Source organism: Uloborus diversus, chromosome 4 (genome assembly GCF_026930045.1).
Source record: "Uloborus diversus isolate 005 chromosome 4, Udiv.v.3.1, whole genome shotgun sequence".
Taxonomy (NCBI): domain Eukaryota; kingdom Metazoa; phylum Arthropoda; class Arachnida; order Araneae; family Uloboridae; genus Uloborus; species Uloborus diversus.
This window is the reverse complement of record NC_072734.1, coordinates 187,126,670-187,198,758: the sequence shown is the minus strand read 5'-3', so window position 1 is coordinate 187,198,758 and position 72,089 is coordinate 187,126,670. Positions and strand designations below refer to the sequence as shown.

General features: G+C 34.1%; 1 protein-coding gene across 1 annotated transcript; it reads left to right on the top strand.

Moving 5' to 3' along the window:
• Nucleotides 1-30,176: 30,176 nt before the first annotated feature.
• LOC129221053 (interferon regulatory factor 2-binding protein 2-B-like) lies at nt 30,177-41,760 on the top strand. Its single transcript, XM_054855490.1, has 3 exons — nt 30,177-30,256; nt 31,514-32,094; nt 41,318-41,760. The coding sequence occupies exons 1-3, from the start codon at nt 30,177-30,179 to the stop codon at nt 41,689-41,691; spliced, it is 1,035 nt and encodes a 344-aa protein (XP_054711465.1). The 3' UTR covers nt 41,692-41,760.
• The last annotated feature ends 30,329 nt before the right edge of the window (nt 41,761-72,089 follow it).

Sequence of the window (72,089 nt, the reverse complement as noted above, 5' to 3'; positions counted from 1 at the left end):
TTTTGATAAACCACAAAGTATATCGATACGTATACCAAATTTTGAAAATGACAACAACGTGGATTATCTTTAAAAAAGCACAAATGAAACATTTTGCTTATTTTATAACATTTTTTTTTATTTTTCAGGGAAAACGTAAAATACGGTAAGTTCTTACAATCTGAGTTAAATTAACATTGCTAGTATGTCCGGAAAAGCTGGGACCTGATGGGGAAAACGTACAATATGGGAAAGACGCAGATTCGGGGGTCGTGAAATCTGGGTTTCACTGTATTTCATTCTTTTCTAAATAAAATTCGCAAATATGAAACGGAAAAGAGACATTGTAACATCGCATGATTTTCGATATGGAACATTGAACGGTTACAGCGGGCCACACGTATCAGCTTTGGGGGCCGTATGTGTCTATCGAGTCATAGGTTGTACCAGGGACGTGCACAGAAATTTTAGCGCCGTCACAAATAACTTTTACGGGCCCCCTCCATATTGTTTATCCCTACGTTCCTACATATATTTCACCCATCATTTAAAAAAAATCTTGGTCCCCTTTCAGACTCAGGCCCGGGGTAACAGGTGTCTCCCCCCCCCCTCGGATTGGGCACCACTGACCAAGGGCAGATCCAAAAAATGTTCAAGGAGGGGGCGATTATATTTTACTCTTTACTCTAAAGAACTTCAATTTCTAAAATTTTTCGAAGGGGTGTACTGAACCCCATCGTTTACCCTTACGTAATCAAAGGTGTCCTACACATAGGTTTCTTTCGAAAAATATCCAGGCGGAGTCCATGAACCTATCTCTAATATTATCTAAGATCGTGTAAAATTGAGGTTTTGAAACTTAAATTTCAAAAAAATCCTGTAGAAAGTTTTGCTCCCTATCTCACAGTAATAAGAGATAGGCTACAATTACGTTTCCAAGACGTCAATTCCGGAAAAATTTCGAGGAAACGTTCCCTTTCGCGTAACACCATCGAAGATTAAGTAAATTTACGTTTTTGGAACTTTAATATCGAAAATATAATTGAAGTAATTTCCTGTATCTCGGCTCAAGGAGGAGGCGATCGCCGGCTTCGTCCCTCCCTTGTATCCGTCCTTGTCACTGGAATACATATTTGGAATGATTTTGGTCCACATTTTGTGAATTATGATCATAAGCAATACGAGATGCATAATTAAAACTCTATTTAGTATCCTTGGTTTCCCACAGACTCATAAATTTTCCATAAAGTCACTTTGTCTAACCACCATAATAACCAGAATTGTCCCCGAAGCTCTGTCTTATTGACAGTTATGTCACGGAAACAGAGTTCCGTCAATTCGACCGAAGGGATTTCCGTGTTCCGGGGCGATGTTAGACAAGTTAAATTCTTGGTATAGAGCTTGTGAATCCTGCATACGTGACAATCGCGATTAATAATGTTAGACCATATTTATCAGTGTAGTCCCCATAAGAGAATGCAACATCTAATTGATGCGGCACTCTTTGTTATTTTTATTTCCTTTTACATAAAAGGAAGTATTGTATTCGCGAAAAAATGTTCACTCAAAAATCGGCCTTAATTTCCATTTTGCTTGTCCCCGAATGAATATTGAGTTTTTTTTTCTCAACCCGGTCACACGTGGATACATGCCTAAAAACGTATAGACACCTGAAGAATCCATTTCGACGATCCCCGAGTTAATTACAACGAGTTTTCTCGTGACGTCCGTATGTAAGTGCGTATGTTCGTATGTATTTCGCATAACTCAAAAACGGTATGTCCTAGAAAGTTGAAATTTGGTACGTAGACTCCTAGTGGGGTCTAGTTGTGCACCTGCTCTTTTGGTTGCATTCGGATGTTCCTAAGGGAGTCTTTTACACCTTTTTGGGGGGGGAATCATTGTTAATTTCAATGCAAACTCAAGTGGTGTTAGAATTTGGCAAACACTTGGCGTTTTTTAGCCAAGCTTTTGGTCGCCAAGTTTTTTCTTTTGTCAACTTGGCGACAAAATTTGCCGTTTTTTTAAAAATCTGGTTTCATTTTGGTCACTATTGGCGATATTTAGACAGTTTACCATTGAATCACATTAAACTGTCCGATATTGGGAAAATTAATATGCATATTTTTTTTTTTGCTGCAGTTCGCAACAAACTTGAGGTAAAAATATTTAAGTGTTTCTTTGCTTACTCCAAGATACTATGATCATTAAATTAGTGTAAAAGGAAGTCATGTGATGCACACATAATCTCGTTTATGCTTGTAATTGAACGCTCCGTCTTGTGGTGCTAATGTTTCAATAAACTACTTAAAAATTACACTGTGAATTCAACTCTGCCAAACACTATGGAAAGAAGATACTATCGACAGCAAAAACACAGAGTATTTAGAACAAGTCTTTCAATAGGAATACAGTTATCCTATGGGCGAATAAACGGCAGTATCTGCAGAAATGAGTTTTCGAGATATTTGAAAAATGTGTGTTGGATTCAATACTAACATAAGGAAATGCTGGAATTAGATGTTTTTCCGCGTCTTTTTTCAGCGAAAACCACATGAGTGTGGTTTTCGCTGATCGCTGGTTTCGATATCGAAATAACTCCAAGGGAATGTTTCGAATCCCCCTTTCCTTAACATCATCGAATATCGTATAAACGTGCTTTTTTTTTTGGGGGGGGGGGGAACCTCAATTTCGAAAAAAATATCTGAACCTCATCTATTTCCGTAACACTACGCGAAATGGTCTATAATCGCTACCTTCTTTATGACTTAAATTTTGAAAAATGCCTGGGGGAAGGTCTCGAAACCTCTCCTCCTCAAAACATCTCCAAAGATCTTCTGAAATTGCCTTTTTTGAAACTTTAATTTCGATAGTCTCCGAGAAAGAGTTTCCAACGTCATATGAGGCAGTGAGAAGCAAAGGGACGTAAGTGGACATTTTCAAGTTTTGAATAAAACGCGTTTAAAGATTAGCTCCTAGGTAGGCTTTCATTGAAAAGTTTTCCTAAATCATGCTGTATAGCAGCATCTTACCAGGGCTACTAGTACCATCTCTTGCCCCAAGACAGAGGAGAGGTTCACCTACCATCTGTACTGGTTACCTCCAAATCTTTAATTTTGCCACTTACATCCCTTTGCTTCTCACTGCCTCATATGTTCCCGTAGCATCATTAAAGATGGCCTACACTTGCGTTTTTGGAGCTTCAGTTCCAAAATATTGATAGTACAGAGTCTCGCAAGGGAAGTCCTTGAATCCGGGTAATATGAGTACTAAGCAAAACATATTCTTAAAGATGCAGACTTATATTTTATTGCAGCAAAAAGCAATGCTTTGTAACAAAATTACACAGTACCGTTTCTCGCAAACACTTTATAATTTACAGTTCATCTGCAGAGGTGTCGGACTGACGCTCTGTATTGTTTGTTAAATTAGTACTGTACTTTATTTTACATAAAGGAGTTGTACGTTGAAACAAAACAAAAACCTGATATTTGGCGTATCTATAGCTACGTTTCTGCAACCATAATTTAAAATTAATATTTAAGTAACTGTTTTAAACCTTTGCAAATTTGATCCGGATAAACGCGGGCCGGATAAACAAGGTTCTACCGTATTTATCAGTAAGTTACCCCCCTAAGCCAGGGCTAAGGCAGAACTGCATGCAATATACCAGACATCACCCCCCGAGGGTCCCCTGTTCCTATCATTTCAATGACTAACCAGATGGAATATACCAGACATCAATCCCCGAGGGTTCAAGTAGCTGTCACCGAGGTGACTTAATTATCACATCCAGAGACTGCAGTTTTGTTCTTATTGGAACTCATCAATCTGGATTAGTGAATAACCCAATTGGAGGCAGATGTCATTCCATTGAAGTTGAGAGTGCCAACAAACTGGTAGATAAAGTGAATTTATCTCACCAGAGAGTGTCCGCACTAAGGAGTTCTAATAAGAACGAAACTGTAGTCTCACAGCTGTTTGGCGGGATTTCAGGGATTTTGGGATGTTTTGCCGTGAAACATCTGCGAGAAAATGGCGCAGAATTTAGCTATGTTACGACATAGACGGTGTTCTACCGATGTTTATGACTATTAAGACTTAAACTATAACTGTGGATAACAAACATTCAACCGTAACTGACATAATGTTGAAAACAAACGGGAGGGAATGGGAGTTACGCCCTCTTCCGGCCGACTCTGTTCATCTAATTTCACAATTTCTGTACGTTTCAAAAGTAAATAAACACTATTTATACCTGAGAAACTTCATCGAACTTTGTTGCCAATCGATACTGATTTTTCATAAACGTTTCTTCTTTCTTTTTCAGCATTTTGACTACAAAATACAGTTGTGGTAAAAAAAATTGCATCACCCGCGCCAAAAAGGGTAGGAATATCATCCCGACTACATTCAACGCACAGTCAAGCATCCCGTATCCCAGATGATTTGGGGATGTCTTTCTGATCAAGGAGTTGGTGGGCTTCACTTTGTGCAAGAAACAGTAAACGCTTAGGTGTATACTGGCATTTTGGAGGAGAAATTGCTTCCTATACTATCCGGGATCACTTTACTTCAGTTTCAAACGTCATTTTCCAGGATGATTCTGCTCCGTGACATAGGGAAAAACTGGTGAGTAACAATTTAAAAACCTTCACCCTGCCATTAGACTTAAATTGACATGGGGTTAAGTAATCTTTTTTTCTCTAAACTCACACGCAGGTTCAGAAATGGAAAAATGAGCATGGGGTCAGCAGTTTGCCTTGGCCCGGAAATAGCCCCGATCTACGTAAACAATGATCGGATTCCTGCTGTTAAATGTTTATTTCATAAGCAGTTTTGCAGAATTTCACATACATTCATCGGTCGACCTAAACTTCTCACATTATGCATTGTTGTGAAAATGCGAGGGTGATGCAATTTTTTTTTAACCTATCTAAAAGTGTCATTTAGATTAAAAATTACTATAAAGCATTTACCCTTTTGGCACTTGTTCTTTTGATTCACATATGCGCTTGGAGAAGAATGTCCGAATGAGTAATAATGTCCATAAAGCAGGAAGATAGTAAATAAGAAGAGAATGAATAGGCACTTGATGTTTCGAGACAAAAGCATGGAAAAAATAATTATTTTCCTATCTTCTTTTGATGGATCATGCAAATTAAAACGGAACCTAAAGAAATATAAAAACACTAAAGGTTTTAATAAGTCATACAAAAATAAATAAATAAATAAGTAAATAAATAAATAAAAATAAAAAGTTGAACTGTAATTGAATCGTTTATTTCAAGCACCAAACAAGCGACAAAATTGCTAATTTTAGGAAAACATCTATATCATCACATTAAATTACTCAATGAGGATTACAACAATGTTTATTGACAGAAATATACCTAAACATGTTTCCCTTCAAGTTTAAAACATTGTAATCCGTATAGAAATAAATTGTAATACGAAGGTAAAAACGCTTTTTCAAAATTTTAGAGTTAGTCGCTGACTGAACATGTTAAAGTAGTAGTAAGGCGTTCGCCACTAATGCCCAAGTTTACGTGTTCAAACCTGGCCCCAGTCGATTGAGTTTATATAGAACCGTCAACGTCCATGTTGTGCGATTATGCAGCAAGCTACAGCCCCTAGAGCATTTATTCATTTGAGTTTATTTCTTCAAGAGTAAATTAAACTCCTTGTGTAAATCCATAGCACGAGCCCGTGTACTTCCATCTGGTCGGAGGCTGAGCTTCGAAATTCTCACTTAAGCACAAATTAATTTTTCACACTCACAATTGGGTCATTTTCGAAATTTTAAAAGTATTTTTTTCTGAAAGAGCATACTTAAAAACATAAGATCAGACCATTTTTTAAATAATTTGACAAAGTTCAGTATTTTTAAAAAAAACTATTTTATTCGGTGCGCAGATTCAATTTCATTTTTTTACGTTTCTGCTCATGACATCACACGTGATGAAATGTCCTTAACTGACGCCACTAGCGCAGAGTAAAATATTTTGGCATTAAGTAAAGATTAAAATATTTTAGCGCAACAATACTATAATGAATTTCAAGTTTGCTTCAGAAAAGCCTTCATTAAAAATTCCCATTATGATTGCTATTCATATGAATATTTTACTTTGGAACATTTTTTTCAACAATGCGTGAACATTCAGCACGCCAATGGAGTAGCGCGCCAAAGTACATCACTTGCGACGTCATAAAGACTACGCGTCATTTCCAAAGTCGAATATAAAAAAAAATTAAATAAAAAATAACTTATGAGAAAAAAAGTTTTTTCTGGCTTCATGTTAATTTTTTATTATTTTATTTTATTTTTTTTGCTTATTTTATTAATTTCAGTGGCTAAAAGTAGTACTTTTGACTGAAGAAAAAACTCCATTCTTGAAAATATAAGATCTACACCACTTATGGTCCTAAATCTGAGTCTCCAATACGAGATCATACATTCTTCTGCCTGAAAACGCTACTTTTTGAGAGAACATTCCTTAAGATACAAATAAATCATTTGCGTTTGTTAAAACATGCACCTCCCAGTGCGGTAGAGAATGCCATAATTTAAGTATCAGGATCAAGATGGCGAAGTTGACGAGTGCGTGAAATTTCATGTGAATAAAGTAAGCAATCATGCTGAACTCTTAAAATTAGCATTAAGTTAGCTGAAACGTAAAAGCATATAACCATTAAACACGTAAAACCATGTTACGTGTTTAATGGTTATATGCTTTTAACCATTAAACGGGTTAAAAGCATATAACCATTATGCTTTTAACCCTCGTAAAAAGAGAAGCAACACTTAAAAACTATGAGAAAGTCCACTTTCTGCACAAAGAAGTAAAAATATTAATTTTTAAATAAGACATACAGTCGGACCTCCATATATCGAAGTAGCAAATTTCCGGGGAAAAAATCGATATATAGAAATTTCGATACATAGAAACAATCTTATTTTTTCTTAAAAATCTCTTAAAACATTAAAATTAAAGCTAATTTTCATGTATGAAATCCAATTTTCATTTACACGACCATCGGATTAAATGAAAGTCAATAATAAAAAATAAAAAAAAAATTAATTTGAATTTTGACATCTTGAATTTAAATTATGTTTTTCGCAATCACGAGTGTGTGTATGTAGGCGTGTGTGTTTGTGTGTCGGGGGTATGTGTGTTTGTGTGTGGGGGGTATGTGTGTTTATGTCTGTGGGCTGGCATAAGTGTGGGGGGTATGTGTATGGGTGTGTGTGGGGGGGGTATGTGTATGTGTGTGTAGGCATATGTGTTTGTGCCTGTGTGCAGGCAGGAATGTGTGGGTAGTTGTGGGTATGTGTATGTGTCTGTAGGCATATGTGTTTGTGTCTGTGTGCAGGCATGAATGTGTGGGTAGTTGTGTGTATGTATGCGTGTGTGTTTGTGTGTGTATGTGTTTGTGTGTGTATGTGTTTGTGTGTATAGGTGTATGTGTGTATAGGTGTATGTGTGTATAGGTGTATGTGTGTATGTGTTTGTGTGTATGTGTGCGTGTGTGCAGGTGTAGTTGTGTATGTATGCGCGTGTGTGTAGGACATGGATGCAACCTGGAGACGGCTTTCGCTAGAGGTGCAGCATCGTGAGGAGCCCGCCTGTCCACGGTGATGGTGCAGAGGGTGGCGGTGGGAAAAATCAAAGGAACGTCAAAAACAGTCAAATGAAAGCAATAAGCAATCGTGATTGCTCAAAAAACAGAAATTACATTTTTGCGCCTTTATACATCTTCATTCTTCGGCAATTCAACTTGATCCGCAACATTATTAGGGGATTTTCGTTTTGACAATGTAATCGAGAGAAAAGAAAAAAAATCAATATACTTTACTTAAATGATTTTTACTGCAGCTAAAAGGACTAGGAATGATAATCAACAGACAAAAGGGAAAACTTGAAACTGATTTTACAATGTTACTGGTTTAAGATTTGAAATAAACTGGAGGGAATTTAGGAACTCCAGAATAAAACAACGACCTATCTACACACTCCTCAACCCCAGGTTCCTTATGAGTTTCGTAGCAACCTTTAGTGAACGTAATTTTCTCCCCTAACCTCCATTTTTCATGAGACAAACAGTCTAAAGTGGAAAAAAAAAATCTACGAATGTCTCGAAAAAAAAAATCGATATATAGAAATTTTTTCGATATATAGAAACAATTTTTCTATGTAATGAACATAGAAATTTGCTAGGATTTTGATATATAGAAAATTTCGATATGTGGAAGTTCGATATATGGAGGTTCGACTGTAATTGCAAACTATTGCAGGTAAGTCAGTCGGAGGTTGCAAGGAAACATTTTTTTATATGCAAACAGATGTGAACTTACGGATATTAAGATTCGGATTTCTTTACACCGGTAAACTAACATCTTTTTGCATTGAAAAGGGGTCCTTTGAAACCGACACACGTGTTTGCAATTTTGTTGCAAATTTCTGCTTTTTTAACATTGTTGTTTATACTTTTACAAAAATGTATGTTAAAAAAATATTAAATTACGAAAAGAAGATGAACATATTGAAAGTGGTGAAAAAGACAGCAAATAATATTTCGACCGATAAAATTAAACAAATATTCAGTACAAGGGGGGGGGGGGAATATCCGTGCTTCACTCCGTCTCTCTCTCGCTAGTGATCGTGCAAAACCGGAATTTGCACAATGTCGACTTTCACCGGTGAGGATTCAACGGAAATATTTGGTCAAACGCCGATTTCTTTTGTTGGTGAATATCGATATTCACCGGCTAATGTCGACAGTTGTCGCATTTCGGACTTATACAGAAACATATATACACATAATTAGGGTTCGCCGATATATATCAGTCGATATATATCATGATATATATCAAGATGCTAGTGATGTGCCGGATCGTTAAAAAAATAGATCCGCGAATACGGATACCGATCATTAGTGTCAAGATCCGCGGATACGGATACGGATCTCGATTTTTTTTTTTTTTTTGAGCAATCACGATTGCTTATTGTTCTCATTTGACTGTTTTGAGGTCCTTTGATTTTATTTTTTCCCACTGCCACCCTCCGCACCATCACCGTCGACCGGGTCCTCACGATGCTGCTCCTATAGCGAAAGCCGTCTCCAGGTTGCATCCATGTCCTACACACACGCGCATACATACACAACTACACACACACAAACACATATACCCACATACACCTATACACACGCATACATACAGACACCTACACATACACACACACAAAAACATACACACAACTACCATGCCTGCACACAGACACAAACACATATGCCTACACACACATACACATACCTCCCACACACATATTCATACACACAACTACCCACACACTTATGCTAGCACACAGACACAAACACACATGCCTACACACACAAACACACATACCCCCACACACAAACACACACGCCTACATACACACACTCGTGATTGCGAAAAACATAATTTGAATTCAAGATGTTAAAATTCTAATTAGTTTTTATTTTTACCCAATTCAGCTATCCAAGTGTAAAATTTGTTACGGAAGGTATTCCTGTCAGAATAATGGTAGTTTCTTCAAAAAATGTCAACCGCGGCAAAAATATAATCAAGACTATGATTTACTCTTTAAAGAAATCTCGGTTAAAATTGAGGGAGAGTTAGAAGGAATGGGTCAGCGCTGCATTAATGCTTGGATGGAACGTGAAAAATTATTTCCAGCTTACTCGGTAGATGTAGGATACAGGAGCAAGAGTGTAAATCCGCTACTGGACAGGCTAGAAATAATTTTCCCATTTTATTTCAGCATAAATGCAGCGCTGACCCATTCCACCGAACTTCTCCGACCGACAAAATACAGAGCTGGGAACATCTTTACAAACAGTAAATAGAGAAATTATTGGTCTCACTTTTTTTAAAGGATGCCGAGAAAAACAAATATGAAGAATAACAGAAACCCCAAATCAATAACAAAAACTAATATTAAATTAAAAATTAAAAAAACAAAACATGTCCCAGAGAGCCGACCTCATATTAAGATGAATTTTGCGGGTCAGAACACACATTTGTTAACAAATATGAACAGACAGCAGGTAAAAATTTAAAATCATTGAGCTTTTTCTCTTTATCTTCCGGCTTTGAAATCGCTACCAATCACGCGTATTAAGGCTAAGAATTGCATTTAAAATTTACTTAACAAGATTATAGCTCCTACTGTATATAAGTTAGAAGTTTCAAATAAATATCAAACGCAGAAAACTTCGTTCTTCCAATTAGAGCCAACATTTTTAACGTACGGGTAAATTTTTACTACCATAATTGTGAAAAACGTTGAATCGGTTTTTAATTAATATCTCCGGTAATTAAAAACCCACAAAAACGAGGCCAAGCTAAGAACACTTTCGATCAAGTCACCTTTTGAACGAAAAATGAACTATCAAAATCGGTTCATCTGTTTAGGAGCTACGATGCCACAAAAAAGACACACTGATACACACTTTTAAAACTTATTTCGCCTTCCTTTTTGCAACCGGGGGGGGGGGGGGTAAAATTAGCTTCTGAAATGATACCTTATAATTTAAATAGGGAATAAAACCTAATTTAAACGGAATTTAAGAGTCTTTTATTCAAATATTTAAAAAAAATTTAGAATAGAAATGATCCGTTTAAGTTCCGTCGAAAAAGTAACGGATACGGATACAGATCTTTATTTTCCCTCGGATATCCGCGGATACGGATACGGATATCCGGAACATCACTAATCAAGATATATATCCGATATTTATCTTGAAAATATCATGATATTTTGATATTTATTTTTTCAGCTATGGTATTTTGAATATAAAAGTAGGTAAATCATAGTAATTTTCTTTATTTATTACTAAAAATAACCAAAACGTTATTTACTATATTTTATAATGTATAATACATCATTAATATAACTAAGTAATATAATATTCCTTTTTTACTTGTGTTTTATATTCATAAAATTATTAGTAATGTAACAATTTTAATTGACATTAAAAGTGCCTAGTTAAATATTAAACGTTAGTCAGAAAAAAAAGAAAATGTCATATAACTGTGTAAGTAAGGAAAAATGAGTAAAACAGCTAATACTAAATTAACTCCATTAAAATAGATAAAAATGTAAAATAAAATATTAGGCATAAATAATGAAAGAAACATTACTTTCAAGCTTTATTGTAAAAATAATATATTAAAATAAAGAGTGATTAAAGTTTCTCATTTAGTATTTTAAAGACTAGTTTGTGCTGATTGAAAATATCGGATAGATATCAAAATATCCGATATCTATCAAAATATCGGATATTTTCGAAAATATCCTGATATTTTCGGTTCATGCACATAATACAAATGGAAATTGGTGAAAATTTTACGGCAGCGCAGGTTGCTTAGTCATAGTTCACGAATTTCTGACATGCCAAAAAAAGTCAGTTTAGATTACTTATGTCACCTCTAATTCAAAAAGCAGGAATGTTTATTTTCCAAAAGAAAAAGATGGTTTGAAACCAATTTAAATTAAATCTGCATTATTTCTTTCATCAACAACCCAAATATCACGGGGAACGACATCCCCCCCCCCCCCAATCTCCCAACTACATCACTCTATACATGTTATTATATATCAAGATAGACAAATTCACTTTCTAAAAATAACATCAAGAACGATTTACTTGTATGCTCCAAATCAATTTGTGGACGATTGTTGAAATTCGAACTAACAAAGACGAAATGTATTGGTTCTCTTGGACGTTCGAACGCTTCTAATGATGAAACCGAAAACGCAGCTGACTTCTCCACGTGCTGTGACGACAGAGGTGAACTAATCGATGTCTGAAACGTGAGGCTTTCTTGGGATTCACCCCTTTTTTTTCTGACCAATCATTGATGGGATAATCATTTTTGTGGCAAGATTCTTGCTGTCGTTAACCTTTCAGTAACTATCGTTTAATGCCATGAATGACGGACGATTAAGGAATCTTTTTTTATACCATGTCTGCGAAGATTTTTTTTTTCTCACGGAGTTTATGTCTGCGTTAAACAATTTGCTTGTTCCGTGAGTCATTTAAGTTGTCAAGACTTCGATTTACTATTTTTATTCGGAAAATGTGGTTTATCTTCCTTAATAATTCAAGAACCTACTGTTGCTTTTTGTTTTGACATCAGTTACTTTTAATCATGATATCAGTTTTTTTTTAATCATACTAGGAGAAAAGTCATTTTGTTGGCTCGTGTTCTACCATTATGGGTATCATGAAATTGTTTTTTAAGCAATTTCAATTCTCTTCTAGCCATTTTTATTCGGTATGAAGGAATATATTTTACACCAAGGACGGATCCAGATAATGTTTAAGGAGGGGGCGATTGTTTTTTACTTTTCACTCTTTGGAACTTCAATTTCGAAAAACTTAAGAAGGAGTGTACTGAACCCCTGAACCCCATAGCTTACCCTTATGTAATCAAAGGTGTCCTACAGTTGTGTTTCTTTCGAAGAATATCCAGGGTGAACCTTTGAACCTAGTCCTAATATTATCTAAGATTGTCTAAAATTAAGATTTTAGAACTTCAATTTCGAAACAAAAAATATGAAGACAGTTCCAGTCCCTTTCCCCAAAGTAACAAGGGATGGGCTACGATTGCGTTTTCAAGACTTCAATGCCGGAAGAATTCCGAGGAAGACATTCCTTTCTTCTAACGTCATCGAATATTATGTTAAATTGTGTGTTTGAAACTTTAATATCGAAACTATACGCAAAGAAAGTTCCTGACTCTCGGCTCAAGGAGGGGGCGATCGCCCCTCCCTTGTATCCGTCCTTGTTTCACACATACAAACAGACTTGTAGCCAGGAATAAAAATTAGGTCGGGCATCTCAGATATTGTAGAGTGGGCATAATAAAAGGAAGTGTGTGGGAGGGAGAAGGGGAGAAAAGCAACTTTACTAGGGATGTGTAGGGAGCACCAGGTGCTATGAAAATGGTTTTTATTTTTAAAGCTATTTTTAATCCCATTTAAGTTTTCTGTACCTCAGAAAACTTAAGCCTCAGTACCTCAGAGTCAAAAGGAAATGAGTCCAAAAACGGCGATTTTCGGTTTTTTCTGCATTGTATGCAGTAGAGTATTCCGAAAAAGTCATACAAACGTATTTCTTTTTAAAAAATCCTTTTCAATTTTTTACCAGAGTTAAAAGAGCGCTCGTCCCATCCTTTGCATGTAAAAGAAAAAAGTTTTTCTTCCCTACTGTAAAATTATTCAAGGTGACTTACGTTCCTCTGGCTCTGAGGTACAGAATTTATAGTTTATCCACAGGGTGTTCCGTTTTAACCTGCAAAACCTTTATTTTCGCAACCGTTAGTCCTAGATCTATACTTTCAATTGCAAAAATGCTCAAGATCAGATGCAGAGTTAGGATATTGAAAGTTTGAAACAAAAATAAAATTGAGCCAAAAAATACAAAATTTTTAAATTAATTAATTATTAGTTCCTTAAATATTTTTAAAGTTTTTTTTTTAAATTTTCCGAAATAGTTTAATTTGATAAGTTTGTAAGCAATGATAGCTTGATATAAAATCATTTGTTTCAGGATGAAAAAGCCTCCAGCAAAACTCACGCATCCTTTTAGAACTGTTTAAAAACAGTAGTACGGGAAAAGCTTGATATAAAATGATAATACACATAATATTCTACACATCTGTTGTTTCGCTTTATGTACTTAATTCTTGTAATTTCATACTTCTATGTAGTAAAATGAAAACAATGTTTGCAAGATTATTTCATAACCTTTATTTATTTTTTTTTAACTTCACCTAACTAATCTTACAATGTAACCAGAAAATATATTCTTAGCAAAAAAAATTTTAAACCAACGTTTGCAAAAAAAAATTCTTAAAAGCGAATGCATTTATATTGAAAATTCTAACTTGAACTTGAAAATATCCTTATTTTTGCGTACTATGCGGGAAGCTAAATGCCGCATGAGAGCAAAACCTTTCATTTGACGATAATTCCCGGCTTTATTACTCACAATTTTTAACTTGAAAAAAGTTTAGCATTTTTTCTGTTATTTAAAAAAAAATCAGAAAAAAGGTTTCTTTTGACGAAAATTATAAACTTTAGGCCTTTTGCGGGACACCTAAATATTTTTTTATTTGAATGAATTTTTTTGCGTAGTATGTGGGTCGGTAGTGGCTTTTTTTTTTATCAACATGACAAATTGAATTTTGAAAAAAAAAAAAAGTTTTTTTCGATACACCTTAAGGCACTGCTCAGTGTACCACTTAGCTTTGACTGTCTTCTGTGTGTCCGAAACGACACTCTCTACAATTCCGCTCGATTTGAGAAATACAGCGATCATTTTTTTCTTTACAGATCGAGATTTTCTGACAATTACAGGTGTACCCTCATCGTCAAAGACCCAAACTTTGTTTTGAGTCTTAGTAGGCACATTGTAGTGCCAAGTCTCGTCACCTGTCACGATGTGTTTCACGTATTGAGATTGTCCATTATTAAATGCTTTCAGCATCTTTTGCTGCCAAGTCACACGATGGGTTATTTGCTGTTCCGTCAGACTATGGGGCACTCAAAGACACCGAAGTTCCTTTACCTTTCAATGGTCTCTTAGAATCGTATGAATTGCTGTGCACAGGTCCTGGGTCTGGGGCCCCATCTTCCTAAAGGGTCCCAAATTACTTAAAGAATTATTCATAGCATTACAACTATACAAAAAATACAAGTATTTTTAAAATAATGATTTGTTAATTGGAAAAAAAACTTTCTTAAAGGCGAACTTTTATTAATTCGGCCAGTAGGGAATTTACCATGTCACAATTATGAGAGGCCCCGAAAAGGATTCATAAATGCACATGATAAATGATTAACATAGTTCTGTGATAGACAAAGAGGTGCCCCAAAAATGCATTCCGATGGATCCCAAGCCTGTCAATCAACCACTACATTCCACTATAGAGTCCTCAGGGGTCTCCAAATTTTTGTGGGCCTAGGATCAGTTTTAGTTAGTCGGACCTTGGTTGTGCATGAAGCTGTAAGGTCTCCTTTATTTGTTGATACGTCACTAACCAATCTTCATCAAGCATTTTCCTCACAGCAGATACAGTGCTGGTAAAAAAATTGCATCACCCTCTCATTTTCACAACAATGGGATTATGTGAGAAGTTTTGGTCGACCGATTAACGATGAATGTATGTGAAATCCTGCAGAACTTATGAAATAAACATTTAACAGCAGGATTCCGATCATTTTTCACGTAGATCGGGGCTGTTTCCGGGACAAGGCAAACTGCTCATTTTTCCATTTCTGAACCTGCGTGTGAGTTTAGAGAGAAAAAAAGTACTTAACCCCATGTCAATTTAAGTCTAATGGCAGGATAAAGGTTTTTAAATTGTTAGTTTCCAGTTTTGCAGTATGGCACGGGGCTGAATCATCCTGGAAAATGACGTTTGGAACTGAAGTAAAGTGATCCCGGAAGCAATTTCTCCTCCAAAATGCCAATATACACCTGAGCGCTTACTGTTCCTTGCACAAAGTGAAGCTCACCAACTGCTTGACCCGAAATACATCCCCAAATCATCTGGAATACGGGATGCTTGACTGTGTGTTGAATGCAGTCGGGATGATGTTCCTCTCCTTTGCGGCGCGGGTGATGCAATTTTTTTTTTACCACCACTGTATGTTTTCCTCTGTTCTCGACCTTCTTTCTCTCTCAGCGTCTTCCAAATTGAAAATGTCGCTTTCAAATTATCTGTACCACCTGAATATAGTCATAAGGTGTGGACAATCATTATTCGAGGCAAGCGTCATTTCTTCTATTCGTCGATCTATACTTAAAATATGTGCGAAATTATGTCCCAAAACTGCTCTTACTTCACTATGTGACCACGATGCTCTTAGCACGCTCTTTAATCTATCACTGCTAATAAACATGGACATACATAAAAAGTAGTCGAAAACTTTGTACCGCATAGTGAATAAAATATGACAACGTATATAAAGTACAAATTGAGAATGGAAAAAGGTTTTTAAAACATGGTCATGTTTGAACACGCATTTGCTTGCGGCCTTCTGGGTCCTTCTGTTTAGTCACAATTGGTGATTGCAATCTCGGGATACCGGTATACCAAATACCGATATTTCAAGCAATTTCGTAATACCGGTACTTGCTTACGTAAAATACCAGTATTTTCTTTATTAGCTGAAAACAATAAATATTTTCAACGAAAGACCTTTTAACTTAATTCTCAAATATTTGCTTTTATTTTAAATGTACAATTCATTTTCCATGATGCAGATCCAAAATCAATCTATTGATGCAAAAATTTGGCTTCAAAAGCAGGAACTAATAGAATATAATTAAACAAAAGTAACGGAAAGATTACAAAATAGTATTGCCATTACTAAATGGTGAGATGAATCGCATGTTTCTGTGCTTTTGTGCACCATGTTTTTATTTTTTCCAATTCCCTGATCACTCACTTTCCCTTTTGTGAAAGTTAATTTTGAGTTTAATTTTGAATGAATTTGTTCTATGCATAATGTATTCTAAGTATAAATTGCAATAATACTTTATGAGTTCTTTTTTAGTTGTTTGTCTCAACTGTACTAAATTGTGACAAAAACTTTTTCTTGTTGGCATAACAAATGGTAATTTTTGGTCACCAGTATTGGTTTGTTGTTCTGTCTCGCTATTTGGCTTTATACTTTGCAAGATAGTATTTAGAAGTTATATAGTGCCTTGAAATTTTCAATTGAAACGTATTTTCAGATATTTACATTCTTATAATTGTAAAAAATTTTGAAAAGAAAGCGAAAACGAATAAGAGAAACTTACAAGATCAAATTTAGTCAAGTTTATCGTAAATTTCAAACCAAAGGGCTGATAAAAAGCAAACACAAGCCTCTCCTGCTCAAGAGAAAACGATGTATATATTGGAAAAGTATCGTCTATCGGCAAGAAATTACAACTAGCTATAAATTAAATATATATATATATATATATATATATATATATATATATATATATATATATATATATATATATATATATATAATACACACAATTCAAAAGAAACACACCCGCACACGCAAAAGTATTTATCCAAAAATAACATGCAAGAGAACGAATTATTTGAAGATGAAAGGTGTATCGCGCAATGTTAACAGTACCACCGACCTGTGTGATTTCAATACGATACAATACAATACAATTGGCGACCAGCAACAGGCTCTTGGTCCAGCTAGGCTCGTCCTAATCAATTTATTAGTCCCCAATGAAGATGAATGGCCCTTTTAAAGCTATCTACCCCCTTGCTCATGACCACCTCTTCCGGTAAGTTGTTCCAAGTGCCCACAACCCTACTAAAGTAGTTGTTTTTCCTTATTTACAGGCTAGCCTGAGATTTGAATAGCTTAAAACAATGACCCCTCGTCCTGCTTTCGGTGCAAAAATTTAATCCATAACATAATTCATTTTGATAAATTTAAATAACTGAATCATGTCCCATCTGAACCTCCTTTGCTCCAGGCTATACATATTAAGCCCATTAAGTTTAGTATCATAATCTAAATATGAAAGTCCCCTTACTAGTCTAGTTAAACTTCTTTGAAACCTACACACAAATATCTTTCCTCAGATACGACGACCAAAACTGCACAGCATACTCCAAATGGGGTCAGTAGGGTCATTCAGAAAGAGTATTTTCAACCGAAGGAAAGTTGAGCACTAAAATGAATTCCAGGCTCACAATACGTTTTCATCTTCTTCTTTACTAATAATAAAGCTGAAAGTCTCTCTGTCCGGATGTCTGGATGTCTGTGACGCGCATAGCGCCTAGACCGTTCGGCCGATTTTCATGAAATTTGGCACAAAGTTAGTTTGGAGCATGGGGGTGTGCACCTCGAAGCGATTTTTCGAAAATTCGATGTGGTTCTTTTTTTAATTCCAATTTTAAGAAAAAAACTATCATAAATTACGAAATTATCATAATGTGGAACCGTAACATGGGCACAAGCCAATTGGCGAGATACGAAATTATCATAACGTTGAACTGTAACGTCGGTACAAGCCAATTGGCAAGAAAATTCACCATACATTATTTGTAAATATACAGGCAAACCAAAAGACCTTTCATTTTTCTATTGCGGGCGAAGCCGTGCGGTTGCCACTAGTAAATAATACAATATTTGCACAAAATTATGACCTGTGGCAACGAAACAATGTGTTTTCAAGCATTTTTTTTTTTTTTTTTGAGCAGTTTCAAATACCGGTATTCCGGTATCACATTTTAAAAATACCGAGTACTGATATTGAATTTTTGGATCGGGATTGCGATCCTTAGTCACAATTCAAAATTTCTGTAGTACCCTTTGCATTTTGTAATGAGGGAACAATGAAACAGGAGCAGTGAAACAACAGTAATTCTTCGCTCACTGCTTTCATGGCACTTTTATATTAAAACTAGCTGTACCCGCCCTGATTTGCCCAAAGCAGAAAATTAAAAAGTCATTTGGTTCGCCACTATCTTTACAAATAATGGATGAGGAATTTCTCGCTAATTTGCTAAGTTTATTTGCTCGTCCACGCTATGATAATTTGCTCGTCCATATAATGATAATTTACTCGTTCGTGTTTGTTAATTTGCTCGATAAAATGTTCTTAAACTTGGAATAGAAAAAAAAAATATTTGAATTTTGTCATCTTGAATTCAAATTATGTTTTTCGCAATCACAAGTGTGTGTATGTAGGCGTGTGTGTTTGTGTGTGGGGGGTATGTGTGTGTGTGTAGGCATGTGTGTTTGTGTCTGTGTGCAGTCATGAGTGTGTGGGTAGTTGTGTAAATGTGTGTGTGTGGGGGGGAGTATGTGTATGTGTGTGTAGGCATATGTGTTTGTGTCTGTGTGCAGGCATGAGTGTGTGGGTAGTTGTGTGTATGAGTGTGTGTGGGGGGGAGTATGTGTATGTGTGTGTAGGCATATGTGTTTGTGTCTGTGTGCAGGCATGAGTGTGTGGGTAGTTGTGTGTATGAGTGTGTGTGGGGGGGAGTATGTGTATGTGAGTGTAGGCATATGTGTTTGTGTCTGTGTGCAGGCATAAGTGTGTGGGTAGTTGTGTGTATGTGTGTGTGTGGGGGGGAGTATGTGTATGTGTGTGTAGGCATATGTGTTTGTGTCTGTGTGCAGGCATGAGTGTGTGGGTAGTTGTGTGTATGTGAATGTGAGGGTGTGTGTGTGTGTTTGTGTGTATGTGTTTGTGAATGTGTGTAGGTGTATGTATGTGTGTGTTTGTGTGTGTATGTGTTTGTGAATGTGTGTAGGTATATGTATGTATGTGTAGGTGTATATATGTATATGTGTGTAGGTGCGTGTATGTATGCGTGTAAGTGTAGGATATTGACGAAACCTGGAGACGGTTTTCGCTAGAGGTGCAGCATCGTGAGGAGCCGGTCGACGGTGATGCTGCGGAGGGTGGCGGTGGGAAAAATGATAGGAACGTCAAAAACAGTCAAATAAAAGCAATAAGCAATCGTGATTGCTCAAAAAAAAAAAAAAAAAAATCGAATTTTCGAAAAATCGCTTCGAGGTGTTCATTCCTATGTCATTACTCATTTTGTGCCAAATTTCATGCAAATCGGCCAAACAGTCTAGACTTTCCAGACATACAGACTTTCAGCTTTATTATTAGTAGTTAAGATTGGAGAAATTGTAAAGGTCTCGAAGCAAAAATGTGATATGCCACATGATGTGAATTTTTCAATAAGCAAATTTCCAACTTATAAAAAATATTTGTAAAATTTTTCAAATGTATTATACATTCTATATTCTGCAATGCTAAAAACGGATTTTTTTTCTCTCCAAATGGCGTAATCCATTGCCATGTTTATTTCCATTTTAGTTATGAGAAATAAAAATTTGGATCGAAAAGTCACTCCTTGTGGCTTGTCACATTTCTGCCCCGAGCTCTTCAATTATACATTGGATTAAATTTAATTACAATCAGTCTGTTAAAATAATAATAAAATAATTTTGAACTCCCTGTACCAACAAAATAAGGATACTTGATTGGATGGAAATATGACCTCACACAAATATTTCGTTCTTATTTTATTTATTAAAAAAAAAAAAAAAATTCTCCATTGTAATATTCTAAATAGAATAATATTATTCAAATTTCAAAATTCCAAATGCCTAGGCAAAAGGAAGTTAGATAAGCTATTGAACTAATTTTTACTACCACAGCTCAAAATAATAGTGTTAAGTAGTGAAAACAAGACAGTTGTTATGAAAAAATATACATACAAAAAAAAGTGAAAAAATTCTTTAATGCGTATTAGAAAGTAATATATCTTATAAAGTGGTTTTTTGAGAGAGGGGAAGCATCCACAAAGTTATTACGTTTTCAAGTGGGGGTTCATTGTGGCCCGGACTTTGAAAAACTCTGCTTTAAATGTTTTTGTTTGTGAACAAAAATGTCGATTACAGAATGATAATTTATGTTTTCAAACACACATTTCTGTTTTTTTTTGAGCAATCACGATTGCTTATTGCTTTTATTTGACTGTTTTGATGTCCTATCATTTTATTTTCCCGCCAGAACCCTCCGCGCCATCAGCGTCGACCGGCTCCTCACGATGCTGCTCCTATAGCGAAAGCCGTCTCCAGGTTGCATCCATGTCCTACACACACGCGCATACATACACAACTACACACACACACACACCTAGACGCATACACAAACACATTCACACACAAACACATACACACACCTACACATACACACAACTACCCACACATTCATGCCTGCAAACAGACACAAACACATATGCCTACACACAGATACACATACCCCCTATACACAAACCCCCCCCCCCCACACAAACACACACGCTTACATACACACACTCGTGATTGCGAAAAACATAATTTGAATTCAAGATGACAAAATTCAAATTTATTTTTCTTTTTTTTTTTTGGCTGACTAGAATCAAACTCATTTAAAACCATGCTCAAGCAACGTCTATATTTTCCTTTTATGTTCATAGTTTGAAGATTTTTATAGCATTTTTGTCATTTTCAAAGTTCATATAATCCGCATTTAGGATAAGGACTAAAAAATTAAAGTAAATTATCACATCAACATTAACGGGTATGCTATTACGTTCGTCTTAATCACATAATAATGTTTGACAGCTATTTTAAGCGATGTTTTTTTTAGTTTTTATTCTAGTTATAACTTTTGTCACTTTCGCTTCTAATGCTCTATTAGTTGACTTTTGCGAAATGCAGATAAATGTTGTGGTATTCGAATTCATATTTTGTAGCATATTTCGAAAGCAGCACTTCATCAGTTTGTTGCTGATATAAAATAATGTTTGACACATTAAATGTGTAACACTGTAAGACAAATTTTGTCTTATCAAGGATTTTCTTAGAGTTAGAGGAATTCAAATCCCAAAAACGTAGGTTTCTTTACTAATAATAAAGCTGAAAGTCTCTCTGTCCGGAGGATGTCTGTAGGATGTCTGGATCTCTGTAACGCGCATAGCGCCTAGAACGTTCGGCCGATTTTCATGAAATTTGGTTAGTTTGTAGCTTGGGGGTGTGCACCTCGAAGCGATTTTTCAAAAATTCGATGTGGTTCTTTTTCTATTCCAATTTTAAGAACAAAACTATCATAAGATGGACGAGTAAATTACGATATTATCATGACGTGGAATGGGAGAGCGAATAAACATAGCCAATTGGCGAGAAAATTCACCATACATTATTTGTAAATATACAGGCGAACCAAAAGACCTTCTAATTTTTCTATTACGGGCAAAGCCGTGCGGGTACCACTAGTTATAAATAAATGTCTCATGAGCAGAGCCGTCCCAATAGAGGACAGCGTTTAAGGATAATATTTTCTGGTGCCCCCCCCCCCCTCCTTCAGAATATCGAGTGTATATTGGAAAAGTACGGAACATTTTTATATCAATTATTGCATAATTAAACATGTACAAGCGTCCCTTTTATGGTACGTGTCTTGTACTACGCGGTTTCGATATTACACGAAACAAATTTTCGGTTATCATAACACGGATTCGAAAATACACGGTACAAAAGATGAAATTGTAATATTAAACGGTTTTGGTTTGGTTTAAATTTAAATTTGTCAAATCATAAATAAAGATAATGTAGTAACATAATAATTTTATTTATTTTATTTCTTTGTTGTTTTTACTCAGAAAAACTGTATTGATGCAGAAATTCTCTGATTTCCTTTTTGATAGTATATGCGTTTTGTTCTTAGTAAATGAAGTCGGTAAATACTTTTTTTACTTTCTCTTGTTTTTCTTTATTTTTAATTTTTATACATATTTATTTTCATGGAAGTTAAAGCGTGTTTTGTAGGTTTTATTGAAACGAAATATCAGTTATCATCAAATTTTATACTGAAAGACTCGATTTTGATATAACACATTTTGTTTAAATTATTTCAAAGTTTCGTATTACACAGTAACGATGTAACACGAAACACGGTTTCGATACCGCGGTAGATGTTGCCCTGATTCATGCTATGTAAATGCATAAAAATAATTGAAATTGTAGTTTCAATAAGTAAGTGTAAAAGCTTCGCATAGCACCGTTTCGATAAAGCACAGTATGAATTTATCATGTTATACAAAGGACACTTGTAATCTGAAATCAAATGTGTCAGATTTTAAAAACTATTTTTAAAAAATTCTAAAAAAAAAAGAAAAATTAATTTGAATTTTGACAGTTTGAATTCAAATTATGTTTCTCGCAATCACTAGTATGTGTGTATGTAGGCGTGTGTGTTTATGTGTGTGGGGGGGGGGGGTATGTGTGTTTGTGTGTAGGAGGTATGTATATGTGTGGGGGGTATGTGCGTTTGTGTGTAGGGGGTATGTATATGTGTGTAGGCATGTGTGTTTGTGTCTGCGTGCAGGTATGAGTGTGTGGGTAGTTGTGTGTATGGGTGTTTGTGTGTGTGGGGGGGGGAGTGTATGTGTGTGTAGGCATATGTGTTGTGTCTGTGTGCAGGCATGAGTGTGTGGGTAATTGTGTGTAGGCGTGTGTGTAGTGTAGGTGTCTGTATGTATGCGTGTGTGTATGTCTTTGAGTGTGTGTTTGTGTATGTGTGTAGGCGTATGTATGTGTGTGTAGGTGTATGTATGTGTGTGTAGGTGTATGTATGTGTGTGTATGGGTTTGTGTCTGTATGTATGCGTGTGTGTGTGTACGTGCGTGTATGTATGCGTGTAAGTGTAGGATATGGACGCAACCTGGAGACGGTTTTCGCTAGAGGAGCAGCATCGTGAGGTGCGACACCCGGTCGACTGTGATGCTGCAGAGGGTGCTGGTGGGAAAATAAAATGATAGGACATCAAAACAGTCAAATGAAAGCAATAAGAAATCGTGATTGCTCAAAAAAAAAAAAAAAGGTTGAAACGCAGAAAAAGCTTAGTTTATGGCTTCTTCATATAGTGACGCCCGGGACGATCGCCCCGTTCGCCCCCCTCTTCGGGCAGCCCTGCTCATGAGAATAATAATCTCTAATCTGTTTGACATTGGACATTTCAAAAATTTTACCATGGTCGGGCTTCAAATGCAGAGGTTTGAGTTGCCTACTTCATACAAAGAGGGTATTTTAACCTTTTATCGCCAGAAAAACGCTAAAGAAACAAGATATTTTCATACGTTGCGGATGACGGACGATGTTAACCACCAACACGACATTTGCATAATCCTAAGTACATTCCTTATCCATTTCAATCATGGAGCTATTTCACACAAGCATTTCCGTTGCCATGGCAATGTAATAAATAATTTACGATTTATGTCAATGCTGGAGAACATGCTTTACAGAAAGCATTCCTTTTTTGATTCTAAGATTAACCTTAATAACATTTGAGGGAAATATACTTAGCAGCATGTAAAAATGATGAATGAGCAATTCGCTCGCTATCTGGTGGAATCTATGTGTAATAAAACGATGCTTTGAATTTAGCTAAAAGTAATTAAAAATAAGAGATCTTTGTTTTTGAGTTTTATGTAATTTATAGGGCTATATCATTATTAAATGAAAAATTATCATCTAAGCTTTGTGCTACAATATGATTAAAGTGAAAAGCCAACGTAAATAAAGCACAAATTTTGAGGAAAAAATTTGCTTTATTTACGTTGGCTTTTCACTTTAATCATATATCATTATTAATTATACATACATGTAGGGGAATGTTTGGCAAAGTGGAATGGTTAAGATCACTTACTTTTTTCAATATGAACAAATTGGAATTTTGTTCTATAACTTACAGTTCATAAAAAATGAACAATGTATTTTATTACAAAACTTGCAATGAAACATTTTTTATTTTTGGCAGTAACTTTGTACCTCCAAAAAAAGGTGGAAATTTTTCACTTTTTTTTTTTCATGGGGCAAAGTGAAAAATGAAATTTTTTTTATTTGATTATTTATTTTGGCTTTTGATCAAATGAATGAGTAAATATAAGAATGAATGAATAAATAAAAAGAAAAGGAAAAAATAAACAAATAAAAACTAAATCAATTATCTAATAGTAAAGTAAGACAAAACAACGTTAGAAGAAGCACAAATTTGTAAATTACAGCAGACACGTGTTTCGGCGTTACAGGGAACGCCTTTTTCAATGCAAAAAATAATGAGCTTATGGATGAAAAGACATCCGACCAAAGCCAAGAACAGATAAGCATGCAGCTTAAAAGAAAAAAACAGCGGATTAGCCAAACACCAATGACAAAGTTATAAACCGATCAGGAACCAATAGGAATGCAAGCAAAGGCCAAGAGCTTTCTCTTAGGTACGAACCCAGAAAGAAAGAATTCATTGGACAAAGATTAAGCCGAAGCTTAAACAAAAAGAAAAGAAATTGTCAGTAACCGTGAACCGCAAGAAAGGAAAAGCTGAATGGAAAACCATGACTCAATTATCTAATATTCGAGAAAAAATAAATGGTGTGAACAAAACAGTGAATGAAAAAGAAAATATGTGAATGAATGAATGAATAAGGGGATTATAAAATGAAGGAATCTAAATGAAATAATTAATAAATGAATACGCAAGTTGATAAAGGATTGAATAAGTAAACGAAATGAGATATGTCACTTTGCCCTGCATGCACTTGAATAACTGAACAAATTATTCAAAACACAAATAAATTTAATATTAAACAAATAAATACTGCCCCGAATATAAGTAGATCTCAATTAATATTTAAAATCTTAATAACAAGAACTTTATCATTCAATAATAACAAAAATGATTTTTGACTTGCAACGAAATATTACAATATGAGTATCAATTTCAAAAATTGCTTTTATCATCATCTTCTTTGATTTTCAGAATTTACTTTTTCTTGACTGGGATAGACCACATGTGCTACTACCTAGTTAAAATATTACCAGATAGGTGGCGCTGAAAGCGGAGTAAATATTTCACCATTTCACTTTGCCCTGCTTTTTCACTTTGCCTCACATTCCCCTGTAATTATACATGAGCAATTCCGGGTAACTGACTGACATTGTTAGAGCAAAAGAGTATATTTTGCAACATTCAAAGCAAAATATAAGTTGTGCAAACAATCTTTTCTCCTGGATTATTGTATTTTTTAAGCTGAATTTAATGATATAATTGATCTTTGAAATAAAATTTTGGATGATTTAAAAAAAAATACCAAAAGCACGGTAACTGACTGACATGCAACTGTTTAAAATGTCAGTCAGTTACCGTGTTTTTAACAAATTTTTAAAAATCAACCAAAATGTGTTTCGCCTTATGATCGTTTACACAACATATATTTTACGTCGTTGAACATTACAAAATACTTACTGTTTTGCTCTAAAAATGTCAGTCAATGGAATTGCCCATGTGTGTGTATATATATATATATATATATATATATATATATATATATATATATATATATATATGTATCCTTCAATTTACAGAAATTTTTGCAGGTACCTTTAAGTGTGTGTGTATGAGAGAGAGAGAGAGAAAGAGTGAAATGAACAGGCAAACAATTTAAACTTAATTTTACCGAAAAATAAAAATTAGATCAAAATGAAAAAATATCTGCTATTTTACGCTCTAACTCCTATTTCAAAGGATATCAAAATAATTACCAATTAGAAACGTTAAAATATTTCGATGAAAACTTTAACTTAATTAAATGACAAATTACTATATAAGGCACGATTTAGTCATCTAAAAACGGCAACCTCAGAATAAAATTAACAGAGCTCTAGAATTATCGAAAAGGAATAAACAGTTTCCTTCCACGCATCGCTAATTTTTTTCCACCTGGCTAATCAAGTAATAATTAAATCATTTACTAAAGAAAAGGAATGCTTTGTTTTCTATGCAGAGCGCTGCTCCAAGTCACGTATTAGCTCCGAAAGTTTCGTAACTCGCACGTTTCTGGGAACTACATGTCGATAAAAGCATTTTTAGTCCGATTAGGTATCTTCAGTTTCCCATAGGCTGGAACTTTACCATGTATTAGTGAGCTTTTTTGGCAAAGATTGCAATTTCCGCTAGCAGCAATCCATATTTTATTTTTGGAAAAGGATATATGGAAATAATTACTCCATAAAATTAAAAATAATAAAGGACACTTTTTAAAAATTTTAACGTTCAGTTTAATTAAAAAGAAGTGGTACAATATTTGATGATAGTTAATACTTTATTATTAAAATCCTCATATGTATAATAGCCAAAATCACTGATTGAGTAACGCTCTGATGTCACCAACAATGAAACTCGTGCCGTAGCATGCGTGACGGCCTTATTTCAGTGTTGAAGCACCAAAAATCCAGTAATTTATTTTTAATTTGACAGTAATTTTTCGGGAATAATTGAACTGCATGCAGGGTTGTTTGGTGTAAATCAAGTGGTTTTTTTTAAAAAACCAGATGGGTTTTTTTTTCTTTCAAAAATATTTTTTTTTTTGAAAAATTTCATTGTTTTCCCAAAATTTTTTTCATAAATTTTACATATTATTGCTGAGAGTAAAATCTAATTAATGCAAAGTAACTAGCAAAATTTCATAGATAAATTACTGATTTTATAAATTTAGAAACTTATATTTTTTAAGGTAATGAAAGTTTTCTAAATAGCTTTTATTTTGTTGTTTTCTTTTTTCAAATCCATGCAGCTTTCGTACTAGTATTGAGGAACCTCCAGGGAACCCCTCTTTGAACGCCACAACTGCTACGAGTTCGCCTCAACTTTAGGTATTCTTGGCAAATCATAATTCCATTCTTATAGAAAACACAGCAAGTTTATTTACAATATTTACAAATAATGTCACTGCACAGTAGCTAAAGCATCCAGCAACGGTTAACACGTGTGAACTACCAAAATACGAAAAAATACCTTGGCAAAATCAAAAGCATAAAAACTTCGTAGCTGAGCTAAAAAATAGCACTCTTCATAGCTAACTGACTGAAAACTCGACATATAGGGCAATGGTAAAATTCATTCCTTGATCGAAATGAACCTGCAAAGATGCTTAGGGGCCATTCATTAATTACCTAAAAAATAAATAATTTTCTTTTTTTTTATTTTTACACATGCTCCCTAAAAGTAACATATAACGGTCATAAAAACTCAGAGTGTAGAATAAAAAGTAAACTATTAAGATTTAATAATGTGTTGATGACGTAATAGGACAAATAGAAGTGAGAAAAGTAACACATTTCTAAAAATATCCCCGTTCCCTTCAATCTAGAAATTAGGAAAAATAGGAAATACAATTGATTTTGAAACACACTGAGATTTGCAAAGTACCTAAAATCTCATGAAGTTGACCTAAAACTAAGAAACACCAACTGATTTATGCTGTACAAACAACTTAAAATAGTATTGCAACTATAAACACGTGGAAATTTAAAAAAAAAAAAATTAATCACAGGCTCTCTCTCTACGAGATCGGCCAAAAATGTCTGGAAGAATAGGTAAGATGTAAACAAATACGTGCTAGTACTTGTGTGAAAGACCATCCTTGGTAAATCGATTTTCTAGCTCAGTGCGAAACATTTCTGATAATCGTAAAGAATCTACCCATAGTTTAAGATTGTAATTTTTCAATCGATGGTTTATGTTTACAAAACGTGAAAGTAACTTGCACTGATTATTTTATTGTCTTATTTAAACACTAGTTTGAGAAAAAATGATTTTGACGACTGAAAAATATTTTTTATTGTAGGTGAGTTTTTACGTCAAACTTTTATTTTCTGCTCTCAGACTATCTGTAGTAAAACTTTTGGGAAAATTTAAATTCATTGAACATAATTTGCATCTTCGTCCTATGTTCTTATAAAAAAAACGTTTTCCACAATGGAAAGAAAATCTCTATTTTTTTTTAAAATCAATCACCAATTGCGTATTGCTCTCACTTCACAGTTTTAGGTGTCCGTTCGTCCTTTGATTTTATTTTTGCCTCCGCCTCCCTCTGCAGCTCCTCCAGCAAGTTGCCATCCCATATCTTACACTCACAGACACACGCCTGCCCCCTACCCTTACACACACAAGCCCACTTACATAAATATACACACACGCATGCCTGCATACAAACCCACACACACTTGTAATTGCAAAAAGCATAATTTAAATGCAAGAGCCCAAAAATTTTAAAAAAAAATGTCTCACAAAATGAAACATATTTGAGTTTTCTGTCGTTTTACGGCCAGGGTTGCCAGGTTTGGCTAATATAAGCCAATTTGTTTTTTTTTTTTTTGAGAGCTATGACATTGACAGTGTTTACCTCTGTTTTGAGAGTTCAGTAGCGGATTTTAGCTAGAACACCTTTAAAAAACTATGTACTAAGAAAGTTACCCGACTCAACTCAACACCAATTAACCTTCCCAATTACTACAAAAATAATTAAACATGGTCAAGGTCATAGTTCAAATTATCAGAGCCGCACTGTACATTTAACAGTAGTTTTTTCTTTCCTTGCCCCATCGGAAGTGTCTCAAAATTCGCGAGCTTAAAACGGGTAGCAGTTGAAGACCTTGGAGCAAGTAGGGAACAGCTCCTTTTTTTTTTTTTTTTTGTTTTTTTGAAAATTTTCATTAATCACACAGATACGCAAATAAAAGGTCGACACAAAAGGACTGGCCTACAGTAGTTATGCTACTTCAGTTGTTAAAATTTATCAAAATGAAAGCTGTTGATGGGTTGGAATTTTGCGTGGAAAGTAGGACGAGGGCTCATTGTTTTAAGCTATTCAAGTCTCAGGCTAGCCTGGAAAAAAGGAAAAACTACTACTTAAGTACGGTTGTGGGCACTTGGAACAGATTACCGGAAGAATCAGTAGTGAATAATGGGGTAGGGCTTTAAGAGGGCCATTGATCTTCATTGGGGACTAATAAAACGACTAGGACTCGCCTAGCTGGACCCAGAGCCCGTTGCTGGTCGTCACATTTGTATTTTTATTTGTATTTATTGAATAACATAAGTTGATATTGCTCAATTTATAAATTTGTACTACCAACATTTAAACTTGTTCGATTCCGTAGTGGACATTTAAAGTTCTTAAACAGGGAGAAGGTTTCCTCTCCTTCCCGTTTGTTCCCTTCCTGCAAGTCCTGATCATCTTTTTGCTTGTATTGGCGCCTCATGGAGGCAGCTGTGCGATGAGCAGTACCTCATTTACGAGGATCTAGCGCGTCGGGACCCTTTGAACCTAGTGTAAGCTTTCCTACACCAGGGGTATAGGTAAAAACTCATTTAAACTTATGCTGTTCAATAAAAGTATAGCTTCTGACTACCTGTCCTGCGACTACCTTTTTTTTTAATATAAAAAAACGCATCATTCTCCCGGGTAGGCTTGACACATCAATCTTCCAATAAAAAGCCGAGTGTGCTAGCACAGGCATGGTCTAAAGCCCTAGTATGGTGAACCCATTGCATGCGTGACACAGTGTGGCACGCCGAAGTATTAAAAGTGGCACAAGAAGACATACTGAAAAATTTAAAAAACATTCTGCAAATGATGTGGTTTTCCGGAACTTTACCAAACCCTAAAAACTCTACTCATATTCGAAGGAAACCTTTGAAATTTTATGATTCGAATATAATGCCTTAAAAAAGTGGTCAGTACAATAACTCTATCTAGAAATATGGCAATGGGTCGCATAGATGACATGTGCCAGGAGGTTGGCACAGAAAGTGTCTGCAATATTGCTGTTCCTGAAAAACAGTTCGAATAAAAATTGACATTGCTGAAATGTTGACAAATTGTATACGTTTTATACAAAATGTTACGATATTTTAACCTGTGTAATAACTATTCTAAGTTCTGTGTAATAATACAATAAAAGCACGAATTGACAATAGAATAACGTGCGCAATTTTAGAAATTATAGAAAAATCTTTTCACTGCGTAAAGATAGTCTGTGCCCTAAAAAAATACTTTCATTGAGATATTTGTTCCAATGTTGAGCCTGGAAGTTCATCACAAACTCAGTAGTTATAAAAAGTATAACTATTGTAACATTGTATACAGTGCGGTAGTCGAGATAAAATATTTGGGTATTTCACTTTGGAGTTTGGGAGATCTCACCAAAAGAAAAGGTGGTTGGAAACCAATTTACTGTGAAGCTCTGAGAAGTTGAGCTCCGACTCTGACAATGCTTACTTCTGTTTCGGAAAATAGGGAGGAGTAATTGGCGCTAATTTGAGTTGAGAAACTTTCTTAGTAGTTTTTTAAGAGTATTCCAAATAAAATCCGAGCGAATAACGCGTCTATTTTTCACTAAACTCCCCTAAAACATGTAAACATATTCAAGGTCACAGATCAACTAACCAGAGCTGCACTATACATTACACTGGCATTAATTTGACAGCAAAAAAAAACAAATGTTTTAGAGAACCGTGTCACACCCTTCTCTACTACAGCTCTGCAAAAGGATTACAATCTTCTAAATTACTAAGAAACAATTTTACATCATTTTTTTTCTGCCTTACATGAAAATAATTTTACGGTTAACTTTTGACTTGCTCTTGCCTGCTACCGGCGCACAGTGGGGCGAAAACTCTGAAAAGCGCTTAATTTTTTTTAAAACCTCCCTCGCTTGTTTTTTGCACAGGCTTGTTATTATGGAGTTCTTTCGATTTGTTTGGGCTCAAGATCCTAAGTTCGCAGGTTATGCAGTCCTTTTCAAGGTCTTTCTACAGACCATTTATAACTAATTAATATATTTTTTTAAGAGGATATAAGAGGACATTCTTTTTGAAGAGTGTTAAAAAAAAAACCTCTTGAATTCCGAAGTTTTTAAGAAAAAAAAATTATAGCCTGCTTAAAAGCACTTTTTGTAAATTCTCGCACTTATGGTTCTTCACCTTTTTAAAGGCTCCCTTCAGCTTTTTAGTAAACGAAAGGCTCAAAAATTCTAGTTCTGATTGCATAAGAGGTAGGCCTGTGCAAATTTTTTAATCCTCAATTGGTTCAATATAGGAAAAAAAAACATTTATTAGCGCTTTTTTGGCATTTCCGCCCCACTGTGCGGCGTACTGGCACACGAGCTCCGCACAGCATTCTCAAAAATGGCGACCGCATCACCATCCCCGCATCCCATCTCCGTGACGTCATCGATGACGTCACCCCCGGCGGAGGCGCAGGAGCGGGGCGATCGTCCGGGCGAGCTCCCGAAGCCAAGATGGCGGACGCCTCCCGGAACTCCCGCCAGCGCTGCTACCTGTGCGATCTCCCGCGGACCCCCTGGGCCATGCTGCTCGATTACACGGAGCCCGTGTGCCGGGGCTGCCTCAACTACGAGGGGGCGGACCGCATCGAGGGGGTGATCGAGGGCGCCCGAAGGCTCAAGCGCCTCTGCGGCCAAGAGGGGGGCGGCCCCCGGCCGAAGCAGCAGAATCCGCCGGAGCCCCGGCCGCCCAAGCCGACGAAGCGCCCCGCGACGGAAGAGCGCCCCGCTCTGGTGCGGGGAGAGAGTTTGCCCGTCTGCGACTCGAGGTACAGGAAGGATTCCCTGGGACGAGTATACTCGTTCGACGCCGCGTCTACTTCCATGAAATCAGGTAACGCATGAAATCGTTAAGACGAATTTTTACTGAAAAAATATCTGACGTAAACACTACTCTACTCCACTCAAATATCTTACTACGTCTATCTTCATATAGTATACTAGTGGTACCCGTACGGCTTTGCCCGTATTAGAAAATTAAAAGGCCTTTTGGTTGGCCTATATATTTATAAATAATGTATGATGAATTTCTCGCCAATTGGCTTGCCCATTTTACGGTTCCCCGTTATGATAATTTCGTAATTTACTCTTCCACGTTGTGATAATTTTGCTCAGTAAATTTTCTTACAATTGAAGCAGTAACAGAACAAAATCGAATTTTCGAAAAATTGCTTCGAAGTGCACACCCCCATGCTACAAACTAACTTTGTGTCAAATTTCATGAAAATCGGCAGAACGGGCTAGACGCTGGGCCCATTACCTATGAGCCATTGTATGAACAAAAGCTAAAAGAGGCGAAAAAGGAAAAAACTAATCCCCCCCCCCTACATTAGAGGCCAAGTGATCAGCTCACCGGAAGTTATCCTGCGGTAAACAATGATTATTTAGCAATTTTCGTAAATTTATCTACTGGAAACATTTGTATTTTTTATGTATGATACATAAATCGGAAACATGCATTCATACAAAAAAGTATGGAATCAAAATTTTGACCTTAAAGCCGCTAAATTAATTAGAATCAAAATTTAAGTCATATATATATATATACTTCAGCGTTCACTATTATTCTTTCCCCATAACGTACTTTAAAACAATTCTAAAACATTATTATCGTGGAAAAAGTTAGAAATTATGCTGCAAACATTTGCTTAAAACTTTCCTAACAATCTTTCCAGAAATGATTTTTACATTTTGAACTGTCTTTTACCCGTACGTCTTCTCTCTTGTTCTTTCTGTGCTTGACTTTGGCACATTCACAACAAAATTCTATATTTTTATGAAGAAAATAGATCATTGAGAAAACTAAGCAATACTCGAAATCAATTACTTAATTGTTTCAAAAACAGTGAAAAATAATAGTAATTGTTAAGTTAATTTTATTTAAAAAAGTTAACAAACTAATTTCAAGGCTGAACTAATATGGGTTGCGTTTTTAAATTGATGGCTTGAATTGAATCAAAGAAATCTTCGAAAGGACAGCATTTAAATTATTTGTTAAATTTATCAACAAAAATAATTTCCATTATTTTTCATTGTTTTTGGCACCCATTAAAAAGTGGGAGCATTTTAACTTTATGATTACTATCAGTTTTCATTGTTTTTGGCAACAATTAAAAAACAACTACGTCATTTCCGTCACACACAACAGAATAGCCTGTTCCATATGTTAGCACGCAATAATAAGTAGGAGACAGTAACATTCCTCTTGGCTGAAGCAAAACTCGAGTAAGGGCATTTTCACAGCAACAAAAATATCGTTGCAGTAAAACTTGATTTACGTGGAAGGAAGAAAATGGAGAACGCGCGTTCATATTTTTTCTTACCCTAGTTGATCGATTACCGATTTTCGTTCAATTTAGTACAAGAATCCTTTGAAACATGATGGAGTGCATCTCGAAATGATTCATCTAAAATTCATTTTTTTTTAATTTTAGGAGGGGTCGAAGACACAAAAATCGTCAAATTTTGCAATTTTTTTTATCATTTAAAAAACTTTTCCGTTTTGTTTTTTTCTGCTAAAAAGAACATCTCAATCTTGTTTCTATCTTAATTAGAACGAAAGCTATAATTGTTTTTGTTACATTAATTTAACTAATATTTTAATTAACTTTAAACTTTAAACGCGTTTTTCTCCGTAATGCAATTTTTCCCGATTTTTTGCATTCAAACTCTTATAAGTCGAGAACTGGTTAAGATAAAGTAATGAAATTTGGAACATATATTTTTCAAACAGTTTACTTTAGTTCTTATTCGGCGAATTAAAAAAAAAAAAAAAACAAGTTTGCTACAAAAAATATGATTTTTTTAAAAAAGTATTTTCTTCAAACATTTTCTATTGTTTATTGAATCAATTTTTTTTAAATCGCCGAATGAAAATTAAAACTTAGATATTTGTGCATAATGTTTTGAAAAAAATTGAAAATTGACCACGAAAATATTTTGAGTTATAGCGATTTAAAGCAACCCCACTTTAAAAAAATTAAAGTTTTTTTTTTTTGTATAAATATTTATGCAATGATTTAATATTTTTTTTTTCAAAATATGTCCCGGACCTCCTTAAATTTAGATTTAGGCTATCAATAAATGCTTGTTGCTCTCAATCTATTGAGGTTTAAGAAAATAAAACAAAGTAAAAAGCCACAAATTTTGCAGTTGTTTTATTTTCTTTTACTTTCCAAGCACAAAGGTACTTATTCGAACCCTATTGAGGCTTCTTCAAGGGCGCACATATAGGAGGCAAGTGGGAGGCCAAGCTCCCCCCCCCCTTTGAAATTGGAACTTCCTTGCTTTTATTACTTTTTTCTTTGCAAAAATGTAAAAAAAATTCTCCTAAAGTCATTTATGAATAAGTTATTAAAAATGTCAAAATTTTAATAACTCTTATCTGTACTGAAATTTGTTTCTTTGGAAAAAATATGCTAAACCACGGGGAAAATATATGAGCACCCCTTAAAATTTTGCATATGGCCCTTGGGCTTCTTTATATCCTTTCCACAGAGAGATTCTTTTTATTCGATTTTTAAATATAAAAATACAGTCGACATTCGGAATAACGATCCATGTCGTCCAAACAAAATCGGTCTCTATAACGAGAGATCATTATAACGTAAATGTACAAGATACAGAAAAATTGTTCAGCCATATTTTTAGAAATACCGGAGTTAACTCGACGTTAAATCCCGGTTATCACAAATTTGCCATTTCAACTGCGCTTGCGCGCGGACTTTACTGATTTCAAAAGTCTTGCTAAAATTAATTATAAACATTTTAAATTTGTTAATAAATATGAGATGGCAAGAGATAAAAATTAGAAATCACAAAACTTTCTCTGATTTACTTTTTAGGCCTCGGTAAAGATTGATTTTTACGTCTTAAATATTTATTAATGGATTCGGAGTCTGATTCTTCCATCAAACAAAGGCTTTTTCAGGGTCAAATTTGCCTGCATAATACTAAGCTGTTTACGCCTAACGTAAAATATCCCCAAAAGACGGATATCTGTACTCATATTCCAATCATCTTTGAAATACACAACGTGTTTGACGTTTACCTTAAATAAATATTTCCAAACCAATAAATATTGAAGTGTCATTTTTCTCTTTACATTATAAAGATTATCAGTTATTCATATCCATAGTTTCATATGACATATCACGAAATCGCTGTGAAAATATAATCGTATTTATTAATGTGTTGGTATTCTATCTCAGCCTAAATATAAACAGGCAACACGAAATCATAAAACAGAAATCTAAAAAAGCTAAGTCCGCGCGCAAGCGCAGTTGAAATGGCAAATTTGTGATAACTGGGATTTAACGTCGAGTCCGGAGTTATACTTCACTTCTCTTTTACTTTCTTTTTTAGTCTTTTATAAGTTAGAAGTTACAAGTTAGTTACTTGTTACAAGAGTCTTTTACAAGTTATGCTTCATTGTAAAAGAAAACCAAGAAACTAACAAAATACCTAATCAAAACACGTAAAACTTTTTTAACCACTTACATACAAAGGAAGTTATAAGTTTGACGTGTCTTTGTGTATCAGTCTGAGGCACTCTAGTGCCTAAACGGATGGACCGATTTTGAAAAACTTTTTTTGTTCGAAAGGAGAGTTGACCGAGAGTGTTCTTAGAAAGGTTGGGTCTCCGGATGACATTAATTAACGAAGATATTAATTAAAAACCTCTGAAAGGTTTTTTGTCATTTTTGCAGTGAAAATATAGTTGATAATTTTAAAATTTAATACCAAAATAAAGAGAAATCTTTTCCGCGTCTGATAGAATGCGTTTGCAACTTCCATGTTGGATAGAATTCGAATTATTACGTTTTTTTAAAGCAGATTTTAATAACGACTAAGCCATTATTCATGCGATTGATAACCGAATTCATTGTTGGTTGACAAGGTGAAATAAAACGCAATGATTTAAAATTTTTATCTGTTGCCAGTTTCTATTTAATAGCAAACAAAATACTTGATATTGATTTTTGATAATATAAGGCTTTTAATAGGATTTTCAATTTTCCCTCTTAATTCTACAGTTGCGACTCAGTCGAGGTTTTTTTTTTAAATTTTTACTTTCTTCTATATCTAATATATAGAAGAAAGTATTGGATTCGTGCAAATTTTCGAATGTCGAATTTTGACGGATTCGAACGTTTTGAGGTGTGCTGAGTCCATTTCGACCATTTTTGGAAAATGTCTGTCTGTCTGCCTGTGTGTGTGTGTGTATGTATGTGTGTCACGTCTGTGTGTGACCAGTTTTTTGTGGCCGCTCTACAACAAAAATTACCGCATGAAATCGAACGAAATTTAGTACACATATGTGCCCCTATGTGAACTTGTGCCCATTAGTTTTTGGCGCGAATTCCTCCAAGGGGGTGGAGCAATGGGACGTTTTTCGAGTTACGCGTGCTTGCTATTCCTCAGGAAGTTACTGGCGGAATCAAACAAAATTTGGTCCATATGTTGGTATTAACAGGAACAGGTGCTGATTCAATTTTGGTGTCAATAACTCAAACGGGGGTTGAGCTGTAGAACGTTTTTTGTCGTCAATTGTGACTGCTGTATCTCAAGAAATAATGAACGGAATGAAAGAAAAATTTATCGGCAAGTAGCCCTTAGTGGGTATAAGAACTGATTTTATTTTTGTGTCAACAGCTAAAAGGGGGGTAGCGCAATCACCCGTTCTTTTTTTCCATTTTGAGTGCCCTATCTCAAGAAGTAATGCTACGTTCTGGTTGAAATTTGCAATTAATGTGAATCCATATGTAAACAGGCTTTGGTTCTATTTTGACGCCGATCGCTCCAAGAGGTGTTGATTTTTTTTTTTTTTTTTTGCGAATAAAAATATTTTTATTAATGCAACAATAAGAAAGATAAATCGTAATAGATTGTCGTCTGCGTATTTCTCGTGATTTTAATTGTATGGAAATGATAGGAAATATTATCTCAAAGATTTAAAATTTTTAACTGTTGCCATCTTATGTTTGTTAACAAATAAAATATTTGTAATTAATTCAAGCAAGGCTTTTAAAATAACTTTCAATTTTCGCTCTTTGCTTTGCTTTTGCAATAATTCGGACATTGGGAGGGTAGTCAAGTTTTTGCATGTGTAATTTTGTTTTTGTTGGGAATATTGCTTCCTCGTCAAGCATGGGGAGGGATCAGAAAAAAAAAGAAAAATATAGAAGAAAGTTTCGTGATGGCCACAACATACTAGTTAATTTCATCTTTGCTTGTTCGATATTTATGTTTGAAAACTATCTTTTACATTTGTACGAATACATTTAGTGAAATGTACACTGAAAATAATTGATGGACATTTGTTAGTTTTCAAATTAAAGACCATAGTTTGCTTCTACTTCTTCTTGACATTCTTTTCAAAAATAGTTTATCCTTTTTTCTTTTTTTTAATAATAGTGTAGCTGCTTTCCGATTTTTAACTTTTTCAATTAAAAAAAAAAAAAAACTTCATATTGCCTATCGTTTGTGTGCAACTCATCGACTCTGAACCTTTTACCACCAAATAACTTCTTTCAATCGAAATCTTTAGTCTTTCTGTCAGGGTCTCTGTAACGCGCACAGCGCCTAAACCGTTCGGTCGTAAAGTTAGTTTGTAGCATAGGGGTGTGCACCTCGAAGCGATTTTTCGAAAATTCGATTTTGTTCTTTCTCTATTCTAATTTTAAGAACATTTTCTCGAGCAAAATTATTACAACGTGGAAGATTAAATTACGAAAGTATCATAACGTGGAACCGTAAAATGGGCGAGCAATAATCTGGATCGAAGCCAATAATCTGAAGCTGTTGAAAAATTTAAATGTCAATATTTCTTTTTGAAAGCCATTAAGATTTTTTCCCAACAATTTTTTTTTTCCGTAAAATAACTGCATTTTCCCAAAATGAGATCTTTTCTTCTCTTCAATAATAAAGAATATTTTTTAAAAAACATCTACTCAGCAATTTGTGGGGAGGATCACCAGTCTTGTTCCCCCTCCCCCCTGGATACACCACTGCAGCAAAATGTCCGGGAGTCCTCCTTCAAAAATTTTTGAAAATTTACCTTAAAAATGTTGGTTTTCGGTTGATTTTGGTGTAGATTTTATTGATAAAGTTTCTTGCAATAGCCATGTTTTTTTTTTTTTTTTTTTTTGGGGGGGGGGGACTTTATTAGTTATTGTTGTTTCAAAATAGAAGAAATATTGATATACGAATAAATACCCAATTACAGAACATGCAATTATTCTATACAATAATAGCACTGAACAATAAGTTGTTTGAGAAGTTTCTTTATTTGCATGAAATTATTTATTAGGTTTTTTTTCCAAATGGATAAAATTACTTTAATTCTTAATATGAGCACAGTTATGTTTCTCTTGCACTAGTGACGTGTGGTGATACACTGGATTCAAGTAAATTTACTAGTATAGCAGCTATGAATTTTTTCCCCCAACTGCGTTTCTGAGTGAAATATACTAAACTAATTTTTTTCAAAACTCAACCAAAAATTTTGGGGGTGCGGCGCACCCCCTGTAAATCTGCCTATGAGGGGGGAGGAGGTTATGCAATGCGTGAATTTAACGACTTCTGTAGTATAAGGACAGTTTATATTACAAAATGGTGGTAACTTAATATTTTGAGATAGCTCAATGGATCTCATTGCTCGACAGTTCTGCGCAATGTAACAAAAGCACTTACAATCCCGTTAAATTAGATTTAACACTTAAAAGCAATGGAAAAACGCTTCTTAAAAACAACAGAAAGTATAAAAATCACATGCTATTTGATGCACACTTAAATTGTAAACAGACATAGAATTTGATTTCACCTTGGAAATGCTTCACTTTATCATCTACAAGCTTTGCCTGGTCTACCTCGAAAATGCAAGTTATGTCAAGTGACGCGAGGTAAACAATCGGACTTAAATAAAATAAAAAAAAATTCTATAAAATTTCCCCGACAGATAGGCGGAAAAATAAGCAAAAAGGAAACATTTTAAATCCCCCTATTACATGAAAAGCCTTTAAAATAAAAGCCAGAATTTTATTTGTTCATATTAAAAACTAGTATGTTGTGGCCATCACGAAACTTTCTTCTATATTTTTCCTTTTTCTGATCCCTCCCCATGCTTGACGAGGAAGCAATATTCCTAACAAAAACAAAATGACACATGCAAAAACTTGACGACCATCCCAATGTCTGAATTATTGTAAAAGCAAAGCAAAGAGCGAAAATTGAAAGTTACTTTAAAAGCCTTACTTGAATTAATTACAAATATTTTATTTATTAACAAACATAAGATGGCAACAGTTAAAAATTTTAAATCATTGAGATAAATATTTCCGATCATTTCCATACAATTAAAATCACGAGAAATACGCAGACGACAATCTATTACGATTTATCTTTCTTATTGTTATATTAATAAAACTATTTTTATTCGCAAAAAAGAAAACTAGTATGTTGTGGCCATCACGAAACTTTCTTCTATATTTTTCCTTTTTCTGATCCCTCCCCATGCTTGACGAGGAAGCAATATTCCCAACAAAAACAAAATTACACATGCAAAAACTTGACGACCATCACAATGTCTGAATTATTGCAAAAGCAAAGCAAAGAGCGAAAATTGAAAGTTATTTTAAAAGCCTTGCTTGAATTAATTACAAATATTTTAGTTGTTAACAAACATAAGATGGCAACAGTTAAAAATTTTAAATCATTGAGATAATATTTCCGATCATTTCCATACAATTAAAATCACGAGAAATACGCAGACGACAATCTGTTACGATTTATCTTTCTTATTGTTGCATTAATAAAAATATTTTTATTCGCAAAAAAAAAAAAAAAAAAATCTACACCTCTTGGAGCGATCGGCGTCAAAATTGAACCAAAGCCTGTTTACATATGGATTCACATATATTCCAAATTTCAACCAGAACGTAGCATTACTTCTTGAGATAGGGCACTCAAAATGGAAAAAAAGAACGGGTGATTGCGCTACCCCCTTTTTAGCTGTTGACACAAAAATAAAATCAGTTCTTATACCCATTAAGGGCTACTTGCCGATAAATTTTTCTTTCATTCCGTTCATTATTTCTTGAGATACAGCAGTCACAATTGACGACAAAAAACGTTCTATAACTCAACCCCCGTTTGAGCTATTGACACCAAAATTGAATCAGCACCTGCTCCTGTTAGGGGCAATATATGGACCAAATTTTGTTTGATTCCGCCAGTTACTTCCTGAGGAATAGCAAGCACGCGTAACTCAAAAAACGTCCCATTGCTCCACCCCCCTTGGAGGAATTCGCGCCAAAAACCAATGGGCACAAGTTCACATAGGGGCACATATGTGTACCAAATTTCGTTCAATTTCATGCGGTAGTTTTTGCTGTAGAGCGGCCACAAAAAACTGGTCACACACAGACGTGACACACATACACACACACACACACACACACATACACACACACACACACACAGACAGACATTTTCCAAAAATAGTCGAAATGGACTCAGCACACCTCAAAACGTTCGAATCCGTCAAAATTCGAAATTCGAAAATTTGCACGAATCCAATACTTTCTTCTATATATTAGATATAGAAGAAAGTAAAAATGGCAACATATCTCTCTTCTTAATGATTTTCTTCACGCTACAAATTTTAATAAAAGCATTGTTCAACAATGAGCATGATCAGCAATGAATTTCTAATTGAAGGCTTACCTACATTTTAGCATGAAATTAGTTAAAAACAGTTATGATTCACTTTCTAATTACCTTGGAACATTAGAACAGATTTTATCTCATGCAGAAAAATCAAGGACTTTTATAAATGTTAAATTATAATTTTTTCGAGCAATTTTTGCGGTTCTTTTTTGGTGTTTGAAAACTCCCCTAAGTTTTTTCTCGGGTACATAAGTACCACCTTGGCAAATTTGGTCGAGATCCGACGTAAACTGGATTTGTATAAGGAACATACACACATACATACATACACACACACATATATATATATTCTTTGTTTTATTCATATAGATTCTCATTTTATTTCATAGGATTTGCTACCATATCCAGCACACCATCAGTCATCGACAGCGTCGTAGAACACGGAAGCTTGTCCAGTTCAACCCCCAGTCCTCCCCAGCAACGGAACAAGGAGAGCAACACCCCATGTCTCAAGTGCAGTTTGTGTCAACAAAGGCTAGAGGACACTCACTTCGTGCAGTGCCCCTCGGTTTCTGGGCACAAATTCTGCTTCCCCTGCTCGAGAAACAGTATCAAAGAGCAGGGGTCATCTAACGAAGTCTACTGTCCCAGTGGGGACAAGTGTCCCCTTTTAGGTTCAGACGTGCCGTGGGCGTTCATGCAGGGCGAAATTGCCACCATCTTGGGAGAAGAGCACAAAATCAAGAAAGAAAGGGAGACCTGAGCTCCATCGGAGCATGTCTGAATGAATTGTAATCGATTACAGAATCGAACCATCAACCCAATTTAATGTCATTTCCCTATTATTGGCAATTTTAACGTGATTCAATTGTTTACTCTCTAAATATTACCAACAGTGGCCAAATTGAAACCAAATTTAAAATTAAAAAAAAAATCGCCAAATTTGTCGCCAAGTTTGCGACAAAACTTGACGACCAAAAGGCTGGCGATATATCGTCAAGTGTCCGACAAATTATAACACCTCTTGAGTTTACATCAAAATTAACAATGATTCCCTCCAAAAAAGGAGCAAAAGACCCCCTTAGGAACATCCGAATGCAACCCAAAGGGGAGGTGCACAACTAGGCCCCACTAGGAGTCTACGTACCAGATTTCAACTTTCTAGGACATACCGTTTTTGAGTTATGCGAGATACATACGAACATACATACAGACGTCACGAGAAAACTCGTTGTAATTAACTCAGGGGTCGTCAAAATGGTCGGGTCGAAAACAACTCAACATTCATTCGGGGGTGAGAAAAATGGAAATTAAGGTCGATTTTTGAGTGAAATTTTTTTCGCGAATACAATACTTCCTTTTTTGTAAAAGGAAGTAAAAGAAAGAGCTTAAACGATTCCTTGTTTAGGGTAAAACCAATAAAAGTTGCCACTGCACTAGTAGAGTTTGACTATGGCTTTTATGGAATTGGTAAACATCAGTTTGCCACACAACCTGCATCCTTATTGAAAAGTGGTCGAAAGTGGCCTCGTATGTACTAAACCATCAATACAAAAATAACACAATTACAGTTCTTAAAGCAATGATTAACATTTATGTGCATTGATACCATCAATCACGGTAGAGTGTTCAAAAAGTAATCGATTACAGTTTTCTAGTTTTATAATTGTTGTTGTATTTCAAGTATAAATCTAATGTTTTACTCATGAACTGATTTTAAATTTTAGTGTTATTGTTAGAGAGGAAAAAATCTTTACTGGAGAAGAAGAAAATCAATAATTTATTGAATCTGTATTTTATATCCAAGAATGAATGTCGTAAAATTATGGACATAAAAACTACAACGGTATTTTTGAATTTTATGGATTGTTTTCCTTTCATATTGTGCAACTTAATTCATAACTCTGGTATGGTTAAACTACTGTTCATTTTCCTAAACCAAACTTAGTGCCAATTTGCGCATGCGTCAGGTCTGCTGTGATTTTATCAAAATAGGGTGGGAAACCAGGAAGTAAAAGGTTCAAAATAACGTGTTCAAAGACAGCAAGTGCGAGCGGTAAGTGCCCATCCTCAACCTATCGCCCCGTTTTGAAATGGAATCTGTGCTGAATAGTAGTCTTTGCTTTTGAGAACGAACAGTATACATAATTTTCATACGTCCTTTCGCACAAGGCAAGATGCAAAAGCTTTTGCCCCAAATCAAATTTTCAAATTCAAATAGGAAGATCTTTAAGAAAAGGATTCCGAGAAATGCTTCTATTTAAGCTCTAGCTTCAACCAAATTCGTGATTTTCACAGCCTGATTACTTAATAGGCCAACCTGGCCATGGCCTACCTCCCCTGCTGTTTAGGGATCTCCAAATGGCTGAAATCGTTTTAGCCAAAGGTTAAAGTTGTAAGGATTGACTATAGGAGGGAGGGGGGAAGAAAGTTTGGCTTAGGGCCTCCCAATATCTTAATCGAGCTTTGATATTTCCTGTTCTGCTAAACAGGGTGTTGGGGAGACAATCTAAACTAACCTAAAGAACCCATCGCATAAAAAAAAAAATCACCCCAAAAATATTTGATACATTGTTTCAAATTTCAATCTAGAAAACTGTACGAAGCTTCTTTAGGTCAATAATTAGCAAGCATTTTCAATAACCTGTAATCCACAAATCTTGTAACCTGCAAGTAGGGTAAGAGTGTAGAATAGGAGTACATTGGAGCTTGGCGAGTTGTTTAACTTTCTATTTTGGTGAAAGCAGAAAAATATCTTTTATGTGGTAGTCATATTTGCGCCTCATTTTACAACTTAGTGGAACTTTTAGTAACATATTAAAGAGCTTATTTTATTCTTTTGTGGGATTTTTTAAACATTTGATGACTTTATTTACTTATTTGACAGATTATTTTACATTTCATGGAGTTTAATCGCATTTTAGTTAAAAGTAACTTGAAAAGATTTAGTCCGGGATATCATAAAATAAAGTTTCCACCTAACTTTGACAAAACCTGGCGACACAAATACTATGGGTGCCATTCAGTTGTAAAACGTTCTAATTAGAAGATGATTAGTTTCCAGTGGTGATAAATCTGTTATATCGCCTGATACCTCTATTCTATACTTTTTAAGGGATTGAACTTATCAGTTTTTCCTTTTAATGAAGAAAATCTGCAGTTTTAATCGAAATTTTTAAAATGGTCATCAGTTTGTTAAACAATTTGGATTATTGTTAAGATAATATTATTACAATAGAATCTAACATCCTGATGGTGGATCATATACCATCATAATGTTATTCCTTACCAAAAAAAAAAAAGAAAAAAAACAAAAACAAATCCTGTATGCAAGAGCAACATAAACACAATTAATGCGAAATGTTGAAATTGATATGCTTGATCAAAAGCATTTTTAAAACACATTTTCAAATTTTAGTTTTAACAAATGTATAATACAACTGTAAATATCATTTGTGTCTATTTGAGTGTATATAAAAGGGTACGAGCAGAAGAGTTTGTAAATAGTATACAAATATTATGTGTTAGTAAACAAGAAGGGTAAAATTTAAGTAAGAGCTGAACTAAGCTATTTTCCAAACTTATGGAAAATAGCACACATCCAGGATATTGATGGAGATGGTTTTCTCATATGTCTCAGGCTTCTTCATAGCACAAATGAACGAATATGGGTTGTTCAAAGCTCTTTGTGGATCATGATTTTAATTTTCATTGGACAGGGGACTAACCTAACTTTCAAAGGGTCAGCTTGTGATTGGTTTATTTTCTTTGGTAGTAGGGGAAAAAGTAGCTCGGGACTCTTTCCTTTTCAGCTTACGAAAAGAAAAGAGTCCGTTTTGCTTCTTAGATGCAGCACTAAATTTCACTCGACCCCAGATTTTAGTACAAGCTTTAAATTTCCGAACATTATCTTGTAAAAAAATATTTTCATTGAATTCCATTGTAAGAAACTGCAGTAAATATTAGAAAATCTCTAGGAAATTCAGATTCCACATATTTTCCAGTAACCGATACAGCTTCCCTCTCAAGTAGTGTAATAACGGTTCCATAAGAAGAAGCTGCATCTGTTACTGGAAAATTTTGTGGAATCCAAGTTTCTTGCATGTTTTGCAGCTGTTTCAGCATTATTATTATGTTTTTCCCTTTATTTTCTTCTTTTCCCTTTTTAGTGCTGGTATGCAAAAATAATTTAATTTTTACATCAATCGAGTCTAAATTTGATTGAAAGTGACACAGTGCTGCAATGTACAAGTTGGTTATAAAGTAATGTGGACCCTCTATTGTACAAACACAGTACCGGACAAAACATCGCCAAATTTTCTGAAATAAAATATTTCCAAAACTTGCCACCAGGGTAAATTTTGGCTATGCAAAAGTGTATTACAGTGGATATTGAAGAATTAAATGCCAGCTGGACAAAATATAACCATCATTTAACACCGATGAAACGCAGTTATGCAAATTATTGCATTCTCTTCGGTAGTTTTTCTTTTTCTTTACTAATAATAAAGCTGAAAGTCTCTCTGTCCGGAGGATGTCTGTAGGATGTCTGTGACGCGCATAGCGCCTAAACCGTTCGGCCGATTTTCATGAAATTTGGCACAAAGTTAGTATGTAGCATGGGGGTGTGCAACTCGAAGCGATTTTTTGAAAAATCGATGTGGTTCTTTTTCTATTCTAATTTTAAGAAAAAAAATATCATAAGGTGGACGAGTAAATTACGAAATTATCATAACGTTGAACTGTAAGATGGGTACAAGCCAACTGGCGAGAAAATTCACCGTACATTATTTGTAAATATACAGGCGAACCAAAAGACCTTTTGATTTTTCTATTACGGGCAAAGCCGTGCAGGTATCACTAGTTTAACATGAAATTCTAAGTCGGTTTATTAAACCTCATTTGTAAATAAGATTTTTTTTTTCATAAAATAAATGCATGCAGCATCTTTTCAAATTCAGTCCTACAATGCCCAGAATAATACACTTTTGCAGCGCCAAAATATCCGCTGGTGGCTTTTTTTGGAACTATTTTATTTTATTTCAAAACCGAAATCACATGATCCACTACGTGCGCCCATGAAATTTGGCAAAGTTTCGTCTGGTATTCTATGCACTAGAGAGCTCTAAACACCTCATGTTATTTTATAACCACCTTGCATATACAACTGCTAGAGCTAAGAGTAATTTAAAATTTAGAGCAAGAAATTAAGCTTGCCTAAGTTGTACCATGTCTTAAGGCGAGGCACTCTCCCCTAAAGCCAAAAAGGATTTAACAGCTTCTTTTTGGAGATAGTGGTTTTCTCATTTCCATAGATTTATAGAAACTCCATGAACATTTAATTAATCTTAACGGGAAAACAAGTCAATTTTGAAAACTTTCCAGTACTTTAGAATGCAGAATAAGAAGAAGTGGGATCAAAGTTAAGATTAGCTCCAAACGATAAGGAAGATCAACAGAAAACCGTAAAGGGCCGGATTTCTTTGAATTCATTTTTGCTCAGGAGAAGTTGCAGCAAATGAAATATTAACCATAAATACAATGCATGGAACCTAACCTGTAAGCGAAGAAAATTGTTAAGTAAAACTAAATATGCTTGAAGTACAAATAGTTAGATAGAAAAACATAACAAATGTATTTAGAAAAGAAAGTTTACATCAAGAGACACAATAATCAATTTTAATTGTAAATTGCAATAGATAAAGATGAAAATAACAATACTTTTTTACAAAGTTAATATGCAAGTAAGCTAAAATTGCAGCAATATTTTCATAACCTATAGTTTTATAAAAATAAACGCAAAACTTAATTTTTGATAAAATAATAAGAATAAGTGCATCAGCATACAAAATTTTATGCATTATTAAACTAATATCGAATCACAAGAGATTGAGAAAACAAAATACCACATGTAGTAAATACGACAGTCTTGTGTTCTTCGAATTTTAACTTAAATGTTTTTAAGAATGTGGCAAAGCTTATATTCAAAGTCTCACTTGAAATCAAAATGAATTCAGATCTTTTAATCATCTTTGTCAACACTAAAATTTTTGTGAATAATTATCCCAATGAAACAAGGATTCATAACATTACAAACAACTTTTCAATGAACATTGTAAAATGTACTTTTACACCTTTATATTTAAATAAAACCTTTCTCTCGATTTGTACAAAAAAAATTCATTTGCTCATTGAAATTTTTTTTTTTTTTTGGAGAGTACTTGTGAGATGTGCTATTTTGTTAATGTTCCATACATACCAAAAGTTATTTAACAGCTGGATGTTCTTCTTAACGCATTCATGAATATTTCTAACATTCAAAGTTTTAGTACTGTATTTCAGTGCATCGTTTAAAATAAAGTTATTCCAATACTATTTTTGTAGTCCTTAAGTCCTTTTTTTTTTCTTTTGAAAACATATACCTTATTGAAATTAAACAATTTGAAAGCGCTTTCAGTATTCATTGTGCATTATTGCTTACATCTTTGAAAAAGTTAATCAATTTTAATACTTTGGCACAAACTATTAAAAATTGATGAGGGCCTGATTTAAAATGGCTCATAAATGCTCCTATCGAGCTTGGAGCAAAGGATAGTCAGAGGGGACATGATTCAGTTGCTTAAATTTATCAAATGAAAAATGTTAATGGGTTAAATTTTTGCACAGAAAACAGGACAAGGAGTCATTGTTTCAAGATATTCAAATCGCAGGCTAACCTGGAAATTAGGAAGAATTACTACTTAGGCTTAGTAGGGTTGTGGGCACTTGGAACAACTTACCAGAAGAGGATGTAATGAGCAAGGGGGTGGATAGCTTTAAGAGGGCTGTTGATCTTCATTGGGAACTTATAAACTGACTAGGACCAGACTAGCTGGGCCCAGAGCCTGTTGCTGATTGTCACATTTGCATTTGGACTGAGAAAGCACTCGAGATCTAACCTTAATAGCAACAAAACAAAATTAAGCATATAGGGGCAGCATATCAACCTCAGATATATGGATACGGTGGTAGAAGTGGTCAAGGGCGCCCATATGACAAATTGTAGGGGGAGGGGTTCAGATATTTTCCCCATGGTTTAGTAGGGTATTTTCTAAATTGAAACCGATTTTAGGACAGATTAGAGTCATTACAATGTGTCATTTTTAATAACTTATTCATTAATGGCTGGAGAATAAATGTTTTTACATTTTTGCAAAGAAAAGAGTACCAAAAGCAAGGAAGTTCTAATTTCAAAGGGGGGCTTGAGCCCCCCTTTCCCCCCTTTGTGGGCACCCTTGGAGGTGGTATCAATAGATAGCAGTATACATATCATTTTCAGAAGTAGTGGCCCAGTGGCATGGCCCAGTGAGCACTGTCATGTGTTGTGGAGGAGTATATTTGCAAAAGGTAGTTTTTTGTTTAAAACTCAGTAGGAATTTCAGCGCAAGTCAAATTTTTGCTGTTATTCTAGAAGATACTTTAAAAAATGGGTTTTTGAATTCCTTTTGAGGACAGCGAATACTTTGCACTGAAGCACTTTGTAAGGGTTAGTTACAGTGTCGCCGTTTAACTTGCAAGACCTCTTTTTTTTTTTTTTTGCAACCATTAGCATACTTACAGTGGAAAATTCTATGTAGGAGGATTTTTATTTATTGAAGGAACTTCTTTCAAATTCTTTGCACAGGCATCACCATGAGGAGTGTACGGTAGTATTTCATTTATAGCTAGTATTTCAATACTTGATATTTTGTTTTTACCTGGCTAAAGCAAATTTGAGCCTTCTGAGTATTTAAAAATTAGCTCAGTTTTCTTTTCGCATTTGAGCCCTTAATCCCTTAGCATACGAATAAAATCACTTGTAGTAACAGCAATTTAACAGCTTTAACCTCTTGATATACATTGGCATATAGAAGATGTCATTTATTCTATGAGCCATTGTAGACTGTGATGGCTCGGAGATGTCATGACTTCAAGTTACCATTACATACCGAGGTCTGCAAGATGTCATTCATTTCATGAGCCATTGCAAACTCTTTGACATCTCCGAGACTTCATTGAATGTCAAGGAGTTAATTCACAAGAAAGGCAGTCAAGACATTTTATGAAAGAAATTTAGAGCTCATGCAATATTTTCATAAAACTGGCCCAAATGTATGTGGTACATACGTTGGAAAATCTATTAGATTTCATAACTCCATAGGCATCATTACCAACTAGACCAAGTTTAATAACCTTTATTTGGAGCTTTAATTTACAGAAGAAACAGATAATAAGTTGGACCTATTATAAGATGGAAGAGTTCTGAGATTGTGCCTTATCTTGAACTTGAGGAGTGCTTTTAATTTTCTGGAAAAGAGATAAAAGTTAATGCACATATCTTTGCAACGACAATAGAACTCACAAAATGCACGGAAAAGTAATTAATTTCATTAACTGGGAATAAAAACTAATATTTAAATAAAACATTACGTGCAGATATAAGCAATCAAGTTTTACTTTCACAAAGTCATATTTAAAAGTTTAATTTAGTAACTTTTATATGTATTATTTATAAGAGTCTACAATTTTTAGAACACTTTATGGTAAAGTCTCAACATCATGATTGGGTTTTCCATTAGGCAGGTTATATGTGCTCTTTGCAATTCTCTCATGCATGAAGAGTGTTTATGGAATGTAGAAAATTAAAAAACCCTTTGTCAGCATTAATTTAAAATGTAAACTAAAAGACAGCCTACTTTTAAGAGAATAATTTGCAAAAAATATATATTTGACTGTGCTATGTACTCAAACTAGGGAATTTACTGAAATTCTTGAATGGCTGAATTGAGGATTAATTCTTGAAACTAGGTAGGAATATAATAAGTAGATAAAGCACTTTTGTGTACGATTACTGTAAGATCTAATCGAACAGTCACTTCTAAACAATGGCAACCTCCAAAGGATGGTGATAGAGTTGCAGAATTGAACACGCTTCGTAAGGTTTCCATGACATTTGATCTTTAAACAGCAAATTTCAAGCAATTGCCAGTCATACTCATCATCGTTATAGTTCATTAATTTTTCAAGAAATTGTTTTCCTTTTTCACTCCTTGAAGTGGAAATTATTATGGATTGTCTTACAGAACATAATCCAGCTACTAAGAACAGCTCAGATCTTACTGGTCTCGCACAAAAACCTTTACGTTGCAGGGTTTGTCATCAAGATCACAACTATGACATATGTACCCCTTGTCATTCAGTTGAAGCAAATAACTCCAGAAAATGATCCTAACAAAATTTCTTACACTGAAAAATGACCTCAAAGTTACTAAAGATGGTTAAAAAAGAAAAAGTGCGCAAAAACCGGTGTTACTTTGTTTAGTGATGAAAGGATGCAAAATTTGTAAAACTTTAACCAAAAAAAAGGTAATACTTTTATGGTTTGAAACTGGATTCAAAAACTAAATGCAGTAAAACAGGCTGGAAATCTGGATGGAATTGTGTAAAAACTGTTAGAAAAGTGTGTTAGAAAAATGTATTCATTCCAAGACTGGTTTCTCAGGAAAGCACTATAAAAATTGCAGAACAATTGAAAGTCAAAGATTTCAAAGGTTCGTTTAAGTTTCCTGACTAACAGACTTGAAAAATAATCATGTAAATGTCTAAGAAAAAACTCATTATCAACCCAGAGAGAAAAATGCTTGTTTTAAAGAGAAAAACTATGAATGACCAATGTTCCCCAGTGTTATATAATAAAGCACTTAGTGGTTGAGTTAATAGTGAGTTTTACATTATTTTAAAGTTATTAAACTTGTGCGTTTTGATTTTCTGAAGAATCATTTTTCAAGTCTCCTTACAAATTACCTCCAGGACAGGATTTACAAATACAAATACAATACAAACACAAATGTGATGACCAACAATAGGCTCTCCGCGCAGCTAGGCTGCTCCTAGTCAGTTTATAAGTCTCCAATGAAGATCAATAGCCCTCTTAAAGCTACTCACCCCCCCCCCCCCCCCCCCCGCTCATTACCCGCCTCTTCCAGTAAGCTGTTGCTGTTCCAAGTTCCCACGGCCCTATTTAAAAAGTAATTTTTCCTTATTTCCAGGTTAGCTTGAGATTTGAATAGCTTAAAACAATGACCCCCCCCTCCCCCCATCATTCTTTCCATGCAAAAATTTAACCTAGTAACATCATTCATTCTGATAAATTTAAACAACTGAATCATGTCCCCTCTGACTTCTTTGCCCCAGGCTATACATATTAAGCTTACCACTAAGCCTAGGCTTTGGAGCATCCTAAAAATAACAGAAGACAAAAAAAAAATCATACAAAAACATGGCTTTAATTTCTTTGCTATGGTATTTAAAAACAAGAGTAAGAAAGCTTATACATTTCGATGCACATATTACAAGTACAAAATATACATTCAACAGTGCAGCATTGCAAGTAACAAAGCCGACAGAATGCTTGGGTTTATCAATAGATCTGTTTCAAACAAATCTAAAAAGAATCTTCTGCCGTTATATAGGAGTTTAGTAAGACCACATTTGGAGTATGCTGTTCAGTTTTGGTCTCCTTATCTCAGGAAAGATATTTCTGTATTGGAAAGGGTTCAAAGAAGGGTAACTAGACCAGTATTGGAACTTTTAAATTTAGATTATGATACCAGACTAAAAAAGCTTAATATGTATCAGGGGCGCCGACTTGCAAAAATTATTGGGGGGGGGGGGGGGGGCTAAACGTCACCGATGATCTAGGGGGTATGTAATCCCACGGAGCACCCCCCCTTTTTCCGAAAAAGAATGAAAATTCAAGATTTTTGAACCTTGAAAATGCCAATTTACATATTTTCTGATTTATACAAACAAACAACATGTGGCATGGCGTTTTCAAAGTCAATCTATGAATTGGTACACAAATTTTCTGGTTCAATTAGATCATGTCACTTGTCTTCCAATGAGGGACATTTTTACACTTCTGTTTTGGAGAAAGTCGTCGTGCAGTGCCGTGGCTAGGCATTGATATAAAGTAGGGCACTTTGACTTGCATGGAAGGGCACTTGACTTGCATCCCAGTGGCGCCAAACCACCAAAAATATTGGTAGGGTAGGGGACATACCGCGGGGGTAACCCCAGGAAATATTTTCTAAATTGGAGATGGAAAAAGTAAGTTTTACAGTTTTTTAAGCATTTTAGAGCAATATATTATCAACATTAGAATCCCGAAAACTCTACTCTCGCTAACTCGACACATGTTTTGCTTTGAAAAACGGCAAAGAAAAAAAAAACGTACGGTATTTCCGTAAAAAGTTAATTTAATTTATAGTATACTAATTTTGTTTTTAGACTATTACAGAACAGTGAATATATGTCTATAAAAAGATTGAAATTATATTTAAATAAATCTTAAACAATCATTAAAAAAAAAAAAAACATAAAACATTGCTGTCGCACTTTGATTAATAAGTGAAATAGCTAATTTAAACTTGCTTTGAATAAGACTCAGAGTTCATTAAATAAAAATAATATTCCAAAGTTAATTTGTTTAATATTAGTTAATAAAGTTAATATAGTATGTAAATAGCTGGTTTTTATAGGGTCTTATATCCAAAAAATATTTTAGTATTTGAAAATAACTAATGTAGTACTATACAGTAATAAAATAGTACTAATATTTCGAAATTTTAACTCTAACATTCTGTATGTAGTTAATTAGCACCATAACATTATCCACACCACTCGTTTTTAGTTAACCTGCTTTTTACCGTAATAATTATTTGTTTTAACTCATTACGGAATGTATAGGTAACTATCTTCAAACAAGGAAAATAAAAAAATACTAAGACAAATTTGAGTTTAGAAAGCATTAAATAGCTAATAATTTTCTTAAATTATTGGGGGGGGGGCTCGGGCCCCCTCAAGCCCCATGGAGTCGGCGCCACTGATATGTATAGCCTGGAGCAAAGCAGGATCAGAGGGGACATGATTCAGTTGTTCAAATTTATCAAAATGAATCACGTTATGGATTAAATTTTTTGCTCCGAAAGCAAGACGAGGGGTCATTGTTTTAAGCTATTTAAATCTCAGGCTAACCTGGAAATAAGGGAAAAACTACTACTTTAGTAGGGTTGTGGGCACTTGGCACAGCTTACCGGAAGAGGCGGTAATGAGCAAGGGAGTGCATAGCTTTAAGAGGGCGAATGATCTTCATTGGGGACTAATAAATTGACTAGGACAAGCCTAGCTGGGCCAAGAGCCTGTTGCTGGTCGTCACATTTGTATTTGTATTTGTACATAGAAATGTGCCCTTTAACATTAAAACAGCTATGTTTCGCTCTCTTAGATTAGGTAGTTCACACCCTCAGTCAGCCCTAGCCAGTGGTAGAAGCAATATCAAAAACGGAGTGCAGTTGGAACTCTATAGCGCTTTTGTCAATTGTTATACTCAAGGGTGCCACTGCAGAGGCACAATCAATATTCTAAAATTTCCCCTCATACCCTTTATTATTTTAATCAAGCTTTTAGACTTTAAAGAAAAATCAGTACCATTTAATATTCTTGCTCATCAACAAAAGGAAACTTCCCATAAATGCCAAGCAGGCAAAATAAAAAACAATACTCAGTAATATTCATAATAATACAAGCAATGATAAAATTAACTAGTATGTTGTGGCCATCACGAAACTTTCTTCTATATTTTTCTTTTTTTTTTTCTGATCCCTCCCCATGCTTGACGAGGAAGCATATTCCCAACAAAAACAAAATTACACATGCAAAAACTTGACGACCATCCCAATGTCTGAATTATTGCAAAAGCAAAGCAAAGAGCGAAAATTGAAAGTTATTTTTAAAAGCCTTGCTTGAATTAATTACAAATATTTTATTTGTTAACAAACATAAGATGGCAACAGTTAAAAATTTAAATCATTGAGATAATATTTCCGATCATTTCCATTCAATTAAAATCACGAGAAATACGCAGACGACAATCTATTACGATTTATCTTTCTTATTGTTGCATTAATAAAGCTATTTTTATTCAAAAAAAAAAATCAACACCTCTTGGAGCGATTGGCGTCAAAATTGAACCAAAGCCTGTTTACATATGGATTCACATATATTCCAAATTTCAACCAGAACGTAGCATTACTTCTTGAGATAGGGCACTCAAAATGGAAAAAAAGAACGGGTGATTCGCTCCCCCCACCCCCTTTTAGCTGTTGACACAAAAATAAAATCAGTTCTTATACCCACTAAGGGCTACTTGCCGATAAATTTTTTCTTCATTCCGTTCATTATTTCTTGAGATACAGCAGTCACAATTGACGACAAAAAACGTTCTACAGCTCAACCCCCGTTTGAGTTATTGACAACAAAATTGAATCAGCACCTGTTCCTGTTAATGGCAACATATGGACCAAATTTTGTCTGATTCCGCCAGTTACTTCCTGAGGAATAGCAAGCACGCGTAACTCAAAAAACGTCCCATTGCTCCACCCCCCTTGGAGGAATTCGCGCCAAAAACCAATGGGCACAAGTTCACATAGGGGCACATATGTGTATGAAATTTCGTTCGATTTCATGCGGTAGTTTTTGCTGTAGAGCGGCCACAAAAAACTGGTCACACACAGACGTGACACACACACATACATACATACACACACACATACATACACACACACACACAGACAGACAGACATTTTCCAAAAATAGTCGAAATGGACTCAGCACACCTCAAAAACGTTCGAATCCGTCAAAATTCGAAATTCGAAAATTTGCACGAATCCAATACTTTCTTCTATGTATTAGATATATAGAAGAAAGTAAAAATTAAAAAAACTTCCAACTGAGTCCCAATTGTAAAATCAAGAGGGAAAATTGAAAATAATTTTAAAAGTCTTATATTATTAAAAAACAATGTCAAGTATTTCATTTGCTATTAAATAAAAACTGGCAACAGATAAAAATTTTAAATCATTGCATTTTATTTCCTTGTCGGCCAACAATGAATTCCGTTATTAATCGCGTGAATAAAGGCTTAGCCATTATTAAAATCTGCTTTAAACAAACATTATAATTCAAATCCTATGAAACATGGGTGTTCCAAAAACATTCTATCAGACGGCGAAAAAATTCTCCTTATTTTGGTATTAAATTTCAAATTTTTTAACTATTTTTTCACTGCAAAAATCACAAAAAACCTTTTAGAGATTTTTAATTAATATCTTTGTTAACTAATGCAATCCAAAGATGCAACCTAGCTAAGAACACTCTCGATCAATTCTCCTTTCAAACATTTTTTTTTTTTTCAAAATCGGTCCATCCGTTTAAGCGCTAGAGTGCCACAGACAGACACACAGACATGTCAAACTTATACCCTCTTCCTTTGTGTGTCGGGAGTTAGAAATTCAAACAAAAAACACTCACAGGAAGAATCTGTTTCTTATGAGAATAACATTTGTTCAGCCTCTTATGTTCTTCCCTCAATTCTATGAGCTCATAACACAGCTTTGTATCTTCAAATCTTAGTTTGTCCAAGGATTTGAATGTTTTGTTCTCCAGTACCTAGAAAATTTTCAAAATAGAAGTGAAACTGATACTTAATAACAGTTTTAAATACAAATCCAGTCGGGGTTACTACTCTTATATATGTTGCCGTTAAAGTATGAAATCCGTTTTTTTATAGAATACCTAGTTATTTCATGGAATAACTGATAGTGTCCGTTAAAGTGTAAAACTCTCTTGGATTACATGGTTTAACTAGTTATGTCATAGAATAACAATCTGCAGCTTGTTAAAGTGTAAAATAATCTATATCATATATCTTGCACGACAAATAAGTTTACCTTCCACCCCTGTGTTACCCCCAATATGTTTGTGTAAAACCCGGTGTGTCAACAAAAAATGTTGTTGTTTTAGAAGTAATGTTATTTGTAATTCCAAGTGTCATTTTAGTAATCCTTGTTGTAACAAATGATTTTATGGTACATTTTCATAAATACCATTTGTACGCTGCATAAATTAGATAAATTGCTTTTTTTTTTTCATTTTAATTGACTATCATTAGTTTAATTGTGGAATACCTAGTTATTTCATTTTAGATAAACTGTTTATTTTACACTTTAACTGTCTCTCATTAGTTAATTTATAGAATACCTAGTTATTTCGTAGAATAACTAGTTAAAGTGTCAAAATAATAACGTATTACGCACTTTAACGACACGATCAGTTATTTCATGGAATAACTAGGTATTCTATAAAATAACTGCATTATATACTTTAACAGTAACATATACACTCAACAGCTAGAAACATGTTTTGAAAAATGGAAGTCAACACTTTAATAAGTCCAAATATAAACTTTCTAAAAAAGTTTGAAACTTCAAAGAAATTTTTCATTGACGCTTTCTATTTGAATTAAGTTTGCATGAATTCAGAAGCAAAATTTATATTTGTACATGATCATGCACTAATAATTGAAATAATTAAGCAATTAAACATTCTAAAATTTAAAAGCAAGTGTAGAAGTGCATTAAATATTTTTTAAAAAAAGCAAAAGAAATACATACACACATATATAAAAATGTCTAAGTAAAAACATACTTTTTTTCTGTGAAAACGAATATTGTAGTAAAATTTCTGTAAGATGGGAATTTTAAATTGAATCTTGTTGTTTTGTTATAAATAAAATATTTTCAAGATAAAATTGAAATTTCACTGAAATATTAGTTAGTTTGATGAAGGAAAAGTAAGATGAAGTAGCTCGCATAAATGAATCAGAGAATGAGGAAGTGAAAAATCAATTGCAGATACGAATGCAACTCTTAAGTCGGTTAAGAAAATTAATAAAAAAGTTGTTTTCAACTGAAATGGAACACAATACTGCCAGGGCGGGGTTAGTTGCATGTACATTTAGTGAGAATGTACGTAAAATGAGCTCATAATTTATATTTGTCTTTTATGCATATTAGTTATGTGAGACTTTAGTTAAATCACATAAATAAAGATAAGTTTCTGAAAATTTCAGGAACTACATATTTAAACAAGGCTAAAAATTTATAGTCTTGAGCAAAGAAGAGACCGAGGGGACATGATTCAGTTGTTTAAATTTATTAAAATGAAAGATGTTAAGGGGCTGAAGTTTAGCACTGAAAACAGGACAAGGGGTCATTGTTTTAAGCTATTTAAATCTCAGGCTAACATGGATGTTAGGAAAAATTATTATTTTAGCAGGGTAGTGGAACCTTGGAACAGTTTACCGGAAGAGGTGGTAATGAGCAAGGGAGTAGATAGTTTTAAGAGGGCCATTGATCTTCACTGGGGATTGTAAATTGACTAGGACCAGTCTAGCTGGGCCCAGAGCCTGTTGCTGGTCGTCACTTTTGTATTTGTAAACATCAGAATTTGGGGTGGGAGGGAGGGTAGGAGCATGCCGCACATTACCCCACCAGGTGTCACTTGTGCTAAAAACATCGCTGCATTTTGTGCAAACCTCGATTATTTGAATCCCTGATTTATCTAAAATTGCTACAGAAACTTCAGAAATATAGGGGAGGGTGGCCAAAGCGGGTAGGTTTTCAAAGAACGCTCAAAAATTGTAGTTTTTGGCATTTTATCAAAACAATTTTGGTTTTATATCCTAACAGGGTTATCGAACTTCAAAATAAAAAGTGATTCGTGCATTATTTCAAACCCAATATTTTTTTTATTATCAAACTTTACAAACATTTGAAAACCCGGCTTTGCCTTACCAGGGAGCCCAAAGTGGGTAAGCTTAACTAATTGTGATTTGGCAGATTTTCCAATCAAATATGAAGTTATAAATGATTAAAATAGTTGACTAGCTACCTGCCGCTAAAAAAAAATATATAAATATATAAAAGTTATACTTATCCAATTTAAAGTCAGTCATTTGTTTATAAAACATAAAGAAATAACTAATTAAATTAATAGACTAATTAATTGCCAACATAAAAAATAACTTTTTAAAGTTATACTTATCCAATTTAAATAGAAAATCTAAGTCAGCACATATTTCAAGAAATTATAAATAAATACATGATTAAATCCTATACCCGCTTTGCCCAAATGCACATTTTTTATTTCAATAATTATAACCTTAAATTAATAATTTAAAAAAAAAAACGGAATGACATCGAAGTTTATAGGTGGATAGTGTCAGAGTAACGTAATATTATTGACAATCAAAAAAATAAGCTGGTCTTCGACTAATCACAAGTTACAAAACTTTTTTTTTTAAATGTATCATTTTTGAAAAATTTTAAGCCTGGTTGTGCCATGCCGCTTCACTGGGACTGATAATAACTCGAGGGGTATTCGGGTATACACGACATACATATTCATTGCCGCTTACACACCATGTGGGTAGGCACACCATGGTGGTTACACACCATGTGGGGGGTACCCACCAAAGTGGGTAGGCATACGAAGGTCTACCCACTTTGGGTCACCCTCCCCTATAACAAAAGAAAATAATACAAAAGCACCAAATAAATTTGAGTTCTACAGGGGCGATAGTGGATTCAAATAAATTAATTATTCAGCAATAAATTAATAAATTAATAATAAATTAATAAATAATAATGAATTAATAATAATAATAAATAATAAATTAATTATTAATAATAAATTAATAATTAATAAATAATAATAAATAGATAATTAATAATAAATAATAATAAATTAATAATTAATAATAAATTAATAATTAATAATAAATTAATTATTAAGTAATTCAGACAATTTTTGGAAAGTATGATAAAGTTCAAATTAAAAAAACTGGGGTTTTTAAATTTAATCTGTCGAGTGCCAATGTTTTGCACTGGTTAGCTAGTTGTTTTGATTTTTTTTAAAGGCCTAACAAGTTGCAGTAAATTTACTTCAAAACTATGATAGATATAGATGAGCCCCTTTATCAAAAAACATTTTAAAACATACTTTTATTTTCTTAAGCTCTTTTTGCAAGGATTCAATAAGCTTTTCTGCTTCATATTTCTTGATTCGGAAATGTGGGTTGTCTAAGATATCTTGCAGCAATTCCAAATCTAAGTGTTTTCCAAACTTTAACATCATTTCATTTGCTTTCTCTCTATGCACTCGGTTGATTTCTTCTTGCTTATATATTAACTTGTGTCGTAGTTTGTCAACTTTCTTCGGTAAGACCCTGTGAATAATGTTTTAAAATTCAGAACACATTATGCCAAAATTTCTTAAGTGGGTATTCTAGTCTAGAAATTCAAAAAAAATCGAATTTTTTTTCCTTCATATTCTCAGAGTTTAGATCTTTAAGAATAAGTTTTTAAGAGGATTTATGGAAATTCAAATTATTTTTGGAGTTACAGTTAATTTTGTTGAAATAAACTCTTTTGCTGAAATGAGAATGCAAACTTTAAAAGCATTTTTCTGGAAACTAGTTTTTTCGATGCGGTTGACAAGAGATCTCAAGTTCTAACGCACCGATTTACTTGAAATTTGGTACAGACTTTCTCAGTACTATCAAAATTGCTCCCACGTAGGGGTTTTTAAAAAAATTGATTTTTATTATTTTTAAAAAACTACCAAACTTCAAAAAAGGAGCCAAAAAATCAACTTTTTTTCAAAAAGATGCCATTTTGTGAGAAAAAAAATATTTTCAAATTGGCTACATCCAGACAATTCTACATCCTTGTTTAGTAAGAATTAACCTTGACTTTATGTTTCAGATCACCTGGAGGATTGGAATCACGTCAAGCAGGAGACCCCCTTTTTTTTTAGAATCCCCACTTTGCCAGCCTCCCCAATTACAATTTTGAATTTATTTTCAACTATTATGCATTTTTATACTTTTAAAGTATTAATAAAAAACTGATAAAAATGGATAGCGAAATTAGCTGCTGTTTTTTTCTATTACGCCTGTAAAATCACCTTAAAATTAAGCCTCTAGACTAGAATACCCCAGGGTTTAAGCTGGGTTCAAAAGTTCTTTAGCATAAAAGCTAAAATTGAGGAAAAAATGTTAGCAAAATGCTAAAATGTTACACATTCTCATATATTTATGTATGCCTCAGTGTGTTTCATCTAAAGTTGAAAATAAAATTCACATTTCATCTGTGATATCTTTGAAAAAATAAGTACAACAGCGATTTTTTTAAAACATAAAATAAAAAAAGAAAACACGATTTTTGTTTAGAACGTTGTTGTCCCCTCCTCCTAATAAAGCAGTTATTGGGGGGACATAGACTAACAGTTATTGAACTTAATTGTAGTTTAAACATCTTAGCTAAGTTTTAAAAAAGATTAAGTTGATTATCGCCATGCATGCTTCCTCTCTAGGATAGTACATTTCTCCTTTTTTTTAAAAAAAAAATAATTTATTTTTTATTTGAGCAAAAGAGCGAAAATGCATTGCTTTATTTTCGCAATTGATATAGTGTTTTCGCATTATGCGAAAAATGCGACCGTAGCGGAAACCCTGGAATACCCCCTTAATTCTTGTTCAGGTTAAGATAAGAGAACTTTTAAAATTAGCATACCCTCAAATGGGGCAACTTTGCTAAGTGGGACATCTTCGCCAGTTTTTAAAAACAATGATGTTTGTTGATACACTAAATTCCAGCTAATAGATGTAGCAGTGTTTTATTGAACACTAGTGGTACCCGCACGGCTTCGCCCGTAATAGAAAAATTAAAAGGTCTTTTGGTTCGCCTGTGTATTTACAAATAATGTATGGTGAATTTTCTCGTCAATTGGCTTGTACTCATGTTACGGTTGCACGTTATGATAATTTCGTATCTCGCCAATTGGCTTGTGCCCATGTTACGGTTCCACGTTATGATAATTTCGTAATTTATGATAGTTTTTTTTCTTAAAATTGGAATAAAAAAAGAACCACATCGAATTTTCGAAAAATCGCTTCGAGGTGCACACCCCCATGCTACATACTAACTTCGTGCCAAATTTCATGAAAATCGGCCGAACGGTTTAGGCGCTATGCGCGTCACAGACATCCTACAGACATCCTACAGATATCCTACAGACATCCAGACATCCTCCGGACAGAGAGACATTCAGCTTTATTATTAGTAAAGAAGGCCTATACTGCCGTGCTAAGCACAGATGTGGTATCTACACATTTTATCAAAATTGAGTTATTGTCACCAGGTGGTCATTAGTAATTTAATTTACCTAAATCTCAAGTTTTTTGGCAATTTGTGAACAAGAAATATTAAAAAAAGCTTTAAGAAAAAAGTCATAAATGCAAATTTGCTTAGTTTGCTAAGGCAATTTGAACGTAAGTGACAAATACTAAGCCTTTAAAGTGGTATCTGCGCAGTTACCACTTTTTTCCTTAGTAATTTGTAGATACGACTTTTATACCTTAGTAAAGCAGCATATTTAATAACGTAGCACTTTATTGTAACAGAGTATTAAAATTAGTTTATCATTAAATAGTTGATACAGGTTGATAATAAAAACTAATACAATTTTGCATAATTGTTAAAGTAAATATTCAGCTTTTTCTATTTAAATGTTTATTTAAAATGCAAATTCTAAAAATGAAATGCATGTAAAATATTCATATCTAATTCTTTCATGCAAAAAAAAAAAAATAAATAAATAAATAAATTAAAACGCATTTCATTCTACAGCCAGTAATATTTTTATTACAGTTTTAACTGTCCGGAGTTTTGAAAATGGTATCTTTCAGAAGGTAAATTCTGTTAGATTTGTATTAACATAATAAAGCGAAACAGCTAAGTCCAAAGAAAGCAGATGTTTTCAGTATTATTTAATGATACATTGAGCATGTTTGACTAAGCTATTTTTGCCGTATCTGTGCAGATACCCCTAAAAATGCCTAGTAATTGTCACTTACGGTGAAAATAGCTTAATATGTGAAAAGGTTTTGAAAAGAAAATTTGTCCTAACTACATTTATTAATTTTAAAATAAGATTTTTACAAAAATACTCTCTTACCGTTCTTAGATAAGTTATTTACGAAACAACTATCGCAAGTTGAGCATTTAATTAAGTCATAAATCAAAGAAACGAGTTGTAAAACTTTATTCATCAATTTCTCGTTTTGAGCTCTGCTGCAGATACCACATCTGTGCTTAGCACGGCAGTATACCACATCTATTAGTTGGTTTCGAAATTCAGTATGGATCCAAATATCATCAAAACCGTAATTCAATTTTCAAAAACTGGAAAGGTGTCTCACTTTGCTAAGTTGTCTCAGTTGACGGTACTAATTATTTCCTCATTATATTTATACTTGAAAATTAAAACTACAAAAATCCACTATAATATTAAAATCTGTTCGCGTCCGTCTGTCTGTCTGTCTGTCTGAAGATCGATCTTCTCGAGAACCACTGCGAATTGGGAGTCAAGCGAGATACCGATCAATTCGAAAATTTCCAAAGAAAACAATAGGACCAATCTCGTAATTGTATGACTTTAATTAGCGGAGATATTAATTAAAACGTTAATTAACATAACGCTATTCAGGAATTTTTATTTCTTTCCTGTTGCCATTTTGCATATGGGTGAGCAAATAAAATTCTAATAATTGTGTCAAAAGAGATTTTTTTGGCTGCTGTCCAAATCTTAAAACAACGTTTCCATCTAGAATTTCATTTTTAATTAGTTTAAAATTGGTTGCTCTATTCGGACATTTATCGTCTGTCCTTTCTTATTTTTTCACATTCAACGTTCTTAACTCTTTTCAGCATATGAAAAATGTTTCTTTAGTAATGTTTACTGATTGAAGTGTAAGTTTATCATTCACCGGCCTCATATTTGGGTACATTTAGGATGTGCGACTAATTATGCTTATTTTGTTGGACTTTTTTCCGTCACATGGGTGAGTTTTCGAATTGTAATAAATCTCTTTTTCCTTCCTGTTTCGATTTTTGCAATACAGTTTGTATCGTTAAAAGAACACGTTAAATTAAGATTGTTTGGATTTCTTTAAGTGGAAACAGAGTTGAACAAAAAAGATTGTTTTTAAGGATTTTAACTAAAGCTTAATTGGAATCTGATGGCTTGATATTAAATTAATGCTTATTGGTATTTAATAAGTCTTGGTGCTTTAGTTTCACATAATCAACAAAAAAGTGTGTGTCATTTTATGCAAAAAGCTGATCGTAATTGTACATAAATATTTCAGATATATTCTATCAGATTTAATTCAGTTTAAAGTGAGCACATATTATAGTTGAGAATGCATATATTTTCATCTTTTGTGCTAACTGAAAATACTCATAACTTGCATTATTGATAACTATGATTAACTTTAAAGAGATTTTTGGCAAAAATATGCTCTACTGGTGTTTTGCAAACCTTGCATTACGCGTATTTATTTACTCCTTAGCGCTTTAGAAACTGATATCAGAGTAATACAAAAACATCAATTGGACATCTCTTTCATTTTTTAAGTAGCCCGTGCAACGCCGGGCACGCAGCTAGTAATGCATCCAAAATTGATGGTCAAAATACAAATCCATAATTGAAATGACATGAAACTGAGCACTGTCCTTTGTTCAAGACAATGCATATTGAGCATTCTAACTATCAAACAGCATGACCTTGAGGGTCACAGATCTGGAGGAAATTCTGGATTTAGGTCAGTTCACACTAGATATGAACCGAGGGAAAGCGGTTTGACTGCACAGGCCCTAGTTCGGCCGCAACAGGGGTCCGAAGTTGCTGCTAGAGTCCAGAAATGCAATGGTTTTTCCTTTGAAATTAAACTTTCTTTACCCTTTTCTTGATTTGCATTGCCGTATGTGTCAATTAAATGCATTCACAACATCCCCCTCCTCCTCATTGCACTGAAAAGAGACTTAGAATATCTTCGGAGGGTAGATATTGCCCCAGAGTTTCAAATTCCAATAAAGACACCATTGCAATTCTGGAGTCCTGCAAATCATAGTAGTACAGACGGCAAAAACTTGAGCAGTGGCGTAGCTAGACCCAACTTTCGGGGGGGGGGTTACTTCTTTTATATATATATATATATATATAATATATATATATGTATAATATATATATATATATATATATATATATATATATATATATATATATATATATATATATATATATGTATATGTATAATCGCTTGGAATTTTTTCCTTTTCTTCTTTTTTTTTTCTTTCACTTCTCTCTTCTTTTTCTCTTTTTTTTGAGACTAACTTTTCGGGGGGGGGGGGGGGGTTTCATAGACTAATAATAAGAATAGACCGAGCTATGGTAACCCTTTTGCTGCTCATAAACCAAACCATGTGACTGGTGGATATCTTAGCAACAGCGGGCGTTGATCGTAGCAGACGATCATCGCCAGCGAGAAATAAAATGAATAGAATTGATGGAACACGGAAGAATGATCTTTTACGTAGTCCAATTTCTAAATTTGTTATTCTAGGTTGTAAATATTTTGTTAATATAGTGAGCTTTCGTTTAGATAGTACTGTGCATTTTCTTTAGTCAATTTCAATAACTCTCTAAGCAATTAAAAATGCAAGCGCCCAAAAAGAATCGGCAAACGGTAAGATTTTTATCTACAACTTCAATTTAAGATACCGATTAGTACATTTTTGCGTTAACGCAAAACGTTTACGCCATTACGTTCACGCCAACGCTGATGTAGCAGTTCCAAATGAAATAAAAGTTACTGAAAACTGATCAAAAACTAATTACTAATGTCAAAATAATGCATAACTAAAAGAAAAACAGTTCTTTCTCTGCACCTGGAAAAAAATTATAATGAAAACACATTATGTCTTAAAGTACATATCTAGTGCCAAACTACAGATAATGTTGCCATCTGGCAACCATGCTGCCAAAGTTTTCGCCAAGCCTCCCACCAGTCACATGATGTATCCATGAACCAATTTTTACATCAGCAAGTCTGGGAAAGCTCGGTCTACTCTTATTATTAGTCTATAGGGGGTTTTGTCCCAGTAGGCTTTAGTTCGGCTGCAAGGAAGGTCTAACTTTGTTGGTTTGACTCCGAAACTGCAATAACGTTTTCTTTGGAATTTGAAATTTTGGACAATATTTGCTCTCCTAACATCTGTCGCGTCTCTCGTTAGTACAACCTAGGGGCGGTAGAATTTATTCTGTACTGTGAATGCGTTCAGTTGAGTGACACTGCCATGCAATATCAAGAAAAGAGTAAAAATGGGTTAATTTCCAAGGGAAAACCATTGCATTTCGGAGCTAAACTAGAATTTTTTGACCCCCATTATGGCTGAACTAGGACCTATGCAGTCCAATTGCTTTACCTGGGCTCATATCTAGTGGGAAGTAACCTAAATCCAGAGTTTCCTCCAGATCCGTGACCCTCAAGGTCGTGCCGTTTGGTAGTAAGCCAGGAATAACAATCTAAATTTGAAAGCTCATTTATTAACCTTCTAGCTCTTTTTTTAACCCTTTCTAATGGCTTAATGTCTTTCCTAAGATGAGTACGGTAAACTCCTGATTATCCGTGGAATTAGGTGGCACGGTGAACGCGGATAAGCGAAATCGCGGATAATCCACAAAATCAGAAAAAAAAACAATGCTAGTGTATGCAATTGCTTAAATACAAATACAAAAGTGACGACCAGCAACAGGCTCTGGGCCCAGCTAGACTGGTCCTAGTCAATTTACAATCCCCAGTGAAGATCAATGGCCCTCTTAAAACTATCTACTCCCTTGCTCATTACCACCCCTTCCGGTAAACTGTTCCAAGGTTCCACTACCCTGCTAAAATAATAATTTTTCCTAACATCCATGTTAGCCTGAGATTTAAATAGCTTGAAACAATGACCCCTTGTCCTGTTTTCTGTGTTAAACTTCAGCCCGTTAACATCTTTCATTTTAATAAATTTAAACAACTGAATCATGTCCCCTCGGTCTCTTCTTTGCTCAAGACTGTACATTTTTAGCCTTCTAAGCCTGGAATCATAGTCTAAGTGAGAAAGTCCATTTATTAGCCTTGTAGCCCACCTTTGAACCCTTTCCAATACATTAATGTCTTTCTTAAGATAAGGAGACTAAAACTGAACAGCATACTCCAAATGAGGTCTTACCAAACTTCTATATAAGGGCAGAAGAACTTCTTTAGATTTGTTTTAAATAGATCTATTGATAAACCCAAGCATCTTATTGGCCTTGTTACTAGCAATGCTGCACTGTTGGCTGAACTTTAAATCCTGACTTATTAAGACCCCCAGATCAGTAACTTTGTCTGCCTGACTAATGACTGAACCTTGCAAATAATAACTAAATAATAATAATAACTTAAAGATATCAATAAAACTCGCATACATTTAAACTATAGCTGAAATGGTAACAACATAAGTAAAAGCTAATTATTGCAAACGGATTACCCACACATGCGGGCAAATTGGAAACAGATTAAGTAAGATTACTCCAAAACCACATAGGGGAGAAGAGGGTAATTCTTTCAACACCGGCCCAGTCATTTGTTTATGCACGTAAGTAGCAAAGATCTAAAAAATTATTAAATGTCATGCATGAAAAGTCTGAAATAACTTGTTGCCCTAAGCCGCTGCCTATTCAGTCTTATTACAGATTCAGTTCTACATGATTTAGAGTAGAAGCATAAAAATAAGCAAACTTTTCTTGAAGCTTTTTTTTTTTTTTTTTTTGAATAATTTGAAATTAATAGACCTCAAATTTTAATATCTTGGATTGAATACATATTTCTGAAAAGTACTTTGCTGAAAAGTCTTAACTTTTCTGACGCCGGTTGGAGCAAAAAATGATTAGGCGTAGGTTTCTAAAGCCCAAGATATAATAATTTTATTTAGTATTATTTCTTCCTACATTCGAGAGGTGAAATAATTATAGTTCATTGACACAAAGTAAATCAACAAATGTATTAATTTCAATCAAATTTTTACATATACACCTTGATCTTAGGTGGGGAAAAAAGAAACTTTTCAGTAAAATACTTTTTTAAAAAATGGTACACAATTGAAAATATTAAAATTTCAAATTGTTGAAAAAATTTTAATAGTATTATATAGAAATTAAAAATATTTTCATTAGATTTACTTACTTTTGTTTTAATATACATATAAGGTACCGCATGTTGCTCTTCTCAGCAAGTTAGCTGACATTGGAATAGGAGGAAAAACTTTACTTTGGGTTAGAAATTGGCTCACTGGTAGGAAGCAAAGAGTAGTTGTGAGAGGAAATCATTCGAATTGGAGTGATGTTTTAAGTGGGGTTCCTCAGGGATCAGTTTTAGGGCCTCTTTTATTTATTATATTTATGAACGACATCAATGAAAATATTTCTGGAAGCATGAATTGTTTTGCTGACGATGTAAAAGTTATGGGGATTGTCAAAAATGAAGAACAAGTAAAACAGCTGCAAGAGGATTTAGATCATATTACTATGTGGGCAGATAAATGGGGTATGGCAGTTAATGTAGGGAAATGTCAAGTGCTACACTTAGGTCATGGAAATAAGCGTATGAGATATCGTTTACAGGGTTCAGTCATAAATCAGGCAGAAAATGTTATGGATCTGGGTGTCTTTATAAATCAGGACTTCAAGTTTAGTCAACAGTGCAGTATTGCTAGTAACAAAGCCAACAAAATGCTTGGGTTCATCAATAGATCTATTTCAAACAAATCTAAGAAAGTTCTTCTGCCTTTATATAGGAGTTTAGTAAGACCTCATTTGGAGTATGCTGTTCAGTTTTGGTCGCCTTATCAGAAGAAAGATATTTTTGTATTGGAAAGGGTTCAAAGAAGGGTAACTAAATTAGTAAGGGGACTCTCAGATTTAGATTATGATACCAGACTTAATAGGCTTAACATGTATAGCCTGGAGCAAAGGAGAGTCAGAGGGGACATGATTCAGTTATTTAAATTTATCAAAATGAAAGATGTAAATAGATTAAATTTTTGCGGGGGAAAGCAGGACAAGGGGTCATTGTTTTAAGCTATTTAAATCTCAGGCTAACTTGGAAATCAGGAAAAACTATTACTTTAGCAGGGTCGTAAGCACTTGGAATAGCTTACCGGAAGAGGCGGTAATGAGCAAGGGAGTGGATAGTTTTAAGAGGGCCATTGATCTTCATTGGGGACTAATTAATTGACTAGGACCAGCCTAGCTGGGCCCAGAGCCTGTTGCTGGTCGTCACATTTGTATTTGTATTTGTATTTCTCTGTGCTGTAGTTGGAAAAGAACTGATAGGGACATCGTCCCCCGAAATATATACGAGGCAGTGAGAAGCAAAGGGATGCAAGTGGACATTTTCAAGTTTCGAGTAAAAGACTATAAAGATAATGTTCTAGAAAGGCTTTCATTGATCCCCCCCCCCTAAATCATGCTGTACAGCAGGCTCTACCAGGGCTAATAGCACTATCTCTTATCCAAAGACAGAGGAGAGGTTCTCTTATCATTTGTGCTGGTTATCTCCAAATTTTTAATTTTGCCACTTACATCCCTTTGCTTCTCACTGCCTCATATATATTTTAATTGAAAAAATAATGCAAATGTAATGCACAAATTATTTTCCAAGCACGTTTTCTATTACTGAGCACCCCCAAACCCAAAGATGAGTTCCCCAAATAATTTTTCCAAACTACAACATTGTGCATACAGCTTAGAGAAAAAGCATTATATTCAACCCCTGTATTTATTTTCTTTTAATTTTCAGTATTTTATTCAAATTTAAAACCCTCTTTACTACACACATTTATGATGCCACATAGCAAACAGTTATCAAGTATAATCAAGCATTAAAAAAAAATCAATAAAATTCAAGGTAATTTTAAATTAAAATATAATATTTATTACATTATAACTGAATGAAACAAAAATGTTCAAATTTTTTACCTCATTTCATGTTGGAGCTCAGTAGTTGATTCTCTAATAGCATTAAAAGACTGCAGCCTCCCAGTAACATTTCTTACATCAACAATGAGATAGTCTGCAATGGATTTTGAGGGAATACGATAAAAACTACTAATTTCTTCTTCTCTAACAATAGAAATATTGATACTTTGAGGTTTTTCAGCAACTTCTGCATACTGCTCAAATTTCTGAAAAAAATAAGGGTATGGGAAAAAAATCGGATCGTCTTTTTGAAGTTCTCTCAGAGAAGAAAGAGACACACACAATCCACCATCCTTCAAAGTTCGAAATTCTGGATTATTGGGTTTGTCATTCTCTCTAAACGCAACAGAATGCTCTTCGCCAGCCCAAAAATCTTCTAAAAGTCGTGAAATGAGTTTTTGTTCTGGACTCTGCGATTTCTGAATTGCGTGCTTCACAGAGCTAAAAAGTCTAGAATTTTCTTTTAATTTAATGACATACTTATTCGCTTCGTTTTCAAAACACCAAATATAATAATCGAATCCAGAATCCCGAAACAGAAGGGATCCGAAATCTATGAACAGCAATCCTTCCGTTTTGGTTTCATTAGAGCTTGAAGATTCAACCACATGTGTCTTTCTTTCGACGGAGACATTAGAATCATCGAGCGGATCTCTTGACACAAAATACGTCACACTTTCTTTTAGCTCATTCAAACTGTTCATAAATAAGTTCAGATCTGTTTCAAGCTCCTCATCAGAAGGAAATAGGGAATAAGTATCTGGTGATTGCTCACTTAGTTTCTGATGAAATGACGTATCTTCCAGGTTGTTTTCATCTACAACTCCTTTGATTTCCGGTTCCGAAGGCAGTGACAAAATGTCTCTGAAAACATTAAAAGACTTCTTAAAGAAAATTTTCATTAATTCTGACTTTTTCCTGACACATGTTCTTGTAACTTCTTGTTTTTTCCCCCCATGAGCAAGTCCTGTAATTTCATACTTTTTTTCATCACCTTCATCAGAATTCAGAGTTTCTTTGTCGAGCAATTCATCTGAATTTTGTTGCCTCAGTTTATTTTCAGATTGGAATTCAATTTCATTTTCAACATTGTCTTCACTGAACACATCGAGTAGAAAATATTTTTCCGGTGAAGTGGACACTTCTTCGACAATAAAATCAAGCAAAACGAGAACATCAAACGAATCATTTACTCCAACAGAAACAATGGCATTTCCTAAGGCATTTACAGCAGCATCCACATAGTTATCAATCGAAGCACTATGAGTTGATATAATCTTAGATATCCTGTACATTTCACTTAGTATTGCTTCTTTTTGCTCAGTTGTAGAAGTATCTTGAGTATTGACATAATCAGAATGTATATTCTCAGGATATAATATAATAGGCCAACTTAGGTTCATCAATCTACTCTCTCCTTTTTCCTAGTGGGGAAAAAATATTCTCTATCAACTTCAAATCATTTAAAAGCAGGGATGTTCCCATCAATTTTTTTGAGGGTATGCTCCCAGTAATCCATTATGCACAATTTGTGTATGCGTTTATAAGGTGTTTAAAAAGCGTTGATTTATTAAGTGTTTAGAAATATAAAAAAATAAGGTTAAAATAAATACATTATTTTTGCTTTAGGAAAATTTAAAAATGCGATGATAAAACCTGATTTTAGATGAAAATTTTTGAAGCTTGAGAACATACGCTATAATTTTAAAAAATGTTTGAGAGTATATGGCATATACCCTATGGGAACACCATTGTTTAAAAGTTTGATACTTAAAATAGAACCTAGCTTAACTGAAGAATCACAAGACGAACTAAGAGTATTATGGCAATGCCTTATTATTTTACAAAAAAAAAAAAAAAAAAAAACTGCAATCATTATTTTTAAAGTACCAACAAGTTCTTCTACTTATCATTGCTACCATGCTAAACTAATGAATGTGAAAATTGGCACTTTTCAGGAAAGCCAAAACACTGAATATAACTTTTCCCCACCTGACGTGTTTCGTTACTTTTCAATGCATTAATTTTTATAGATCACTTTAAGAGTAAAAAAACTGTCGTTTGAAGCAGTTATAACCAGTAGCCCTTTTTGAGTGTTACGGCAAACATAAAACTTGAAAAACGTGATTTTTCACATTCCTTAGTTTAGCATGGTGCCGACATTATGTTAAGAAAAAATCAAATTACTAAGCTTGCTTATTAATTAATTTACACTGTTCCATCTGAAAATCAAAGGATAAAATGGAAACTAAGTAAAATTATGGCAAATGTTTTAGGTCTCTCAGCACAAAACCAATTTTTCATATCGTTGTTCTATCAGCATCAAACTGTGAATGGTTTATGTAAATTATAATATAACAAATTAAAAACTATTAAAACAACTCACTTGACTAATTTTGTAAATAAATATAAAATAAACTAGACCAGCTTCAGGACAGCATTCTATTCAACAGCAAACGTTGTGGCGCAAAAATGAAAAAAAAAAAAAGGTAAATGTTTATTTTGGTATTTTTTAATATTAAAGGTTACCCATTCAAAGGTATTACTGACATTCTTAAAAAAAAAAATTTACACCAGTGTTTTCAACAGAAACTGTTTCAACAGTTGACATGGCATCATAACCAAAGCTAAAGGTAATACAGCTTGAGGATTTTGTTTTCTATGAGAATGATTTATTTTATATTAAAGAATTAAAGTCCCTAAGACACCAGGATGGTTGTGGCTCGTAGGTTATTTAAATGGAGATTCGCAAAAATTAAATTAATAAAACAATAAATAAATAAATATAAAAATGCAGTTGATTCTTTATTAACGATTTTCAAGGGACCATAGAAAAAAAAAGGTCCATAAGTAGAAAGCATTCTTAAATAGAATGCTTCCAAAGCTACAGTAGAGCATCTGGGGCAGAGAAAAGCTGTCTTTAAATAGAGATAGTTGTTAATTAGAGCGCCGATAAACAGAGAACCAACTGCATAAATAAAGTGAAAAGTAAGTACGCAGATATATAACTTGCATGTTAAAATAAATTAAGCCATCAAAGTTACTCAATCATTCACATGTCATACGTGCTATTCGGAGCAATATAACTATATTTATCACAAACAAAATATCTTTCAAAAATCAGGGTCTTTAAGGTCAAAATTATAAAGTCAATAACACTATCTCTAACAGAATTGAAATTTGAATAGACACTCACAGCTTTAGTTTTTAGCGCCATTTTTTAGTGTAAAATTAGCATTCACTTCAACAAATCGCATTCAACAATGAAAATGTATTCACAAAATATAAATGAGAGTTGAAATATTCACCTGAACACGATTAATTTCACCAACCACT

What these genes read in the sequence shown, in the direction of transcription:
- LOC129221053 (XM_054855490.1), top strand. Translation starts at nt 30,177, where the DNA reads ATGGCAATGGGTCGCATAGATGACATGTGCCAGGAGGTTGGCACAGAA. An exon ending in ATTGCTGTTCCTGAAAAACA is followed by an intron (nt 30,257 to 31,513) that starts GTTCGAATAAAA and finishes GGTTCAATATAG; the next exon opens with GAAAAAAAAACATTTATTAG. An exon ending in GTCTACTTCCATGAAATCAG is followed by an intron (nt 32,095 to 41,317) that starts GTAACGCATGAA and finishes TTTATTTCATAG; the next exon opens with GATTTGCTACCATATCCAGC.